The 71,050-nt window shown below is 43.5% G+C and overlaps 5 protein-coding genes across 11 annotated transcripts in view; 4 read left to right on the top strand and 1 right to left on the bottom strand.

Annotated features, from left to right (window-relative positions):
* The first annotated feature begins 14,655 nt into the window (after window positions 1-14,655).
* LOC100752183 (olfactory receptor 52W1) lies at window positions 14,656-15,651 on the top strand. The gene has a single exon (XM_035442305.1). The coding sequence runs from the start codon at window positions 14,656-14,658 to the stop codon at window positions 15,649-15,651; it is 996 nt and encodes a 331-aa protein (XP_035298196.1).
* Window positions 15,652-21,469: 5,818 nt separating this feature from the next.
* CUNH11orf42 (chromosome unknown C11orf42 homolog) lies at window positions 21,470-24,652 on the top strand. Its single transcript, XM_035442306.1, has 3 exons — window positions 21,470-21,541; window positions 23,455-24,253; window positions 24,519-24,652. Exons 1-3 carry the CDS (start codon window positions 21,470-21,472, stop codon window positions 24,650-24,652), a joined length of 1,005 nt encoding a protein of 334 aa, XP_035298197.1.
* Window positions 24,653-24,976: 324 nt separating this feature from the next.
* Fam160a2 (family with sequence similarity 160 member A2) lies at window positions 24,977-46,955 on the bottom strand. 4 transcript variants are annotated; one of them, XM_027404926.2, is made up of 12 exons: window positions 46,819-46,955; window positions 36,453-36,781; window positions 35,678-36,316; window positions 35,202-35,360; window positions 34,947-35,033; window positions 34,575-34,742; window positions 31,997-32,076; window positions 31,603-31,808; window positions 30,253-31,047; window positions 27,799-27,977; window positions 27,466-27,628; window positions 24,977-25,497 (listed from the first exon to the last, which is right to left on the bottom strand). In XM_027404926.2, the coding sequence occupies exons 2-12, from the start codon at window positions 36,588-36,590 to the stop codon at window positions 25,139-25,141; spliced, it is 2,973 nt and encodes a 990-aa protein (XP_027260727.1). In that variant the 5' UTR covers window positions 36,591-36,781; window positions 46,819-46,955; the 3' UTR covers window positions 24,977-25,138. The 4 variants fall into 4 exon arrangements, with proteins under 4 accessions (XP_027260727.1, XP_027260730.1, XP_027260728.1 ...); XM_027404929.2 differs by having other exon boundaries at window positions 31,645-31,808; XM_027404927.2 differs by lacking the exon at window positions 46,819-46,955 and adding an exon at window positions 46,572-46,699.
* A 333-nt stretch (window positions 46,956-47,288) lies between these two features.
* Window positions 47,289-53,799, top strand: Cnga4 (cyclic nucleotide gated channel subunit alpha 4). Its single transcript, XM_027404933.2, has 7 exons — window positions 47,289-47,684; window positions 49,673-49,757; window positions 49,896-49,997; window positions 50,203-50,309; window positions 50,551-51,196; window positions 51,851-52,200; window positions 52,685-53,799. The coding sequence occupies exons 2-7, from the start codon at window positions 49,696-49,698 to the stop codon at window positions 53,143-53,145; spliced, it is 1,728 nt and encodes a 575-aa protein (XP_027260734.1). The 5' UTR covers window positions 47,289-47,684; window positions 49,673-49,695; the 3' UTR covers window positions 53,146-53,799.
* Window positions 53,800-65,802: 12,003 nt separating this feature from the next.
* Cckbr (cholecystokinin B receptor) overlaps window positions 65,803-71,050 on the top strand; it is an 11,095-nt gene continuing 5,847 nt past the window's right edge. For all 4 annotated transcript variants that reach the window (XM_035441341.1, XM_035441340.1, XM_027404934.2 and 1 more), the window contains exon 1: window positions 65,803-65,953. In XM_035441341.1, the coding sequence (XP_035297232.1) occupies window positions 65,803-65,953 (151 nt within the window). The remainder of the gene's footprint in view (window positions 65,954-71,050) is intronic.

Below are 71,050 nucleotides of genomic sequence, written 5' to 3'. Positions count from 1 at the left end.
GAATACCAGGACAGCCAAAGATACACAGAGAAACCCTATGAAAAAATAAAAATAAAAGAAATATTGTAATAAAATGTCACATAAAGATGGAAAATACATAGAGAGTCTGTATTCTGTATGATAGTGTGTTGTCTTTGAATTGTTTGACTGCTGAAGAAGAAGTAACAGCTGCTAAAAGGCATTTGATTATAAATGCTTCTGGATTAATCCAACTTATATATTTTGAAAATGCCTTGACTTCAAAATTTAAGTCTAAGGACATGTTAACTTTGTTTCTACAGAAGTTGAAGACCTGTGGATTCCTTCCAGACTAATATGGTTTGATCAATCAAGACTCCCTAAAGCAGTGGCCCAGGTAATTCAACATCCCAAACAGCTGTGACCATGCAGCCTCACAGACCACTACAGGCAGGATTTGACCAGGGTTCTGGGTTTTCTCAGGATCCCCTTGGGATTGACAGTGCCCTCAAATAGCAGGAAGCAGTTTGGAAATAACTATGCCCACATTCCCAAATACTGTTTATAAATGTTTGTTTTAACTTAAACAAAGTTGATTATAAATGGTTGATGATCACAGTAAATCTCTAAAAATAAGGGGGAATATGATATAGAATTGAATACTTTACCTTGGTATAGATTTTGGTTTATTGATACAAATTTAAGGTCAGATTTGTTATATGTATATTTTCTACTCTTGTTTAGATATTGTGTTTATACAGCTCATTTGAAAATGCAATGTATAATTAAAATCAGATTATAGTCACCTATAATAGTCAAAGCTTATAGTTATTTTAGGTTTCCTAGATATACAGAGATATATTTCAAATGACTAGGTATTCTTCAAAACTTTTCAAAGACTTACAGAATATGGCATTTAAAACGGTTTATTATAGCTTTTCTTGACAATGAGACACAACTGCTCATGGCAACAATTATATCAGAGAGGAAGATGGGTATCAAGGAAATTCATTATGCAGTTTGCCTTCAATGTGACAAAACTAGCTTTTTGGGCAAAGAATTGTCCTTGCCTCAACTGCTAACAGTAAGCATGATGTCCAAACTGGACAAGCAGGTTACAAAGGAAAGTGACTGCTGAACTTGACAAGATACAGGATGGTCCTTCAGGGTTCCTGCTTTACAGAAGAAAGCAACTGATGAACTTTGCCAATACAATACAGAACAGATCTCCAAATTTTCTATTTCATAAAAAGTCTGCCAGGCACTATGACCTATGAGCTGAAGATGGATGCCCCAACATTACAGAAGAACTTTGGATGACTGTCCAGGCAGCGAGATGTCTCTGTCAATTCTGGAGTTTATATATTATCCTTCTGGGGTCTTTGATGGAGTTGAAGACAGATAGTTATGGTTATGGTTTTCCTTAGTTATGATAAAGGATAAGTTACACAAAAAACTTTAAAGTCACAATGATAGGATAAATGACATAGTATTTTCTTTAAATTTTGCCAAATGTAAATGGATTAAATATGGTTAACTATAGTTCTTGCTTGATAACTGTTTTGTGATATATATATATATATATATATATATATATATATACACTACATTAAAGTTAAAATCTTCTTTTTTATTTAGACAGAAAAGAGGAGATGATCGGGGATGTCCTTCTGTATATTGTGAATATGTTTCTCTTATTGGCTGATGAATAAAGCTGTTTCAGCCAATGGACAAGCAAGATGTAGCCAGGCAGGAAATACAGGCAGGGCTACCATACTAGGAGAATCCTGGGGAGAGGAATGCAGAGGGTGAGTTGAAAAGGAGATGCCATATAGCTGACAAAAAAAAGCAAGAGGCTTGGGCATCACTGGCAAGCCAAGACCATTTGGAGATACACAGATTAATAGAAATGGGTTAGTAAGAGAGATCTAGCCAGTAAGAAGCCTGAGCCATAGGCCAAACAGTTTATAATTTAAAAAAAAAGAATGGGGAAATGAAAAAAAAAAAGCTTTCCTAACTATACCTGAAACTGGGGATTAATACCTAGAATATATGAAGAATTGCAGTACAAGCAAAGTGGTACATGTTTATAATCCTAGAACTTGAGAGGTAGAACCAAGAGAATCAGGAATTCAAGGCCAGCCTTGAATTACAATATGAGTTTGAAGATAAACATTAGTCTGAGTTACATAGAACAAAGAGAACAAAAAATGAACTGTAAGAAGTTAAACACCTAAGAACCAAAGCATCCAGTCAGTAAATAGGCTAATTAATTGAATGGACAGTTATCAAAAGAGGAAATACAAATGGCCAATTCACTTCACCCCAGTGAGAATGATGACATCAGAAAAATAATGCCAGTCCTTGCTGGCAAGGATATCGAAAAACAGACTCTTTCTTTCCTGCTGGTGAAAGTATAAACTGGTGTGCACCATGGGAATCAGCTGAAAGAAAAAAAAACAAAACAACCACATGACCCAGCTATCCATTCCTGTGTATACACCCAAAAGCTTAATGAATAGAGATGAAAACATAACACAGAAAAATGTATGGAGCCATAGCTTAAAACAGCTTTAAGAATTCTTATAGCACTGCACACCTACATTACAAAAGAGAAGGTCCCAGATCAGTAATCCAAATTCCCAATCCTTATGAAGCCAGGGGAAATGGAAAAATAAACCATCTGCTCATTAGGAGAACTACTATTAAAAATTAATGAAGGAAACATAAGCAGAAGATAATGCCATTAAGAATAGAATTAGGGGGGTGAAGAGATGGCTTGGAGATTAAGAGCACTTACTGCTCTCATAGAGGACCTGGGTTTGGTTTCCAGAACCCACGGAGGCTCACAGTGATCTGTAACTCCAGTTCCAGGGGACCCAAGGCCCTCTTCTCCATTCTGTGTGTAGAGGTTCAGGCAAACATAAATTTTAAAAATAATAATAAATCTTTAAAAAACAAGTTGATGAAACTGATGCAACAAAATTACATGACAACATTTGTATCATTCATTGTAGCATTATTGGTAATGAAATAACCGATTTTGTGTGCTTTTATGTGAAGATCCTCATTATATTTCATTTGCAAAGATGAGAAAGGTCTGCTTCTCTCATTTTACTTCCCCTTGTATTTGAAAGGCAGTTTTGCCAGGCTGACTGCAAGAATATGACAATGAGCAGATGAGATTGCCACAGTCTCTGACGGTTTCCAGGGCTGTATTGTTACTGAGCTTCATATTTCCAGAATGAGCAAAACATTGTCCAGTCTTCATTACAATTTTGTAATAAATGTGTACATTTTAAATTTTTTGTAAAACACAAGAATAAAGGTCTGCATTATATGTACATGTACTTGAGAAAATGTTTGTCCTACTCTACCTTAATTATAGAAGTGTTCAAGGATGGAATATATGAAAATGAGACGTTCTGTAGCTGCTGGTAAGGGAACTTTGTTGCCCCGTGCACTAACAGGCCAGAATTTCAGCAGCCAAGGATCATCCACAGCCAAGTGAGTGTGATGGGACTTCAAGATGTAAACTGAGACAATTCACTCCTGCTGTTTGAACAGCAGTGTTTCATAGGAAACACTGAAAGATGGTATAAAGGCTGCTTCTCTTTGAAATAAAGTATAAAGGCTTTGAATCTATAGATCTGAAGAAAGTTGTGATGTGTTCTTGTTGGGCACATCAGTGTAGTGCCTGGTATAAAGACAGCAATCATAAACAGTCGCTGAATGAGTAAGAAGAAGGTGTGGGAAATAGTAACATATATCTTAGGATAGAGGAGGTGTTGAAACAAGGACAAAATGGAAAGAGATTATTATTAATTTGGTCTTTATATGCTTTTTTTAGTAAGTACTTGTGAAATTTGTTTTAAGAAGAGACAGTAAACAACATTTAAAATATATTCCGATGATTTATAAAAAGCAAACAAACTAACAAAATTAAAAAAAAAAAAATGGTGAGTCTCGTGAAAGCAATTGTAGGACAGCCTGAACACAGTTGTGACGAGATAATAAAAGATTTTAAAATGAGGCAAAAGCAATCCTTATTTTTTTTTTTTTTTTGATCTCGGAGTGAAGGCCTCTAGAGAAAAGGAAGTGCAAAGGTTTTGTAACAAATGGCTGAACACAAAAGCAATCAACAGACTGAGGAAGGCAGCTCTGAGGGACTCAAGGACTGTCTGTTCTCAGGCTCCACAGGAGACCACATAGCTCTGTACTCAGCACACAGAAATGGGGGAGGACAGCTCTGCACACGTGGGACTGGCTAACCAATGCAGAAGTGGAAGAAGCAAACTGGAAACGGTGTGTATTTGAGCAATGTGAAGATGCAGGAAACTGATCTCTCCCATGACTCTTACCCAGCACCGACAGCCATGCTTTCAGGAGAGCCAGTTCCGCGGAGTATCTAACACTGTTCAGTTCCCAAGGAAAGGAGGTGATAAGGGGTGCTGGCCAAAGAACTGGGGTGAGGGGGCCTCTGAATGGATTTCTGGAAAATCTAGACGAAACATTTGCGTGCCTTCAGCAGGGAGAATTGTGTGAGAGCAAATTCAAAAGATCACCTCCAGAGTGTAGGCAGAGAGTGGGGGGCACCCTAGACGGGGCCATAATGAAGGAGATTCTTTAAAGAAAGATGTCTTGATGGGGGGCGCATATTGGGGTTAGGGAGAAGCCTGGTGCCAGGGCAACCCCCAGGAATCCACAAGGATGACCCCGGCTAATACTCCTAGCAACAGTGGAGAGGGTGTCTGAGCTGGCCATCTGCTGTAATCAGATTGGTGACTACCATAATTGTCTTCAAAAATACTCTGTCCAGACAGATGCAGCTATCCACAGGCAAGTACTGGGTTGAGTTCTGGGAGTCCTGCTGAAGAAAGGGAGAGGTATTGAACAAGCCAGGGGGTCTAAGTCATGATGGGGAGCCCACAGTGACAGCTGACCCAAGCTCCTGGGAGCTCATGAACTCTGAACCAATGGTTAGTGAACCTGCATGGGATTGACCTAGGCTCTTTGCATATGGGTGACTATTGCCTAGCTTGGTCTGTTTGTAAGGCTCCTAGCAGTGAGATCAGGACCTGTTCCTGGTGCTTAGCTTGCTTTTGGGAACCTGATCTTGATTATCTGGATAACAATGTTGGATTACCTTCCCCAGCCTTGATGCAAGGGAGGAGCTCCGTCCTGCCTCAACTTAACATGCCATGCTATGTCCAAGCCCATGGGAGGCCTGCCCCTTTCTGAATGGAGAAGGAGGAGGAGTGAATGGAAAGGTGGGTAGATGGGAGGGGGGGAATGTCAAGAGAGGAGGGAAGGAAACTGTGGTCAGTATGTAAAATAAATGAAAAAATGTTGATTAAATAAAAAATGTAAAAGATATTTGAGTGGATGCGAGGGCAGTCAAGTGAGTATGGAAGACAGAAGAAAGGTCATTTATTTGCCTGATTCCAAGCAAAGCACTGGGGCTGCTCCTTCAATCTCAAACAGGGCGTTGTTCTGAGGAAAGGAAATGCAAGCTGAGAAGAAATGAAATTACTCCAGGAACACATGATGAGACTCAAGCTGATTTTGTTTATTAAGTCCGCATAACCCTGAAACATGCTGTCATTAAGAGAATCCATTCTGGACTCACACTGACCTGGATTCAAATTCAGATTCATTAGATGTTTGGTGGTCATAAGTAAGCTACCTACTCATCAACTGTATCATATACGATGTAGAAATAACAGCATCTAGCTCCACACTGAGATGATACATGTACAATTCTTAACTTCCACCTAACTTGTAAGGAGTATTTGATAACTCAGGATTGAGAGTTGTTAGGTCTGTACATATCAGTGAAGAGCACAGTCTTTATAACCTCAAGGAGGAAAAGACATACTAAACCAAATACAAAAAGCATGTGTCCCAGACATGGCTTATTAAAATTCAAACTTCCTACAAGATAAATGAAACCACAAACAAAATTAGAAGGCATCAGCCTTTGAAGGTTATATTTCTAGTGTGAAAGGAAGGTTTGCTGTCTACAAGACTTACAGCCATCTACATACTTATGCAATAAAGAAAACAGCAGGGTAGAAAAACAGACAACAGAAAGGACTGGGGAATTTCCAGTTGAGAAATCCTAAATAACCAATAAATGCATGTAAAATGTATATTAAAATAAGATAATATAATTAACTATATCATACAGTATCAGTCTGATAATATAAAGTTGTCAATGGTGTTTTAAAAAATAAGATTTTGCATATAGTTGCTAAGAAGAAGCTAAATTAGAACAATTTGGGGAACAAATTTACAGCAATCTGCTAAAGAAGAAATATGCATATCTTATAATCCACAATTCCACATGGAAATACGCTGCAGAGAAAATGAAATTTTCATGTCTCCATTCAGATAGAAGATGTGTGCAAAGTTGTCAATACTAGTATATATAGCAAAATAGAAGTAATTTTAAATATATTTTAAAATACATATTTGGCATAATCATAGGCTATTAAAGTATATGGTGATTAAACAGGGTGATAAGAATCTGCTTATAAGCAGAATTTAAAAACCTAATTTCTATATATAATAGGGATTACTTCATGTAGGTTTATAAAAGTATCAACTAAGAAAAGCATTAAAAATTCATAGTAATTATTCTAACATGGAGAACAGAACATCATAATGGATAAAAGAGACTTTAGGATCTGTAATTTTTATTACCTATATTAAAAATAGCTCAAAGCAAGTGGGATAAAACATTAACAACTGACAATCTTAGGCCTCCTGATACTTGTGTATATTCTTATTCTTTGTACTTTTATATGTTGGTCACTTCTAAGGTAAAAGCATGATTTTTTTCAGTAAAATAGAAAAAAATACGAGAGAGAGAGTACCAGTAATAAGAGTGCTGCAATATTACAGAATAAGGCATGATGCATCAAAAAAGGACACACTCCCATGGAGATGGAGAGGCTCAGACACACAAGATCCTAACAAGAAGGCCTTGATGGCTATTTGAGCCTTATGATAAGGTACTGCAGATTGTGTGGCTTAAACAACCAGCATTCTGTCTCACAGTTCTGGGGGCTGAGAAGTTCAAAACCAAGGAGTCTGCTGAGGAGGCTCCCCGGTGTGTGGGCGAGGGGCTGTGTTCCTGGTTTAGAGTCAGCTGGCTGCCTTCTCAATGGGTCCCACATAAGACATGAAGACATAGGAAGGGGCAGAGGAAGAGAGGAAGTTTGCTCTTCCCATTCCTGTAAGGACACTAATCTCATTCAGAGGGTCTCAGGGTTTTAGCTAAGCCTAATTATCTCCCAAAGCCCCATCTCCAAATATCACAGCAGGAATTGGTGCAGCATATGAATTGGAGGCACAAATGTACATTCCCCAACAAAGCATAATAAGACATTTATCCATCGACTGTATTGTGTTGACATATAATGAATTCTTAATATTTGCTGAATTCTGTGTCTAACATTAGTATTTTTCCTGCTTATGAGTCACCCATGCAGTGTGAGTTCAGAGAAAAGCAGATACTTGGGGAAACAATAAAAGTACTATCTATACCTCAGAGAAATCTTATTGTTTGTTGTTTTGAAACAGTCTCACTCTGCAGCCCAGGCTAGCCTTAAAGCAATCCCCCTGCTTCAGCCTTAGCGAGTGCTAGGATTACAGGCATGATCCACCATGTGTGGATGGGACGTAATTTCTTGATGACTGCAGCCAAATTCCAATAAAGGGAATCACTCCAAGAGCCTTCTTCTAAAAACTGGGGAACCTTTACAAGAACCCGTAGTTGTCCCTACCCGCGGGACAGCAACCTAGAGCAAGATATCCAGGGAGGGGAATGGGGACAAGAAACGTGGAGAGAATGACAACAAGACAGGATTCTGATCAAGTGGCAAATTTTATTTTTCCCAGGCTAGCTTATATAGTCCGTAGAGTGGGGCAAAGGGGAGGGGGAGAAGAGGTCAAGAGCAAGGTGTTAGTTTAAGCAGGATGTCAGAAAACTATAGAAGGAGGATGTTGGCAGGGTGAAAAGTTCATGGGTGGTGGGAAGAGGGAGGGTTGCCTAGGTAAGTGGGCCTGTGGTTGGAACAAAGGATTGATGTCTGGGTCATGTTGTTCCTTCTGGGTGCTCATGCTTCTAGAAGCCATTTATAATCAAAAGACAGTTCTATAACTGTGTGGCTGGCCAAGTTTAGCCTAAAGGTTCATGCCAAGCTGTATGGCTCCCAACAAAAACCCATGCCTTCTACAAGGAAAGCTTTTGGAGAAATGCCCCATAAAAGTCTGTGTCTTCAGCCAATATTAGTATTATTAATAATACTTCTTTCATGCCTTTCCTGGAAAGAAACAAAATATGTTGAAGAGGTTCCTCTGTGTCCTAACCCAGGCTCACAGGTGTAGTACTAGGAGACTGTGACACCAGCATACAGGATAGTGTTAGTCACTGGTTAAATATGGGCAAAGATGGTGTCAATCCCAGAATTCTATGGTTAGGAAAGGCAATTTTGTTGCAGAGGGAGAAGAAATATATAGGGAGAGTGGATAATACACACAAGGTTAGCGAAACTCTACATGGCAGGGTATGGTAGCACACACTAGTAATCTCAGATATCGAAGAAGCTGAGACAGGAGGATCATTAGTCCAAGGACAGCACAGGCTATGTAGTGAGTTCCAATACAAGTTGGGTAACTTAGTGAGATCATACATGGAGAAAAAAATTAAGGACTAGAGATATAACTCAGTGATAGATAGCTTGCCTAGAGCATTATGAGCCCTAGGTTCAACCCCCCAGTGAAGCAAAAAAATATGCATACATATTCACACACACACACACAATCACTCTCTCTCTCTCTCTCTCTCTCTCTCTCTCTCTCTCTCTCTCTCTCTCTCTCTCACACACACACACACACACACACACACACACAGGACCTATTCTACAAGAACATGAGTTCCAAAGATCCTACTATAAAGGAGATGGAGAATAGTTCCTTTTTCAAATTGATGGCCTCATTACACATACATCTACTACCCCAAGGAGTAGATAGTGATCATGGCCAGTGGTTTATAAACTATTAAGAATCTTCACATTAAAGATCTGCAAGGCCCAAGTTGGCTGGGATGGTTGATGCTAGAAGACAGGCTGGGTGTGGTGATTCCATGATCTTTCCACATTTCCTTACAAGGTTTCTCTATTCCCTGGATTTAAGGGAAGATGAATCCTCAACTACTGTGATGCTGCTAGTTCCACAGGGGGTCTCATACTGACCTGGTAATTGCGGTTTGATATTTCAGAGTTATTTAGGATTCTGAAAAAGGATTCAATGTTGAGTGGCACCACTAAGCCCAATATTTTCTTATCTGTAATCTACTGTATAAATGGGTAATATGTGTTAGTGTTCACAGACCATGTATAAAGTTAAAAAAAAAAAAAAAACCAAAGAGGCCCATCTGGAAACATGCTGATGTTTGACAACTACATTAATCAAAGTAAGAGTCAGATTTCCAAACAGAGCTTCCCTCATCCTATTTTTCTATGCCAGTCTCAAAGCAACTGAGAAGTTCAATGTCCTCTTCTCTATGGGGGTCTCTGCAAACACCAGGACTATCAGAGCAACAACCTGTGTCAGGCAAGAAGGAAATCCAGTTCAGCACAACTCAGTAGCCGATGTTGGTTAAAACTTCTAGAACCTGACACCAGGCAGTTTGTTGTAGGCATATTAAGTCCAGTACAATTTGGAAAAAAAGTTTCCTGATATCACACAATCCCATGTGCACATGAGGCATGATTACCTAGAGAAGGGCAAGAAAAGAGATGCCTTGATTAGAGGGAGACAGTAAAGGTATGGAAAGAGATCTGGCACAGGGGAAATGCTAGGGGATCCACAGGGATGACCCCAACTAAGAATACAGGCAGTGATGGAGAAAATGCCATTGATGGCATTCCCCTATAATAAGGTTGATGTCTACCTTGGTTACCATTCCTAGAGCTTTCATACAGTAGCTGTTTGAAGCAGAAATAGGCACCCACAGCTAAGCACTGAACCATACTCCTGGAATACGATTGTGGAGAGGGAGGAGGGACGAGCAAAGGAGCCAAGACGGTACTGCAGAAACCCAAAGAAACAGTTGACCTGTGCTGTGCCTGTCTCGACCAGCAAGAAAGACACAACTCGGGAACTCTTCTTCCTGCAGTTTATTTCAGGAGCCTTGTACAATCTTCTTCTGGGGGCCCCGAGGAAACCCGACCCTCTGCTTAAAAGCGCCCTTGGCAACCCACCCCAGACCGCCAGGTGGCAAAAGCAGAAGGGTCCACATACACGGAAGCAGGCCTGAAGCCCACCCAGCCTTTGCCAGATAAGAAATTGTCCAACAAAAAGACCTCTCACCCTTGGGATGGTGGAAGGCAGAAGCTGGCGCCATCTTTTGGGCTGACAAAGCGCAGCTCTCCACAGACCTGACCTAGTGAGAGCATGGAGACCCTAGTCATAAAGCTGGGGAAACAACATTGGACCGAAACAAGCCCTCTGAATGTAGGTGACAGCTAAGAGACCAAGACAGTCTATGGGACCTCTAACAGTAGAGCCAGTCTTTAACCCTAGAGCACAAAATGGACTTTGGGAGCCCATTCCCTATGGAGGGATACTATTGCAACCCAGATACAGCAAGGAGGGCTTTGGCCCTCCCCCAAATGATATGACAGACTTTGAAGGTCCCTGGTGGAGGGCCTCACTATCCCTGGGGAAGAGCTGTGGGATGGGTTGGGGGGTTGTTGGTGGGGAACATGGGAGGATGGGAGGTCGAGGGAATGGGGGGATGGATATGTAAATATGAGTAGTAATTAAAGAATTTTAAAAAAAAGAAAAAAAAACATGATTACCTAGAATCCTTTTTCAAAGTACATGCCACTTCTTCCATGAAGATGGGTTCTGAAGATAGGCCACATGTGTTATCTTAAGGGTCTAGGGGAGGATCTGGTGTGATCTCAGTCATAGAGATAGTACAGAAGTTACCTAGGTTATTAACTACCTCTGTTTTGCTTGTGGGAGCCTGGGGGAGCCCCTGGCCATACAGTTAGCACAGGGGTCATCTAGACTATTAACCATATCTGGTCCTGATTATGAGGGCTTGAGAAGAACCAGGTGGGGTCTGGCCCTACAGATAGTGCAAGGATTACCTAGGCTATTATTAGTGACTTCCATTCCCAGCCTTCTGGGCAGAAAATAGATGCATCTTTTCGTTTGAGAGGACAACCCAGTGTGTTTAACATTCCTTGTTTCCCTAATGCTTTCTGTGATCACAAGGACATTTGTACCCCCAACAACACTTCTCTTCCCATGCTACTACCCACAACCCTGGGAGGTCTGAAACATGCACTCAGGGAACTTCTATAAATATGATATAGGGTCTGGAATACCAACAAAGGAACTTTCTAAAAAACAAATCTACAGGTACATCTTGTAAACTCAAAATATAGCAGGCTTCCAATAACCCAGTCACTTCAATTTTAGATTTGTTGCATCTAAGAGGTCTAGGATATATCTTTTGAGTCATTTCTGATGTACAGCCAAAACTCTCTGAATTATCTCTTGAAGCCAAAAGCATTTTTCTCCAACTCTCTCCATAGATGTTCATCTAAAGTTCCTACCTCCTGAGTATTCCCTCCTTCCTCAAGCAATCATCATCCACTGCCTAATAATTAATTACTCTGAACTGGGACCACCCACCCAAACCAAAGTCCCCTGAATTATTTGTCCCAGGAACAAGTACCTGTCATCCATAGCTATACTATTATACATCTACCCATGTGCTAAATTTCAGCTGAAATCCTTAGTGGTGACTAAGAGCAAGTACACTAAAGCCAAGCTATTTGAGTTTATGTATTAACTTTGCTGTGTGCTGGCTGTGACTACTGGCATGTTATTTTATCTTGTGCCATAGGTTTTTTTGTTTGGTTGTTTTGTTTTGTAAGAAAAATAAAGGAGATTCATACTTACTTTAAAACCTTTTTGGAGGTGAGGACTTGGCAAATGAATGTGAGAAACACATGGGACCATTACCACTGATGTAGAGATTTTCAGATTAAGAAGCTTCTTTTTCTGTGTTGCCATTGTATCAAGTACTGACCTCAGTTAGTATAACTACCTTAGCACCTCTCCAACAACTGGGTATACCACTGAGTACATGAGATTATAAACTCCTGGAGGGCAGGCCGTCTCCTTATATCCACTTATCTTCCCCCATATGGCACAGCGCCAGGAACAAGAGTTTCAGTCAGTTCAGCCACAGTGCTGGTTTTGAAATGCAAATTTATTGAAACACAGCTGACACATTAGAAAACTGAGCAGTGAGTTTCATGCTTAGAGGTGATTCTGCAATCTTAGAAACCGGATAAACACAGAGAACTTCACACAGACGATCCTGGCTGAGCAGGAAAACTCAGTATGTACTCTTCTTCAAGTATCTGACAGCCACCCCAGCTTACCACTACAGCTTTCAACCCAATTCTGACAAGCCTTTCTACAAAACTCGGTTTTTTCCCTCAAGAATAAAGTACTGTATTTATTGTAGTATTTGCATACTTTCTAACCATACAATGCCAAAACAGTTCTGTCGTGTGTGTGTGTGTGTGTGTGTGTGTGTGTGTGTGTGTGTGTGTGAGAGAGAGAGAGAGAGAGAGAGAGAGAGAGAGAGAGAGAGAGAGGAGAGAGAGAGAGAGAGAGAGAGAGAGAGAGAGAGTGCATGTGGAGGCCAGATGTTGACTTCCTCAAATGCTTTCCATTTATTTATGGAGGCAGGGTCTCTTGTTAAGCCTAGAGCCACTCTAGGCTAGCTAACTTGTTCAAGGGACCACCTATCTCTGTTTCCTAATTGCTGGGATCACTGGTGGACCACCACATCCACTTGACTTTTATGTGGGTGCTAAGGAGCCAAACTCTAGTCTTCACAGTTATGTGGTAAGTACTTCATCCCATGAGCTATCCCCCTGTTCTCTATTTCTACCATTTTCATCTGTGTCACTGATATTTTGAGGTGATACATCCTTACTTCCATTTTTGCCACTAGTTTTCACTAAGATTTTTGCATAGTGAGGTTGTTTTAAGGATGCCTCTTTACAGCAGAAAGAACTGGACTCAATAGTCTTCTGGTGGACGGTGAACAACATTTTCTTTTCTCGTGGATATCTAACTCCTAAAACTGCAGTTAACAAGTGAACCTGTCATCCTAGACTTTGGGGTTAGAAGATCTGCTACAGTTGAAGGTAATAAATGTTCATCCATGACCAACTGCATGCTAGACAGTGTGAAGCTATGGAGACTATGTGGCTAGTGAGAAGCAATGCTTGTACTATGCTTCTACTCTAGTGAGGAGTGACAAATAGTTATTACAATAGAGTGGGTAGATGCCATTATAGAATTACACAAGTCTTCTCCAACTACAAAGACCTCCTAGAGGAAGTATTCCCCTTTCCCAAATATTTCAAAGGCTTTCCTTGCTTGTCCCCTTTCCTGCCACCTTTCTGAACACGCTTAGTCTGTGAGCACTGGGCAAGAATACAGTACAGAGAAAAGATAATATGGCACAGGTGGGATGGATAAGGGCCCTGAGGGATGCAGGTAGAACAGTCTCATAAAAGGCCCCAAGAGGCACTGGTCAAAATAAAGAGAGACTTCCAGCACGCAGTGCTCAGAGTAACTCCCTCATCAAGTCTTCCGTTGGTGGTTTTGTCTTCACTCAACACTGAAGCTTTTGCTGGGAGCTGGATGCTTGCAGGAACACCATCTACTCATCCTGCCTCCTCCATCAGAAGTGTTTCTTCACACATTTAGTACTCTGGGATTTCTACCATTTCCTCCTTCAGTTGCCTTACTTCTGAGGCATTTCAGAAGTAAGACTCTAGTGGAATCCCCTTCTGGATCCAGAAGAATGAAAGGATACCAAGAAAAGATTCTTTTTTGCTGTCATCATCATCTCTCTCTCCATTCCTCCCTACTCCCAACTTAACTCTCCACCTGATGTTCAAGATCACAACTTCAGCACCGAATCCAGAATAAGGTAAGGACCCCTTGAGCCCATCAAATTTCCTCCCGTCATTCCAGGCTCCCAGCTTCAGTCCAGATCCTACTTGTACCCCTGTATAGTTTCTCCCTGTCTTCTTATTCTGCCTCATCCTTGCTTCCTAGGGTGTTGGTACCCCAAATGTTAATTCAAGAAAATGATTAAGATCGCTGTGTCTACCCCATTACAGAATCAAAATCATTGAAGCTCAAAGTCCCTCCCGAAAATATAGTCAAGATGAGATAACCTAGTCACTCCACACAATTTTTCTCTCCAAATACATAGACCAAGACTGACTGTCCCTGGACTCTGAGGGAGAAAGCAGTTATCTCAACTCCATGTCCTCAGATGACCACACACTGGATGACTCTGAATGTACCAGCCACCACATCAGTCACCTACTTCCTTAACCCTTCCTTTCTACCCCTGCCTCTGCTCTCCCTTCAATACTCATGGATTACTAGGAACAAAGGATTCTCCCATCCTAGCTAGTATCATGACCATAATTATTCACCCAACCCATCCCAAACAAAGATTACACTCTTGTAATATCTCAGACCCTTTATCAGTCCATGGATGGGTTTGTGCCACTGTGACATCCTTAGAATCTCTCCTCCTGCCCTTCTCCTATCAGGAGCAATACATCCATGAAACCCAAACTTCATCTTTACAGGATGGCACACAGTCTAACTCCACAGTCCAACTCCACCATCCAATGCCCACCTTTCTTCATATTGACTGGCATCCCAGGGTTGAGAGACGGCCAGGCCTGGCTGACACTGGTATTCGGGCCCATGTATCTGCTGGCCCTGCTGGGCAATGCAACACTTCTGACAGTGATCCGGATAGATTCTACACTGCACCAGCCCATGTTTCTACTCCTGGCTACACTGGCAGCTACCGACCTGGGCTTAGCCACATCTATAGCTCCAGGGTTACTGGCTGTGCTGTGGCTTGGGCCCCGACCTGTGCAATATGCTGTTTGCCTCATCCAGATGTTCTTTGTACATGCATTGACTGCTGTAGAATCTGGTGTGCTTTTGGCCATGGCCTGTGATCGCGCTGTGGCAGTGGGGCGTCCACTACACTACCCTATCTTGGTTACTAAAGCCCGAGTGGGCTATGCAGTCTTGGCACTGACACTGAAAGCTGTGGCTATTGTGGTACCCTTCCCTCTGCTGGTGGCACGATTTGAGCATTTCCATGCCAAGATCATACACCACGCTTACTGTGCACACATGGCAGTTGTAGAACTGGTGGTAGGTAACACACGAGTCAACAACTTGTATGGGCTGGCACTTTCATTGGCTGTGTCTGGTGTAGATATTCTGGGCATTGCTGGATCTTATGGGCTCATTGCCCATGCGGTGCTTCGGTTACCTACCTGGGAGGCCCGGGCAAAGGCTTTTGGTACATGTAGCTCTCACATCTGCGTCATCCTGGCCTTCTATGTGCCTGGTCTCTTCTCCTACCTCACACACCGCTTTGGTCGGCACACTGTCCCAAAGTCAGTGCATATCCTTTTGTCCAACATTTATTTGCTGCTGCCACCCGCCCTCAACCCCCTCATCTATGGGGTCCGCACCAAGCAGATCAGGGACCGATTCTTAGAAATGTTCAAATTCAGAAAAAATCAGTTTTAATGAACAGTCGGGCCTTGGGGTAAACAGAGTAAGGGAACTCGCTGGGAGCAAAACCTGAAGTCTGGGAGTGTGGGTTATGTTGTCTTTGTCCTACATATGCATAGAACTGTGATGACCCAAAAGGTATTTGTTACAAAGCCCTTGGTGTGTATACCACTGGCACCTGTAGGACTTTGGCTTAGCCAGCCATGTCTTGCTTGAAGAGAGGCAATGGCAGGTGCTGCACAATATAATAATTATGTAGGAAAAATAAGGCGATGAAGGAACTAGTTGAGATCCTAAGATCTAGTCTATTTGTGCATCTCCCTTTCCTATCCCCACCACATTTCAGCCTGCTTCCTATGATTCTTAAAAGTGTCAGGGTTTGTCTGGAGTTACAACCCTCTCTGTACCTGGAGCCTGATTCTTATTTTTATCTTGTTTTCAATGAGTTATACAAACTTATAGTCCACATTTTAAGAATCTGAAAAATATACCCTGTAGCCAGGCGGTGGTGGTGCACGCCTTTAATGCCAGCACTCGGGAGGCAGGGGCAGGGGGATCTCTGTGAGTTTGAGACCAGCCTGGTCTACAAGAGTTAGTTCTAGGACAGCCTCCAAAGCCACAGAGAAACCCTATTCCCAAAAAACAAAAAACAAACAAACAAAACACCAACCCCCCCTAAACGTATCCTGTAGTGCCAATTTAGTCAGAATATGGAACTCCCAATCAAAGAATTCTCTTGGTCTTGTGTGCAATCACAACTTCCTCTTCCTTCAATTCCAACAAATACCCCAAAGCAATACCTACACCTTCTTTCTCTGGGGCTAGGACTTTGGGAGTCAACTATCCAACTAAGAAAAATAAGCTGGTATCTAAAGGATCGAGTCATAAGCACATATCAGCCTGCTCATTTGTGTACCCTCAGCCAAAAATGTAAAATCCCCCAATAAAATCCCCATCAGAACCCCATGTGTTCTGCTCATTGTCACTAACAGCATGTGATACTGGTGCAATATGATGCAATGGAAATGTTTCATGCTGCCGCCACTGCCCAAAGATAATAAACAGGAAGTGGCATAGTGTTGCCCAATGGGGAAATTCATTTTTAGTTAAGGCTGGATAATGGAAGGAATAATATATAATAGGCAGGGAGTCACAGATATTAGGTCAGAGAAAACTGCAGTCGTCAAGTCTTGGTGTTAGTCATGGAGACCTGAAGCAAGGAAAACCCAGCCCAGTTAGTTAGCTCAGAAAGCTGGATCAAGCACCATGGGACATCACATGGGAAGCTCCTATAAGGGCATTTGTTATTTCTAGGGCTAAGTGGGGTCTCATTAGACCCCTATAAACCTCAAGAGGTATCTCAAAATGACTCTGAATGGCTGAAGAGAGCATCTAGTCCAATGGTTCTCAACCTTCCCAAAGCTGCAACCCTTTAAAACAATTCCTCATGCTGGGATGACTATTAAACATAAAACTATTTTCGTTGCTACTTAATAATTGTAATTTTACTGTTATGAATCATAATATAAATATTTTTGGAGATAGTGGCTTGTCAAGGGGGTCACAACCCACAGGTCAGGAACCACTTGGTCTAGTCAGTCATGTATGAGTTTAGTTATTCCCAAAACTTACCTTTTTCATGAACTTCGAAGTTTAAAAGCCCTCTACTAAATGATTTGGTAGAAAACTAAGAAATATAAGTCCTAAAGCTAGAAGCAATGGCTCAGTGGGAAAACTCCTGGCCTGCAAGCATGACCTCATTCAGATTCCTAGCACCCATATAAAAGCTAGGTGCAAGTCTATAATCCCAGCACTGAGGAGAAGCAAAGAGAAGAGACAGGCAGATCCCTGGAGCTCCCTGGCCACTCAGTGAACTCCAGATTCAGAGAGACTGTCCCAAAAGATAAGGTAGAGATGACAGAGGAAGACACCCAACTTCAACTCTGGATCCTCCATAAACATATATGCGCACACAAAGACACACTGAACTTAATAGATGAAAAGCTAAGATATCCATTGTCTTTCTCTTAAGAAATTTCCCTTTGATAAATATATTCTGAGAAAATAACTGAGATGTGAACAAACATGTATGGCAGTAGGATATTTATTACATTATTATAAGGAAATACAAAGGAATTCCTGTGTGATAACCCCATGTCTCACACACACACACACACACACACACACACACACACACACACACACACACACACACTTTCCCCTCTGACACATAGGAAGGGAATGTTCATGAGCAATGAGTCTGTCACCATCCTACCATGGGGACAGCAATGAGTATATCACCATCCCATCATGAGAAGTCTCTAAGTTCTAAGGCACCTTCAGCTCCTAGCTGTGCAGTTCTCCAAAGTTTGCTTCTTCCAAAGCTGTGTGCAGAGAATGGTTTTGCTTCAAGCCAAAAATCTAACACATTTGTGTTTTGTTGGCATTGCATACATACCTACCATGTGATATGTTCCGAAAGCTTTACCAGCACATTCTCATTCTTCATAATAACCTGAGGATTAACTATATGCCCACAGCCCATCACCTACACTTTCAAAATAAATAATCTCTGGAGAAACACTTTTTCTTTTTATATCTTTGGCCAAAACCCTAACCCCCAACCATTATGATCTTATTTTTAGCCTTTATTTCACTTAGTGTAAATATTCACATCTTTAACTGAAAAGAATGTTTGACTACAGAGCACCACCCTGAATCTCAACTGGGATTTTCCTTAACATAGGAAATACTATTCCCTCCGTAAAATGAAAATTTCTCAGCTGAAAATAAAGCATTGCGTTTATACAATTATCCCTGCAGCCTAAAACAAGACATTATTAAGGATCTTTATCATCTTAAAGTCTTTACTGCCAATGCTAGTCTATGTTGCCATGAAATTCATGAAGATAATCTCATGTTCTCTGAAGAAGCCATCCTATTTATTTACTCCCAATCTCCATCCAGATCACTCTGATATCCTCTAGGTGATCAGTGCCTCTCTCCAAAGATACCACAGAATGCTGCTACACGGGAAGCAAATTCCAGCAAGATACAACCCAACAGCCCAACCCTTGGGCTCACCAACTCATCAGGACTCTGTTGCCATATGTTTTCATTATCTTTCAGTTTCAGACTCTGAGCAAAAAGGAAAGACAAGATTTACTCAATGTTAGAATTTAGGGAGTCTAGACATTCATGGGAATCAGAAAGCAAGAAAAGGGCAGAAAGTGTGGGCTTCCAGCTGAGTAGTTTATCAGAACCCAATCTGCCCTCTGAATCCATGTCCATGAACAAAAATTCTCAAATCTTCTGTCTCCTGTTTGACCAATAAGCCACCATCCCTACACCTACACTGATCTCATCCATCTCTTCTCATTCTGGACTCCCCTTGTCATCTGCACATGCACAGTTCTCGTTGCCTCTTGGTCAGCTCTTCTACACTGCAGAGGTGCAGAGTACATGGTTCTAGTGGTCTCTATCTGCCTCTTATTCCACTTCAGTGTTTCTTATCAAATTTCTTTCAGGAAGGAATAGAGGTGCCAACTATATATACTTTCCTTGTCATCCAAAATGAAAGGATGTGCTAAACCAGGTGTGATGTTATATATCTTCAATTGTAGCATGTAAGACAGAAGAAGACAAAAGTACTACCCTGTAGGAGACCAGCTTCAGTGACACAGTGACATGCTGGCTCAGGGAATACAAACAATGGCTCAGCAGTTAAAAGCACTGGCTACTCTTCCAGATGGTTCAATTCCCAGCACCCACATGGCAGTTCACAACTGTCTCTAATTCCAGTCCAAGGAATCTGATGTCATCTTCTGGACCCCACTGGCACCAGGCATACACATGATGCACATATATACATGTAGGCAAAACATCCAAAACTAAAAATTGGAGTCCTAAATATCAAAGATGGTATTGTACAAAGGGCTTGTTAAATAGGCACAAAAAAGGAGGAACTTGGTTCTAGTTCTCTTAAGAAACCTAAGGCTTCTCACTTGAACTGTTGTGGCTTCTCTTGCATCCTGCCCACTTCCTTCTCACTAAACCACATATATTTCTCTCATTACACAGTGAAGTGAGCCATGTAACAGCACCAAAAGGAGCTATTATTCAATAGTAAGAGCTGGAACTCAAGATCTGTTACTAACTACTCACTGTGTGTTAGCTAATTAATTTTTCTGAACCTTTTCTTCACTATAAAATGAAACAATAATACCTACTCCAGAAAAGAAGCTGGGCACAGAGGTGCACACCTGTAATCCCAGCGTTCAAGAGGATTGCTCTGAGTTCTGGCCAGCTTGCAACTACATTATGAGTTCAGAGCCATTCTAGAGTATACAATGAGGGCCTGTCTCAAAAAAGAAAAAACAAACAAACAAACAAACAAAACAAAACAAAACAAGAGATTCCTAAAAGGATCCTCTAAGATAACATAGTATCTGACACAGGTCATAGCATAGAAGAGTTCAACAAATATCTGACCATTTCTTTCCTGAAAACAGGGCTAGGCCTACTGTCGTCACTCATTTGCTAAAGGATCTGGCACCTCTACATTTAGTTCTATCTGATGAGATGTGCCTTCCCTTGAGTCCAACTGTACCTCCTTTTGGAAACTTTTCTTGATAACACTTTCCCATCACTGCAGTATCCTTCTATGTGGTAAGACATGTATCACTTCAGGTGGCTCAGATGACAGCCAGCTTTGCAAGACAGTATTTCCCTCTAGGTCAGGCTGCAACAGGAGACCTCCAGGGGACCTCAGGAGGAGGACTATGGGACAGACAAGGTATGGAAGGGGAAAATGATTCCTGAAAGTTCTAAAGTGATTTCTTCTGAAGCTATTCTTCTCCAGCAAAATACTGAGCTCTCTGGACAGAAACACAAGGAAGAAGAGTAATAACTAGTGTGGGAGAAGAAACTACTACACACAAATTGGCCTAGGACAAGAATGAAGCATAAAGAAAATTTTCATGTTTACCTGGGTAATTCTGGCTTCCTGAAAATTTTTGCTGGTTACTAAGGAAACAAAATCCCATTTAGACTTACTCTCCACGTTGCCATTGCTCAACCTAACACCCTCCTACATACACCTGGTTTCTACAGCTTTTATAACCCACTCATTAACTGGTTTCAACCTAGTAGTTTTCAGAAGTTAGGATTTCCAGGCATACCCCAGACAAATTAAATCAGAATTTCTGATTGTTGTTGTTTATATGCTTGTTTTTTAGTGTAAGTCTTCATGTCTACTTCCATGTATTTCAGGACCCCAATGCAACTTCAAAGTAATCTACAACTAACTAGTTGGCAGTTAAAAAGAGGAATGGTCCTACCCCATTTCCTTAAAGAACTCAAACCAAGAACTACAGATAAGGAGAGACTGAGACAGAAAGAATGTGTTGCATTTTCCCTCCCCAAAATAAGAGAATGGCCGCTCCAGGCTGAGGCAGAAGACCATGAGACCATGCAAGAAGCAAGACAATATAAGATTAAAAAAAAAGGGGGGGGGGCGTGAAAAGGAGATCATCTTTGTGCTGTTCAACGGTCAGGACAAGAACAGAAAGGAAAAATGAAATGGCACAGGGTAATGTAAAGAAAAGGGAAAAGGAAATAAAAATTTGTAAATATTATAACCCACAGGCTGTAAGAAGGCTAGCACAGTTACTGTCCTCTCTGTATCCAAGGCTCCATCACCTAGCAGGACCTCTATGACCTCATGCTGGAGTAGGTCACAGCCCAAGGCAGGGGGGGGGGGAACTTACCTCCCTGGGCAGCTTGGGGGTTCCTGCAGCAGCCACTACCTTACCCAACCCCTCCCATACCCACCATGTTGGTCAGTAACCCCCACTTGCTAACATTGGATGAAGCAGATGCCACTTGGGCCCTCATCAAGGATAAGGTAGGTAAAGTGAGGAGGCTAAAGAGGAAGTGGAAAACTGTGACCAGGCTGATTCTTAGGTGGTTTCTGTGTAGGAAGAGGTGGGATATATAAGACAATAGTAGCAGTAGCAACTGACATATAAAAGTCACAAAATAAACACCTGAATGAATGACGGATGAATGAACAACTAATTTAAGACAAATATCAAAATCCATGAGAGGAAAAAGGGAAAAAATTTATATTCCCAAGCTTAAATTACCATCTTAGAATAGCATCCATCAGACTTGAAGCAGCATTAATGGCATTTAACTCCCATTGCTTGGGAATATGCTCACCATAGAGGCAAGGAAGGCAAAAACAAAGGGGTTTCCCAAGATTAAGAATAATTGTTTTCAATAGTGCTAATCTCTATCTACACTAGACCTGCTAAAATTACCGTGAACATAAATGACGTCTTCCACTATAGGAAAGAAAAAGGGAACCCTCTTTATATTATCTCAGTGAATAACTCAGGAAGAGATAAACAGGATAAATTTGACAAATTCAAGCAGAACAAGACAAAATTGATCTTAGACAGACAATAGATTTCCTTCTTTTGATACTGGAGGCCAGCACTTCAAAAACAATTTAATGTTACAAAGTAAGAGCAGGGCAGCCTCATGGGTCATTAGGTGAATTCAGTGTAGGAACACAGATATGTGGGATCTGGTGGAAAAAAAGTAGATCACTTGGAACTTTCCTGTGACCTTGCTCTCTAATATAATTTAGTCAGAAGGCTCAGCTAATGAAACTTTGAATGGATGGACATCTTTAACTGCTAAGTTACTAACTACTAAACAGGATCTTACAGGGTTCCCAGGTACTCTCAATAAACTGGTCACCAAGTACACATACTCAAAAAAAAAAAAAAAAAAAAAAAAGGTAATAAAGACAGACAGACCTAAGGAACTGGAAACCCTAAATGGATACTAGAACGATACAAAGATTAGGCTTCACACACACACAAACATCCCTTGCAGCTAAGGTAAAATACACATAAGAGGTAACTGACCCCCACGAAGGACAGGCATTATAAGCCTACATCTGTGTATCCTTTCTCCCTAATATTACCCATGTAACCCATCACCTAGGCATGATCTTTGAAGATTCCTTTTTTCCATATCCATGAAGAGACTGAGTTCTACCAATTTTGTGACTTCAACCTCCCATTATTTTAGTTCAGGAACTAATATCATGTTTTATTTGCATTATTGCAACAGTTGTTTTGCCTATTAAAAGATCATTTCTCTTCTTCCTGGTCCCATCTCCCACCCAGAGCCCATAAGTGGCTTCCCATTGGCCCCAGGATCAAACAGTCACTTATAAAAGGCATATACACACACCTTTTCATAGCCTAATTCCTCTGTGCCTTTCCTCTTCCTACCTTAAATGCAAGCAATATTAAATTGTGTTTCTAAATGTGCATGATTTGATGGTTCAAGGACTTTCCCTGGCTGTACCTTCTGCCAGGAATGACCACACCCAACCTGCTAATTCCTCAAAGCTCAAGTATTGCCACCTAGCAAACTTCTTTGACCATCTTTCTATCAAAGACAAGGGCTGTTAAATCACTTGTCTTTGTCACATTTTGCTATTATTTTACTTAGCTAACTACTGTTCACATTTTTGTCCCCATCCATTAGCCCAAGCTACATTAGGATGAGGACAAAGTCTCATTCTTTCATGTATCCAAGTATCTACCACTATCAGGCACAAAATAAGACACTCAAGGTTTTGTTACAAAAGGGAACTAGGAGATTAAAAAGTGTGAGTCTGTGTATACTGTAGAAATGTATTTAAACAGTGAACAATGGTGGGAAGGTCAATTTAGACCACACAAGTTAACCTCTAACCTTAACTCAGCCCCTGACTTATAAACTGGCCACTTGCAGGTCATCGAGGATCGTTTTGGGTCCAATGTAGTGGCAGTACCTTTCTTATCGGATGCAGCCTGCTATGATCTACTGGGAGTGCTAGTGAAACAGTCCCGTCCAGCCCACACCCGCCTAACTTTGCCAGGCCGACAGGGCAGAAGGGCACTGAAATCAGTAGGGCTGCTACCAAATCTTCTAGAACAGGCAGGGTCTGAGGGTGTCTTTGCCCACTGCACTCGGGAATACTCGCCAAATGGCCGAGCCGAGATAGCCTATGAAGAAATGAGAATGTTGGATGGGCAGCCCTGCCGCATCCGCCTACATATGGGAGGGTTGCGCAAGAAGGTTGCCTTCCTGATGCTACCACCAGGGCAGGTGAGCCTACAGCAGAATCTTCCCTGGCTCCGAAGCACCCACAGCATCTACGTGATCTACCAGGTCTTCTCCTGCACCTGGCTGCAACTAGGGCTATTACCTACAGCCCGTGAGCCACAGCTACTCCGGTTACAGCGGTCTCTACCTATTGCTTTCTCCTGCCTCAAGTTTTCACTGCAGCCCAAGGGTGTGCTGGGACCACAGAAGTCTCTAACCAAAGACCCACTGCCTCAAGGAGCTAACTGGGTTAGACCTAGCCTTAGCATCTTATCAACTCTGGCCCCCACATCAGTACCTGCTGATACCCTTGAAGTTGCTGATATAGCTCAACCTGCCCCAGCCCCACCTACACCTCCTCCCCAAGAAGGGCCAGAAGGCAGACCCACCAGATTCTCCTGTAAGGGTCGAAACCCCTTCCGGAGGGGCCCCTATATGCTTTCAGGTACTGCTAGGGGAAATGAAGATGAGGAATGGGAAAGACCATTGGAGGGAGAGGATACTGGGAATATAGCCCAGGAATGGGTTCAGGAGCCCAGAATGTGTACAGGACCCTAATGAAGGGACAGACTTGAAGGAGTCCAGGGAGGGTGAGATGGGAGCATGGCCCTGATAAGGGTTATGTGGTGGGGAATGTAGCACAGAGAAGAGGGAGGGGCTAGGGAGGAAGACCAGGGCATGAGTCAAGCTGTGACTATCCCCAACCCTAGCAGAGAACTGGCTCTTCAGTCCCCGCAACCCTCCACCAGGAGCCCAGGGTGGGGGCCCCGGGGACCCAGACCGGCACTCCATGTCCCTGCCCCTGCTGCAGGGTCTGTCCTCGGAGTTCGACAGCGACGAATGAAGCTGAGGCAAGAGATGCAGGGGGCAACGCCCCTAAGATCTGACATAGGGATTCTGGTCCCCAATAAACATCAGCTGCTGCACCCCCAAACCACCTTGGGTCTATGTGCTTCTTCCTTCTATGGTTCAGAAAAATGAAGTCTCTCCATTTTTCTCTGAGCATCAAGTCCTCTCACCTTCAAAGAGTAAAGGGGCTATCTTGAAACCCTATTATCAGTGTTATCACCAGAGAGCAAATCCCTTTGATGATTCCCCAACTTATATACAACCTTCACAGGGCCAAAGCCCCATTGATAAAGGGTGGCAAAGAAAAATGAGCACAGAATAGAGATTTCCCTTTTATACATATTGCAACAAGTTCTCATAAAACATTCATCTGAAATAAATTAAAAAGTCCATTTGTCACTGCCTCCAAACATAAAAAGGAGCCCATGTCCTGGAATTCGGCCCAGGCCACAAGAAGGCCCTGATTGTCCATGGAAGAAAATTAAGGATTGAGGGGCCCAAAGCCTGAGATGGGAGGGATAGATACCTCCTCTGAAGTATCCAACAAGAAAGGCGAGGTGACGGCATGGGCCTGGGAGATGGCAGCCAACTCCTTGAGAAACTCAGGGAAAATAACTGCACAGTAGACAGCGTTCTTGACTCGCAGAGCCTCACCTTGGCGTTCAGAAACCCCACCCCGGGGGAGCAGAACTGGAGTTGAAGCCCCTGGAGAGCCCCCACCTAGTCCAAGTCCTGTTCCTTCTCGCCCAGGTTGAAGGACCTGTGCCGCCTGCCGGGCCCTGGTTGGACTGTGTGCATGCCGCAGGAGTAACTCTCCCAAGGATGGTCTCCGGCTTCTCACTGAGAATAAACAGGGATATCAAGGTGCTGGGATCTGGGAACCTGCCCTAGTTTGGGAAACAGATTCCCCAACCCACTTAGGTTCTTGAACTTTTCCCTTGGAGTTCTGAAAAAATGGAAGGACAAGATGGACAGGAACTGAATTTGAAGTTCATTTCTTGTCTCATCTCTAAAAATGATGGAAGATTTGAGAAGGGGTGCCTTTCCTCATTCTCTCACCAAAATCCTGCTTGCTCAGCCTTTCCCCTCTATCTAGTCTCCTCAGCAGCCAATATTTGAGCTACTTTATTACCAGCTACAATTCCTTCCTTCTCCATTTCTCCTCACCCTAAAGAATTGTTCTAACCACTACTCTACCACCACCAAGATTGTTCTCATATGTAATATGCCCTAACTTTGTATTTCCTATCACCCTCTAGAGCAGTAATTCTCAACCTTCCTAATGCTGCAACCCTTTAAGAGCTCTTCATGTTGTGGTGACCCCAACCATAAAACAATTTTATTATTACTTCACAACTGTAATTTTGCTACTGTTATGAATTGTAATGTAAATATCTGATATGCGACCCCCCCCAAGGGGCCACAACCCACAGTTTGAGAACCATTCCTCTAGGAATATATACAGTTAACTACTTCTACTTTGCTTTATCTAAAGCTAACCTACATCCACATCTCTTTCAATACCTATATGTACAACTGTAGTTCAGAAACTGCTTCATTTCTTTATACTCTATTGTCTAAGATCAATTTACTTCCACTACCACTTCATCACTCATCAGTAATTGCCCTACACTCACCAAGACCTCCCTTATACTGGGTATGAAGTTATCCCAGATAACTTCACATTTGCTTAGACTCAACTAAGCTATCTAAAATACTGTCCTCTGTCTAACTTTCTAGACTCTAGCCCCTACATCATGATAAATGTTTCTATTCACCACCTCTAATAATAATTACAGAGACACCATACAAACTTATTAACCTTGCATTCAGAGCCCTTCACAACCAGGGTCTCACTCAGCAACTCCTCTCACTCTCTAAAGCCCACAAGTTTCTATCCCAATACCTATCTTCACTGATTCCAACAGGTACCTTATATCTATCTGTAGCTTTCTTTGGCTACAATTTGTCACTCCTACTTTTTTGTCCTTTCTAACTTAGTTATCTCCACCTGGGAGAACCCTGAAAACACTCTTGTGATCTTCCCTACAGTGACTTCCTGTTCTACTATCATTAACTCAACATCAATAATTTCTTCTCAAGGGTTCTATCTCATGCACTGAACTATGAACTCAAGAACTTAAGACTGTTGCATTTAATGCTTCCTTATCTCAACCACTACCAAATTCTGTGTATTTAAAGCTTCTTTGTCTCCAACTTCTGCAAAAACTTCTTTGCCATCTCTGCCCTATCAGGTGCTTCCTTTCTTTTCCACAATTCAGATTTAAACCTCCCTGGTCCTGATTGTTCTTTCTGAATCCCTTCTCTTAATTCCAGTACACCTGCAATTACTCATCACATCCAGATTTTAAAAATCTCTCCTATCTTAGTGTCTGAAAGAAAAATCACAACTTCTGCCCAGCCTAACTTCCACTCTAAAAACCTCTTACTCTGGCCAAATCTTTCTAGCCATATCACCAACTGTTGCATAGCCTTGTAAACCCCCTATTCTCATTACTTGAGGGCAAATGCCACATCAAGTTCTCACTGATGCCAACAGTAAGAACTTCTTTCTCCTTCCTTGTCCCTAGATCATTACACAGTTTTTTGGTTTGTTTTTTGTTTGCTTGTTTGTTTGTTCTGTTTTTTTATATTGCCAATTAGGCTCTTAATTAATAAAACAACTCTATCCTCTGACTCAAAACCTGACAACACGAAGACTCCATTTTCAACAGCTCTTCAGTCTTAACTAACTCGGGCTAATGAGGTATTTAGAAGAATAAGGAAGGGTGGTCAATTAATTCTCACCTAGAGAATCAGAGCGGCGGGGAGCAGATCCTGCTGTAGGACCCTCAGCCCAGTCCAGCTTGCCACGGGCAATGAGGTACTTCTTGGCTTTGGATAACAGAGCAGGGAAGTCCTCCTGGGAGGCTGCAAAGCTCTCAATCTTATTCTTCACAGAGCCCAGAACCTATGAAGCACAATTTTATCTATCTGAAGCACATTTCTGATGGCTTCATATTGACACAGGCCTTTCTACAGTCCCATTGCACCTGCTCCCAGCCCACCCAAAGTCACTCTAGCTGTGGGCCTGGCCCATCACTGAGCCTGGACGCACCCATGCATGCATGCATCGCACACCTGCAGCAGGGACTTGACACTGGGCTGGAAGACCATGTTGGTGTTGAGCAGGAAAGAGCGGAGCAGGGGCTGGGGGTGACAGGCCAGCTGGGCCACCAGCCCCGTCAGCAGGAAGTTGACATAGACGGAGTTCTGCAGCATGTTCTCGAGTTTGGCAAAGAGCACAGCCATGAAGGGGCCTGGGAAGGGAGTGGGCACAAGGATACAAGGCCTGAACACAATGCACATCGCACGCATTCCTCCCCCAAACAAGATCCCCACTAGATGAAAAGTGTATGTTAAGTATCTGAGTGTGTCAAATGACCTGTGACCACTTTCTCTGGACAATTAAGGTAATCCAGATGCCAGCATTATAGCATTACAATTGAAGGGTCAGATCTCAGGATCTAGAGTCATAGATCTCATCTCAGATTTCAAATGTGCCCTATGACTGGATACGCTGAAAGCTCACCAACACTTAGTTTCCTATTTATGGTAAAATAAATATACCTACCTCATAAGATAATAAAGAGGACCGATGAGATATCAATGTCAAATATCAAATACAAGATCTGGCAAATTTTTCATTTGATTATAACCACATCCTAAACTTTGTTGCTGTTTTTAAGAAACTTCACTCAAGAACACAAAAGAAGAATACACAGAGAATCAAAACATAAAATCAGGTTCCATGTATGACAGAGTAACACAAAACTGGTCAGACAGCAAAAAAGATGTAACAACAGCAAAGAAAGTGACTGTGAACTTCAAAGCAAGTAGTAAGTCTTAGAGGAACAGATGATATCAGCTCATCTTTCAGGAGCAGGGAATCAAGGAGGTAGACTACACTCTACAGGAAAAGAATAGCTTAGTCTGGGGGCACAGGAGACTGATGTAGGATGACAAGAAGGGATTAGCATTCTACCCTGAGACAAATGCCTTAAGATATAACACTGACCACTACAGCCATCACAGTATTCCTGATGAAAATTTTTGAAGAAAAGAGAATATTATTTAAACTGCACTATCAACTATGATAGAAGAATGATGAACAAGAGGTAGTAACTACCCTTAGTTAAGAAGTAATACTAGTTTAAAAATCCAAACAAAATCCCTAACTTTATCCTTCTGTTCATTCCCTGGGAGTATTTTCTAAGGTTTAATGCAAAGAGCACAAATGACTTCACAAAGAAAAGGGAAAAAAGCATCAATTAATACTATAAAACTGTGGTAAAAGCATACCATCACCTAGAAGTACTAAGCAAGAAAGGAATGGAGCAGAAGCTAAATGAATAACAAGATTAGTTTCCTATAGTGTGTAAAAGACAGAATACGGCTGCAGACGGAAGCCCCAGTGCTGTAACAGTCAATCTCAGGCTTACCAAGATAGACAGCATACAAACTTGACTATTGACAACTAGGATAGGTGGTACCTTACTCAATTTAAATCTTCCATAACCCACTGATGATAATCCCAGTGTAAAGCTACTATTTGCTGTGTTTTTACAATGTGTCAATATTATATAAATGACTGTCATGCACTAATAGTAGGCAGGATGCTAGCTTAAGGGATGCCTAATCCAAAATCTGTGGTCTTAACAGTTGTTACTGCACTGCTTCCCAGAGATTAAATTTTGCCTTGTTTTGTTTTCCCAAACTGAGATGTAGGTTACAGTTTGATAAATGTCTGTCTTGCTCATAAACAAAACAAAGAAAAGCTAACCCAAAATCTCAGGTTGGGTCTAGTTACAGGAGCATCGACCCAAAAGGGCCTATCAGGTACACTTAAAACCATGCTTTGTTTTTTTTTTTATTTTTGTTTTTTTGTTTTTGATTTTTCCTTCAAAGAAGAGTTATCACCCATCCCTGAATCCTTACTAATCAAAGGTCCTTAAAATAAGTGTAATGGACGGTCATGGTAACCAAGAATGGAACAAGACAGTGGATGGGAGAAATAAAATCAGGCCCTTTGAAGAGGCAGGGAGGAAGGTGCTGAACACGAGGGAAAACACCAAAAGAGGTGACTCCAGGGCCATCAAAGACCTAGCAGAATACTCAAAACCCAAATAAACAGACTGGTGGGAATGGAACAAAACAGAGGTGCTCATGTGTCTTTCACACAGAAAAGTCCAAACATCATGCATGTGGTTCAGATGTATTATTTACCAAGCATAGAGCATCCTATTACAAATCCCAGGAAATGGCCAGACTAAGGAAAAAGGAGGAACATGCATATAAGGACATACAAGGCTCAGACGTAAGTCAATATCCAAACCAGCACAAGCATAGAAAGACATAGCAACAAACATGACAGCACAGTATGACACGGTATATATGCAGAAGGGACTCAAGCAAAAAGGATGAAGGCTAGGCAAATACAAAGAAGTGACATAGCCAAAGTCTTAGAAATCGGCACAAACATGTTGAGAACATGCAAGAGTACACAGAAGAGAATGCTTAGGTTAAACAGCTTACCAGTGAAGGGCTGGCTTGGCAGCTGGTGGAGAGTCCGCAGAGGGCTGCTGAGGAAGGGGCCAGGGGGCTCAGGAGGGCTGGTGAAGCTCTCGTAGGCCTCCTCCTCCTCAGGAGGTAGTGGAGGCTCTAAGGGAGGCTCTGAGCCAGCTCCACCATTGCTCAATGCCACCTCCAGCTCCCGGAGCTCTTGCCCAAAGCTCTCTAGTCCTGCCATGCCCTCAGAGGTACACTCTAATAATTCTCTAACTCCTTCCTGTGGCACCAATCGTGGCACCAGACGAACCTTCTTGGCTCCCTCTGGCCATGGCCCTGGTACTCCATTGAGCTGGGGTAGGGGTAGGTGACCAGGAGTATCCCCTACACCCACAGCTAGCCCCCGATTCCCTGGGTTTTCCTCCTCCCCTTCTCCCACATTGTCCCTGTCCTCCTCAGGCAGTAGGCTACGTTTCTTAGTCCGGGAGCCAAAAAGGTTAGGCTCAGGAGGAGGCCGCTCGCCATCATAAGGAGCAGACCAGGTTCGGCAGGCTCGGACACAGCAGTCTACACCACGGCGTGCCTCACGAAGATACTCCAGATAATTGTCTTCTAGCTCACCAGACTCCTCTGCAGGGCTAGGCCGTCGGCCAGGGCTGGAAGTTGGGGATGCAGTAAGCCCTGGTGATCGAGGAGCTGGACCTGGGGACTCAGAGCCACCTAGGCTCTGCTGCCGAAGAAACAGAGCAAGACGGGATGGCGTGGAGGGACGAGGCATTGTTACCACTGAAGAAGAAGAATCAACACTTGGGCTTCCAGGACCTTTAGAGGGAAGAAAAAATAAGCAAAATCAGATAGATCAAGAGGACAGATCTAGAGACTAAAGGAGAAGACAGTGAGAAAATAGAAATGGAACTATTTTGATAGCTAATTTTCCAATCTCCAGACTAATTTTCCTAATTCTTAACCCCGCCTCACCACCTCCATCAATGAAAAAAATGTAAACAGAGCCAGGCAGTGATGGCGCACGCTTTTAATCTCAGCACTCCTGGGAGGCAGAAGCAGGTGGATCTCTATGAGTCTGAGGCCAGCCTGGTCTACAGAGTGAGTTCCAAGACAGCCAGAGCTGTTATACAGAGAAACCATGCCTCAAAAAAAAAAAAAAAAAAAAAAAAAAAAAGGCAAGCAAACAGAACACATAATTCAAATAAGAGAGAAAGACTAGCTCTTCCCTGAAGGAATTTCTCTGAGAAGGTTAAAGATCCTCTCTACAAGACCACTCATCAATCTTCCCAGAGGAATTCCACTCATTATCACCTCCCTCCCCTCACCCTAGCCCTGTTTTCTCTTAGGCTCCCCCCAGAACCCAGGCCATACCCGTGATGTCCTCCCTTCTCCCTGTCTCTCTGCTAGGCCCACCTCGTGCCCATGAGGCATGCTCTGGGCGAGGTGGGCTGGGGGCATGGTGCCGACAGCAGCGAGGGATTAAGGAGAGAAACTTGTCAGCTGCTCGTCCATAAAGATCCACATCACGCACAGCTGGCTTCTGGCTCAGCATCACATGGTTACATGGGACAAGATACCTGAGAGATAGCAGAAAGAGAATACAGGGTGATCAGGGGAAAAAGCACCTGAAAGCACACCAAGTGAACTAAATTGCTAAACTAGGCTCCAAGAGGACACTCATAAGCAATCCCAATACAGCCCATCACTCTGACAAAACACTAGGCCCTGAGGGTCAGCCATCCCTCAGCCCTGCCCCCACAGGTACCTGAGAACCAGCTGCAGCAGAACATCCTCACAGCTGAGGTTCAGAAGGGTCCTGAAGAGACTCAGAGAGACCATGCAGAGCTGAGGGGGAAGGGGAGGGAGGGAGTCACCATAAGAGCTCTCTACCCTCCAAACTATTCACCAGTGGGACTCCCATTTCCCCAACCCCACACCCAACCAACCACTCCAAAAATAACATATATAGTAAAGTATAGCATTTATAAACAGTGTATTATGCATTAACTAGATAAACACATATTCTTTGTGAACAAGACTTCACTATTCACAAAAAATAATCATGTGTCAGATCCACTGGAATTCTATAGACTACATACATAACTGGACTATCTGCCAATATATTGATTCCACCAATGCTCCAATGCTCCTTAGTGACCCCAGAAAAGACACTAAGAAAGACTATAACAAAGTAAATGATTCACAGGAAACTACAGCAATATAACAGCCAAGTAAACACCTGTCAGAAGGGACTGTAATCATACAGTAATTGAATGGCTACCAATAAGGAATCAGAGGGAACCTGGAAGAATCCCAGCTGGGAAGTAGGTGGAGTCATAAGTATGGAATCTGAGTCACCTCTCCAACCCCAGTGTACCACAGGACATAAGATAGAGAAGCTCAGGGCAAGTGACAGGAAAAGGAAAAAGTAAGTGGGTAGCTCAAGAGCAGGAAAACCTTTTGTTTTAGAAACGGAAGAAGACTTATTCTTTTCTAGATAGACAAAAATAACAAGACATGCAGTAAGCTAACTTCACTGCTCTGAATCCCTACAGCATTGTGTACTTTCCTTATGGCAAGTTATGTCAGACATCTTGGTCTTGTATGGTCTTGGCATTGCTTGCTAAATGGCTATGAGAGAATTAAGTGGATCAATAGTAGGGGAAAGTTCACATTTGAGGTGACATGGAAATTCATATGCATTCCACAATGGTAGGGTGAACAGGAAAGTTGTCCTTCAAAGATCTGACAGCCAGAATATGTAAACATTTTACTTTAAAGACCAGAAGAGACTTTACAGATGGACCTTGGAGGACATACAATGTAGCTCAGTGATAGGAGTACTTATTTAGTATGCATGAGGCCCTGGGTATGATATATAGCATCACAGTCTAGAATACCCAGTAAGACTGTCTCAAAGAAAAAATAAAAGTCTGGGATTATAGCTCAATGATAGATTGCTTGCCTTAGCACACAGAAGGTCCTGGGTTTGGCTCCCAGCACTGTTTATAAGAAAAATTTATAATGAAAACAAAAGTTGGTAAGGAGGCTCAATATATAGGAGAGATGTGACCATCATTATTGGCTCTGAAGATGGAAGACGGAGAAGAAGGCAGTCAAATTGGGGATGGTCTTCAACAGACAGCAATAACAACAGCCCAAATATGTACTCCAGAACTAAAAGATAATAAAATGTTTTAAATCACTAAGTTTGTGGTAATTTGTTATGATAGCAATTAGAAACTAACATAGATAATCGGGCTCACAGACAAGTTAGCCGGAGAGGTTCACCTAAAAGTACAAAAGCCACACCAACTACCTTAAAAGGACTGGAAAGTAGAAATAAAAGCATCTACATATTTAACATAGGTATCCTGCAATCAGAAGAGACCTGGTTCCTCCAAGAACCAGAAAAAAGAAGCAACAACCCAGGAACATGTAAAGTTCATAAAAACCTTGCAAATTAATAGAAATTAAGGGCTAGAGACTAAAAACAATGAAAGAAAACCAAAAAGATTAGGATGAAAGAATGGCAGATAAACACAAGGAGGATAAGAATAAACCTCAAGAAGAAGATTAACTGTCAAGGTAACCCATGAGGTCAGAGAGACCTAATGCCATGGCATAACCTACCTTTAAAATAAGGACAAAAGTTTACCTTTATAAAATTAACATAACATCCTCTGAAAGTCTTCACTGGCCAATCCATTTTTTACTAAAAATTTTTTTTGTACAAACAGTAACCTCTATTTTAAACTGTTTTAGTAACTTAATTTGCTATTTATACTCTCCATAAAATAAACTCTAAGACATAAACAGCAATGACTACCATTATGTTCCCAATACCTAGTGACCCAACAGCATGTCACTATCAACACACATGTGTAGGTAGAGGGAATCTAAGTGTGTAGGTGGGTGGATATATGCCCTGACTATAGTTCAAATGCAGCCAATCCAAAGAGGAGAAAAGGCAAGCCTACAAGGGAAAGCTGAACCATTTATTAGTACAGACATAAGACCCAAAGCACTCTTATATCACCACAGCAACTAAGAGTGACAAATGGCTTAAGGGAACTGTGGAGCAATACATTATAATCACTACACCATGGCAAAGCCTACAGCCCTGATGGATAACTGTACTGCAGATGCACATAGTATAAAAAGCAGGGAAGTGAGTTGAATTCTTTACTCAAAATGGCTAAAAGTTCAGTGCTACAAACTGTCACCTTGAAGTAACTGCCAGAGTCAAACCCAAAAAAGAGCAGCTACACCCCTTCACAACAGAAATCAGAGAAAGATGGCTCACCCAGGTAGTAAGCCACGACAGAGTTTAAGAGCCATACCCGGGAGTTGCTGCCAATACGGGCAACAAGGGTGTCAAGGATGGTGTGGGTGTCATGCCGGTGTAACAACAGGAATCGCAGGAAGGTACGGAGCAAGGCAGGCTCTGAGATGCTCCGCAGGAAAAGTTCCAGATAGGCGGTACTGGCAATCATCTCCTCCACAGAGGTCTGGATGAAGGGGGGAGGACAAAGTTTAAAGACTTAGGGTTTTCCTGCACATACATGATTCATATTCCCTGGGTTCTAGGAAACAAGAAGTATCAGAAAGGGAAAAGAGGACAATGCTACCTACTGCCTCCCATGTTAGCCCTTTCACTGGTCAATCACACCCCAGTCCAGGTGCTCCTATGCCTCACCACCTATCATCCTTACCTTGTGCAGGGCAGGGCCCATGACAGGCACCAGGAAACCATTATGGATATAATCAACCAGCTGCTTCTGCACCAGGGGGTGAGCTACCTAGATGAAACAAGAGAGAGGAAAGTGATTATGAAGGGAGCAGCGTAATATAATAAAGACAGGCATCCTAACTCCCAAGTTTTATAGCAGAACTCCAGGAAATGGACCCACTTACCCCAACTTCCCAGAAGAACCATGTGTCACACCCCTTAGGAATCCTATTCCTACCTGTATGACTGCATTGCAGAACTCTAAGGAACTCATGAAGAGTGCAAGGGCTGGCACTCCTATCCAGTCTTCCCGTCGCAAGCAGTGCCAGTCGTCCCCTGGAACCTCAATCTTTCGGGGCAGTGAGGAGTACAGGGCACTCAGCCCTGTGGCCAGCACCTAGAGAAGGTTACCAAAGGCTCAGGCAATATAATGACAGGGCTTTGGGAACTAACTATTCATAAGATTTAATGGAAATACATGTAAAAGACACTACTAAGGCTGGTATTAAGTTGCTATATGCCAGGCCCTCACCTGCAACACCTGCCCTATCTAGTTATGCCATGCTTCACCCCCATTCCAACTCCAAGGAGTTGCTTTCGAGTCTCAAGTAAAGAGTCCTCCCTGACACCCAGCGTTTCCACATCTCCTGGACAGGAATATGCTATCCAATGCCCACATGCCACACCCTATTTCCCACCCTAGGTTTTGCTAACCGGGCAGAAGTAAGAGTGATCTGCGATGTAGCGGCCCACAGTGGGGCTCCCATCTGAGAGAGCCATGAGCAGAAGTAGAGCATCACGGGCCTGCTGGCCCAGGGTGCCTTCTCGATGGACAAAAGGGACAAGGCGAGAAAAGAGGAGAAGACGTGGAGCAGCTCCAGGTTCAGGAGGTGGCTGCAAGAAGAACTCAAGCAATGAAGGCTCCCGAGCAACACACACACACAGTTGGCTGAGAAGTAGCACCAGGCCTTCATCCAGTGCTGGGCTACTAGGAACGGGGCGGCCACAGGCATCCAACAGGGCAAGCAGAGCCTCACGAACTGGCCCGTGCCGCAACAGAGGCTGGCGAGCTTCACTCACTAACATCTCAAATAGTTTCAGTTGTTCAGCCCGCCGTTCCTCAACCCCATCCCCAAACTCATCCCATTGCAGCTGCCATGTCAACACTCGGCTCAGCAGATCCTCACGCAGAGCAAATTCTAGCAGGGGCCCAGGGCCTGCAGGGGCCGAAGGGACTGCTCTATCCTCTGCCAGCAATGTTATCATTTGGTATGTGTGGTTTCGAACAGCACTGAGATCATCTGCACCTCCAGCAGCTGCCCGAGGGCTTTGCCGCTCCAGGATTCTCACCACCTGAGGCAAAGGACAGGAAAGAGGAAAACTTTAAGATGATAAGGTAACTAAATAGGGTGATAAGAACACAGAACTCTGAAGGTTATGACTACTAGGGTGAGTAACCGACTAGGTATTTTGTCATGGAGTCTCCTACCTGGGACCAGTGATTCTTGAAGACCATGAGGCATGTTTCAGGGTCAGCCATGACAGGGGTCTGCAGACTGGCCCCTTGAGGTACACGGTGCCCAGGGACCCGGGAGGCCAGTCTGCTCAGCCAGTTCATCTTCTCCATGAGGCAGGCTGGACAGGGCCAGCAGCCAGTGGACTACACCTTGAGATTGTACCAGCAGGAGGCTTTCTCCACTTCTGTCTCCAATCTGCTTCATCCGGTCTGTAGGAGCCAGTAGGGAGCCATGGAGCCACAGATTATACCAAATTGGAGTAGCAAGTCCAGAGTTCACTGCCCAGTCCAGAGCTGCAAATCTAATTCAAAGGGAGAAGATAAAAAGGATAAACAGAAGCCCACCTCTCTCAACTTCCAAGAAAGAATAACCAAGAAGCATTCCACTGAATATTCCACATAGCCAGCACTGGGTGGTGGTGGCATACACATTTAATTCCAGCACATAGGAAAGCAGAAGGAGGCAGATCTCTGTGAATACGAAACCAGCCTGGTCTACAGAGCAAGTTCCAGGACAGCAAGAGCTACACAGAGAAACCCTGTCTCAAAACAAACAGAACAACAAACAAAAAAACTAAAGAAATTCAAGTCTATATAGTCAGCACATGAAACTTACATGCCAAAAATAGAATGCATAATTTCTACCACCAAACCTGTAGCTTCCTCAACCATTTTTATCATTAAATTTCACAACATTCACCTATATACTTAAAATCAAAAGCCTGGGCATTGTCCTTGTTTATCCTTTCCCTTCCAATATTTAACTCATCAGGAAATCTTATCATTTCAGAGGATTATGAGTTTAAAGTCAGCATGGGCGACATAAAGTTTAAGACAAACTGAGGCTACATAGTTAAGACTTTGTCTCAAAAAGTAAAAAAAAACAGGATAAAAAAAGTACAAAAATAAATCATGTCTCACCATTACAATAGCTTCTAATTTAGCTTTGAGACAGGCTCTGGTATATTGAACAGGCTGGCCTCAAATTCATCATTCTCTTACCTCACCTTTGCCAATGCTGTGATTAGAGATGCACCACTATGCCTGTCTCAAACTGCCCTCCTGAGTTTCCACTCAGCAACCATATTACTTTTATACCTAGATTTTACTACATCTCTCCTCTGTTAGACAGCCCCCAATGACTTCCTATCACAATAATAATAGTTCTAATTCATTACCTTAACCTACAGAAGCCATACAATGTAATCTCTATAAACTCTGTCAGGCTCTTCCTCACTCAGTCATAAATCTTATTTTCTATTCCCTGAGCCCAGAATGTTCTCCAGCTCTTCCCCTTGCCCTCACAGTTCTATTTAAATGCATCTTCTCAGAGAAACACTCCCTACTTAACAATTTTATCTAAATAGTTTATCTTCCTACCTTCACTGTCTAGTTTCTTAATCCCTTCTTTTTTTTCTTTTCTCTTTTTTTTTTTTTGTTTTGTTTTGTTTTGTTTTTCGAGACAGGGTTTCTCTGTGTAGCTTTGGAGCCTATCCTGGCACTTGCTCTGAAGATCAGGCTGGCCTCGAACTCACAGAGATCCGCCTGCCTCAGCTTCCTGAGTGCTGGGATTAAAGGCGTGCGCCACCAATGCCCGGCCTTTAATCCCTTCTTAATAGATCTCTATCCACCTATCTTCTCCATGAAATCAGCTCTTTGAGGGCAGGACCTTCCTATCTTAATTACTTCTCTATCCTCACTGGCTAGAATAGTATCTATCTGTTAAATGCTTCAATACCTGCTCGATTAATGGACAAATAAACAATATGTCCTAGTTATTGGCCCACAGCTCCTCTTCTATCATACCTAACACCTCATCAGTACTATCTCTAACAAGCAAAAAATCTTCATGGGAACTATGTGGTTCAGCTAAATTTCCTCTTCAGACTCAAAAGGGGCTTGAAGAACCCAGAAATCAGGTGGCAGTACCACACTGTGACCTAAGGTTATATTAACCAACACCTCCTTGCATTCATTTCTCTCACAATCACCTCATTACAACTAAAGGAAGGTGGCAACTGTGCTGAAAGACACCTTTCGTAGATGTGATTTTATAAAGGGAAAGCCAGTCCTAAAGATCAGGGAAAGTATACTCAGCTGATTAACTCAAGGTATAAGGGTACTGATAAAGTACTGGGCACTGTGCTAAGCATTAGAAATACAGGTAACACAAAAATAGGGTGGGGTGGGCAAAATATAAATATTTGCAAAACTGTAACAGAAGAGTGAAGAAAAGCAAGCCGGGCATTGGTGGCACACACACAGATCTCTGTGAGTTTGAGCCTAACCTGATCTCCAAAGCAAGTGCCAGGATAGGCTCCAAAGCTACACAGAGAAACCCTGTCTCAAAAAACAGGGAAAAAGAAAAGAAAAGCAACTAACTCTGCCTGGAGTGCTGTAAGAGGGTTACACAGAGACAGTATCTGACTTAGCTCTTTACTGATGAGACACTAGTTATATGAGGAGCTTTCTTCATAGCAAAAACAATGAAGTCAGGCAAAATGGCTCAGACTTATAATCCCAGCACTTGGGAGGCTGAGGCAGGAAGATCATGAGTTCTAGTATAGCCTAAGCTGTAAGTTAAAACAAATCTCAAAAAAATAAAAGTCTAACCCAAAGTACAGCACTGGAGGAAAAAAAAAAAAAAAGAGACTGCAGGTTCAGAGTGGTTTAATCACTACTTAGGGAGTAGAGACATAGTACTGAGTTGAAATGTAAGAATGAAGGTTACGAACACCACTTAATGTCATGCTGTAGGAAATTTGAGTTTTACCCATTGACATCCTGGATCCTGGAGACAAGTTTTAACAAAAACATGGTGAGATCAGATTTACCTTTAAAAATACCTCAATAGCATTATAAGGTAGAGCAGAGGGACAGTTATCAATAGACAAGTTATAAAAAATTGTTTCAATGGTGTCTTTTTTAAAAGTAATGGCATAAACTAAGGTAGCAAAAATGCAAATAAAAAGCTCAATTTTAGAGTCACCTCTATCTCAACATGTCCTGTTCAGTAAGTATTTGTATCAGTAACGTCTTTGCAAATTATTTATACTGAGTTTCTATGTCTGCAGGGAGCCCTATCATTCATTCTTTGAAATCCCAGTGCCAACAAACCATTTAAAAATGTTTGTGAAACTAAATGTTTGCCTCAATATAATTATGTTAGCAAATGTATCTATTGAATACTTACTACATAGTGAAATTAAACTGCAGATATAAATTCAGAAGTTGTCAGTCTATAGGCAATCAAGGAAGCGGTGAATAATATTCAAAAAAAAAAAAAGCTAAGGGCTAAAATCTTAAGGAACACCAGGACTTAGGAAAGCAAAGTGTGGTGGTATGAATGAAAATAGCCCCCATAGGCTCATAGGGAACAACACTACTATGAGGTGTGGACTTGTTGGAAAAAGTGTGCCATGGTGGGCGGAGGGTCTTCAGCGCTCTCTCTTTATCTCCCTCTCTCTCTTCCTGCTGCCTGCTGATCCAGATGTAGAACTCCCAGCTCCTTTCTCAGTACCATGTCTACATACAAGCCATGCCTCTGAACCTGTAAGCCAGCCCCAATTAAATGTTTTCCTTTATATGAGTTGCTGTGTCATGGTGTCTCTTCACAGCAACAGAAACCCTAAGACACAAAGGGAATTTGGTAACAAAGATTTAGCCAGAAGTAATGGTCCATACCTATAATCCCAGCACTTGAGAAGCTGAGGCAGGAAGATTCTTAGTTTGAGACCAGTCTGAGGTATATAACAAAATAATTTCTCAAAAACAGAAAAGAGAAAAACAAGACAAAAATGCCAGGCATGGTGGTATATGCCTTTAATCCCAACATTCAGGAGGCAGAAGTATATGAGTTCAAAGCCAGCCTGGACTTACATGGAAAGGTTCACACCAGCTAGAGGTGCATAGAGACACTGTGCACCCACCCCCTAAACACATAGACATACACACACACACACACACACACACACACACACACACACACACACACACTAAAAATAAAAGTAGTCAGAAATTAAAGGAGAAATTGAAAATATAATGATATAGAAACCAAGAGTGGTTGTTTCAAGAGACTGGAGGGAGAGTGCCTATAATCCCATAAAAAGAACAAGTAGTACTAAGACAGAAAACAGTCTACTGTTTTTTGTTTTGTTTTGTTTTGTTTTTGTTTTTTGGGGTTTTTTTTGGGGGGTTTTTTGGGGGTTGGGGGGTTTTTTTTTTTTTTTTTTGGTTTCTTCGAGACACGGTTTCTCTGTATAGCTTTGGAGCCTATCCTGGCACTCGCTCTGGAGACCAGGCTGGCCTCGCACTCACAGAGATCTGCCTGCCTCTGCTTCCCAAGTGCTGGGATTAAAGGCGTGGGCCACCAACGCAGGGCTTCAGTCTACTGGTTTTATTGAGGTTTTTTTTTTTTTTAATATAATCTTAGGAAAATAGTTAAAGAATGATTGAGAATCAGAAAAATATGAAATGTACTTTAACAAATTTCAGTGACACAGAGAAGAACAAAAATAGGGCAATTTGTTTAAAAAAAAAAAATGGGAGGTGGAAATCAAGAGTTTATGTGGTTCTCAACTGAATGCTGGCCCAAGCAGGCCTGGGAAGCTGAAGAAGGACTATCACAGTTCCAGGCCAGCCTGTGTACAAAATAAGAGTTTGTGTCAAAAGAAAAAGGGGGGCTGCTTTTGTTTGGGTTTTGGGTGAGAAACCTGAAAAAAAAAAAGTTGATATAATGGATAAATCAATTAGGGATAACAGACAAATGTAAGGAGTAAAATACCTGAGAAAGAAAGGGATATGCCACCTTTTTGAGAAGAAGGAAAACAACAGTACAGGATGAGTGCCACCTCATGTTAATACAAAAGCAAAAACAGAGGGAAGTATCTGAACCAAATCCAGCAGCCTGCCCCTCATTCAGGACACTAACAGTAGGGGGGAGAAGAAATGACAAAGTAGAAAAGCCATAGAAAGGATGCTCACTCTTACAAAGATAGCTTCCTATAAACCACCAAATAATCCCACACACTAGTGGCTATGGCCAGAAAGGATGCATTGGAAAAATTACTTACCCATAGTCCCAAAGATTTGAGGTCCCAAGAGGACACATGCAAAGCCTACAGTAAAACAATAAAAACTCTCCCCCTCTTAAATGCTATTCACCTTTCAATACTATATCAGCCTGTGTTGGTTTCTTTAATCACTGCCTATACCTTTGTAAATATAGTCCCATTATTAATGAAACTCTTGTGAATCCCAGCCTGAGCCATCTGCCACCTGCCACCTGCCAAGGAGCTTGACTGATACAAGAATATCACTGTTTACAGAGTACTTTCTACAACATATCTCATTTGAGGACTGAAAACAAATAGAACCTTATGCTCAGAAAAGAATAACACAAATAGTAGGTAAGGCATGAGCTCTAAAACTCCTCAAACAAGTCTAAATCTCAGTGCACCATCTTCCAGTTATATGATCTTCAATAATCACAAATCTGAGCCTGTTTCCTTGTCAAAACATTCCTAACGAAGTAAGTATTCTTTTTACGAATTAAGTTAGAGAACAGCACTCTGGGCATAAAGCAGATATTCTGTAAACTTTTTCTTTGCTCTTTTCCTTTCTGATCCTGTTTGACCAACCAGGGTGCTCACATCTCTGAGATGAGAGATCTAACCTGATCTAATGTGTGTCCCTCACACTCAAGCCTTAGTAAGCTCAGCAAAATAAGCTCTTACTGTGTCCAAAACAAAACCCTGTCCAGGTTCTGAAAGACTAACAATCCCCTCTTATCTTGCAATATATGTGGGGTACCCACTCTTGCTCCCCTGCTTAACTACCACAAAGCACCTACAGATGTTAAGACTGACCCCCAGGCCTTTTCTCACTACCTGCTGCCGTCTCTGAAAAATAACCATTTGGAATCTGTACCTCAGAAAGCAAAATCGAACACTTAATAGAGGCCTTGTTCAAATACTGAAAAATCACAAAAGGGCCATTCCTTCGAATTCCTGCCACCTCCTTAAACTCTAGGCAAAATTCAAGACCAGACAAAAAGGGCAAAATTGACATATAGTTATGACACCCTTTGTCCCACAGCAAAGTCTACAGAAAAAGCTCTCTCTCCCTCTCTCCCTCTCTCTCCTGATTTATCTACAGACTCAACCACAAAGTAAGCAAAAAGAAGCAGTTAATTTCTCCAATCTATCAACACACAGCCAGGGTCAGCCACTCACCTCTAGGTCCAAAAACACAACACAGTTTTATAGGCCTACACAGCAAAAGGTGTCAACCAACCTCAAAACAACAGTTCAACCTCCACTAAGAACCTTTGCCCTGGGAGAGGCAAAGAATAAGAGGCAGGAAGGGACTTTACCAGGAAAGGAGAAACCAAACTATCTTCCAAGAACAGACCTCTTCCTAAGCAAGACTAATTATTGGCAAAAGGCCAAACACTGGAAGTGGAAAGACCTAATTAAATCTCTACAAATACAGTGGGGTGGGGGCTCCTAATATAATAGTCTATCTTTCTGGAGCTGAACTCACACATACTCTCCCTTTTTTTCCATGTCTCAGACAAATGAACAACAAGATATGGCCCACCTCCCCCATATCACCTCAGCCTCTTACAAGCTCTCTTCATCTGAGTGGATCCCCATAAAGCACAAAGTAAACTTCTAGCAAACAGGAACTGCCTTTACAACAGTGACTCCTCAATGTCACACATGGTTATCTCTACCCCTGTTGTGTGAGGGTGGCAAAGAGGATGTCAAAGACTGGGTGAAATTGATCCTAAAGGGTAAGAAAAGTTCACTGGGCTAAGAAGAAAAGATGTTCCTAGAAGAGGAAGCAACTTTGACAAAGATTTCAAGGCTAAAAAGCAACATTTTTGTTAAAGAACTATGAGCAATTTATCCAAGCTAGAACACAAGAAGGAAGTGGCAACAGACAAGGCATGATGAGGTGAGCTGAGGCCATATTAAGAAATTTGGATGTTGTCCTACATGCTACAAAGAGCCAAAGTTTTTAAGCAATGTAGTTCCATGCTTAACATTTGTATTTTTAGAAAGATCATTCTAGGAATGGACAAGAAAAGATCAACTTTTAAAGGAATAGGCTTAAAAAAAAAAAAAAGGTATGAGCTAAGGAGCTGAGGAACCAGGCTAAAGTTGGTGAAGATGCAGTAACAGACATAACAGAGGGGATCTTAGTGACTAACTAAATTTAGGAAGTGAAGGAACAGAAAGAATAGATGATGACACCAAAGTCATCCTCTGGATCAATATGAGTGCAAAAACGGGTCAGGGCAAAAACACTAAGTTCTGTTACAGGCATGTTAATTCAGAGATACCTGTGGAGATATATGCATACTTAGATACATATATTTGGAACACAGGAAGAGATTGAGACAGAAGTAATCACTGTGATGCATTTTTTTATATTTTTACATTCTCCCTCTAAACTAAAACTCTTTTCAGAATGAGAACTCTATGCAAGTTCTATGCAACTTCAACAACTTATTTCTATTGTTACCTTATGGAACTATATTCCCAACAAGAATTTATTAAATGAATTTGTTATCGCAGCCTTTAGAGTACTTGACACATGAAAGATATGGAAAATACGATTACACACATCACCACAAAAGGTTTCTATCACTACAGCATCTTCATCCATGTTTCATCCTCTCAGGCCTACAATTCCTCTATGTCAGAAGTCAAAATGCATTTTAATTAATGTGTTATTGTGGCAACAAAGAGTTTAGTATAGGGAACAAAAAGTTTTCCCAATTCTGTTCCTTCTCTAGTACAATCCTAAGAATGTTCTAACATGCCAGCCATGGTAGTGAACACCTTTTATCCCAGCACTCGGGAGGCAGATGTAGGCAGATCTCTGTGTTTCAGGGCAGCCAACGCTACCATAGTGAGACCCTGTCTCTAAAAGGAAACAAGGAAGAAAGGAAGGAAGGGAGGGTGGGGTTTTCATTATGAATATGCACCAGATATTATATACACCTATTCCATGTCATTGACACAATATTAAAGCCTTCTTCCCAATGACACTCTCAGCCCCCTTAATCACTTTTGCAAGTAGAACAATTACAAATCATAAAGACATATTTCTTGCCAGTATGCGGTCCTCTATTTCATCACAACTTTTCTAATACATAATGTGCCTTTTGCCTACATCACCTTTACTTTCTATTACAAATCTTCCTTCCTCAAGTGACAAGCACTATGAAGATGCCAAATTTTGAGTTGTTTTGTCATTGTATCCCTGTGTGACCTCTAGCTTCTGAGATTCCTCATCTCTGAAATAAAATTCCTTCCTTTACCTACTTCACAAGGTATCAATATAATTTCAGCAAATTTTGAAGTTTCTATATAAAGCATGAAACTTTGACTTTATAATGAATTGTTATTTAATATGAAAGCATAAATGCTATTCAGATATCTGAAGTTATATAAAATAAATATATAAGTACATGCTACTTCAACCTAAAACAACACATATACCACTGTCACTCCAAATGTCAGGATTTCATGAACCAGTAAAATATTTTTTAATTAAAAATAGGGTGTCACTTTTTATTTTTTTACTTTCTTAAACTTACCATCTACTTTACCATTGTTTGTTTCTTCAGGGAAAAAACAAAGAGTACCTTAACACCAAAAGAGTAAAAAAACAATAATCTTGGAATAAGTTAACCCTACCCCCTCAAGGCAGTGTTGGGAGCCTTGAACACAGCAGGGCACTCTCCCACTGAGCTACACCACCCAGGCTATAAGTTTATCTTTAGTTCTTTCTTCTTATCTTATATGCATGAACACTACCATGGACTGGATCCATGGTTCAGTGTTTAGGGACCACTACTCTACAGCCTGTTACACTTGTAGGTCCTATAAAGTACTGATTATCTGGGCAGACTGCCAAAGCTTTTATCATTACAGAAAAAGGCCTCTCTGGCCTCCAGAGAGAAGGAAATATATCTACATCACAGAATAAAGTAACTAGCTCTCAGGCTGATATTCTGGAACAGAGTGTGGACTGAAGCTGCCTCTAATTCTCAAGGAATGAACTTCATAAGACCAAACACTGGGATGGTTAAGGAGGCTCAAGATGCCTCAGCTACCTAGCAGACTCAGTAGAGAAGAAGATTCATAATGTGAAAATGGCCGGTAATCACTGAGTCCAGCTTTCCAAACTGTGTGGGTTGGTAGGGAGATGGGCTTGTAAAACACAAATAAAATGAACTCAATTACAAGGTATAGAGGGAAGGATAAACTGTAAAAGAATAGAGGAAAGTTTTTAGAGTGGTAAAAGTGTTTGGCATCTCAGTTTCACAAATGTGTACATATGTCAAAACATGTAAATTCAAAAGTATGAGCAGTTTACTGTCCAAAAATTTACCTCCACAAGGCAATGTTTTGTTTTTGCTTTTCAAACTCCTGAGAGTAAACCTAAATACAGTGCTGCATGTGACAAGCCATGTGACTTCCATGAAAAGGAGAATTAGCAACTGATAGTCCAATACAGATGACAACCATAGGTAAGGAGGAATCCCGTAAGGGTGTCCAGAAGTAGGCAGAGAAGAAAATACAAGCAGTTCTACCTCTCCACCCCTCCCAAAAAACTTCATGAGGGTCTCATCTTAAAGTCTGCAGAACCAGAGGAAACTGTGGTTCAGTTATTATTCTGTGGATGACTAAACCTCAAGCATTTTCATTATGATAGTATTATTTCTCATGATGCTGGGTTTTTGTTGTTGTTTTGCTTTCTTTTTTTTTTTTTCCTTTCTAAAATATCCATGGGTGCAGGGCAGCCATGAGCACAACCCATGCACCTGTACTGTCCTTGCTTGCTCTAAAACCACTGCTCTCTCTGGACAGGACAGGACATGCAAGGAGGCCCTACAACCAACCTCATCTTGTATCCAAGTCTCACAGCCCTCAGCCCCTCTTTCCTCCTTTGCTCTGCCTTCAACTCCTTCATCAACGCACAGCCATCCCCCGAAAGTTCCCGCCTTGGCCTTTAATGCTCCTCATCCTCGCACAGGCCTTACCCCCTCAACTCTTGTCCCAGGACGTCCCTCACCTTTCCAAGCTCAGCGAACCCACACCCTTTGCAAACGGTGCTCATGAGTTCCTTTAACTTGGCCCTTCAGAAAGCATCGCAGGATATCCTCTACCCGGCTTCTTCCTGGTCCACAGCACCCAGGCTGTCCCTCTGCCCCCCCTACCTCTGGGGCTCGCAGCCCCTCACCACCTGCCAACCCCTCATCCTGTCCTCTCACGCCAGCAATTCCCAAAGCCGGTGCCGTCATCCCGAATGCCCTCGGCACCTTGCGCCTCTGCGCGCGCCGCGGCCTACGCGTCGCTTTCGCTTGCACCACGCCGCCCTGCCCGGGCCTGTCGGCGGCCGGGCTAGGTGAGTTCAGGCCGCCGCCATCGCTCCTCAGGCGCACCAGCCGCGCCCCGCCCCGCGCCACACGCAGCCCGCGCCCCCGCGCACCTCACGCAACCGCCCAGCGACGCACGGCTGAGCAGCGGCGTGCCAGCTCATTGGCCCGGCCAGGCCCCAGCTAGAGCGTCGACGCTCGTTTCCCGGCAACGGCCGAGCGCAGGGGCGGAGTCGCAGTCGGCATTCCAAGGAAGGAGCGCTTACACTCACCCCAGGACCCGCCCCTTTCCGCCTCAGACTCCGCCCTTCTGAGGATTCCGGCGTTTCATAGGGGCGGACCTGAGAAGAGGCGGAGGCCTGCGGGCAGGGGCGGGGCCTGAGGAGAAAAATTCGAAATAGAGAGGAGAAGGCTGCTTCTAGGGAGGGAGAGGCCTCTGAGGCCAGAACAACCTGGCCTTGGAAGGCACACGGCTGAAGGTCCCGGACGAGGGCGAGGGGGCGGGACCACAGGTCCTGGGCGGTACTTTTGCGCCAAGTGGGCGGGGCTTCCTCTGAAGGCCACGCCAAGGGCCAGTCTGTGGGCAGGGCCTGTGGAAAAGCGATGTTAGACTAGGCTGACTGCCACGAAGGTAGTTTATTTTTGCCAGACTTACTTGTGCACTCAGCTTGGATTCTACCTTCCTACCCGCGGGGACCGCCTCTTCCTGGCTCTCCCAAAGCTTCCATGTCCCAGTAGAACGCGAAATAAGTTCCCACATGACAGCCTGGAATCCTGATTCATTAGAACCGGTCCCAAGCAGTTACAAGGTAGTATTAAGACTGTAAAAGGAGAAGCATCTAGAATCAGCACTTGGCATGATTTCTGCGCTTAGAGGATGAAGGGGCTGAGAGATGGCTTCCCGGAGGAGATGTTGGCTGAAACAAGAAAGAAACGCTTGGAGAACGCTTAGAGAAACGCTTGTAGAGAAATAGTTTCCTACAGAGTCTGTTGGAAGTATTATATCAGTGTTACTTGATTGTGATCATTATTCTATAATTACATAAAGTGATGGATGACAGAGGAACCTGGGTAAAGAGTTTAAAACTTTACTTTTGCGACTTTTCTATAAGTGTAAAGTTGGTTCAAAGTAAAAAGTACTCAAAAAGAAGAAAAATGGTAATTTCAGTCTAAAGGATTACCTCCAGTTATGAGTCTTGCTATTGTAATGTATCATAATGTAAATATCTGATATGCAGGATATCTGACACATAACCTCCAAAAGGGTCTCAATCCACAGGTTGAGAACTGCTGACCTAAAGGCTTCTTCAGTCATATGTACTATGCCTGGGTTGGGGCAATTGAAAAGCTGAACTCAGCTCAGACTTCCAGAATTTCTCAGAAAGAGCAAAGATCCTAAGAGGGAGTTATCACACAACATGCATCCCAAGAAACCCAGAAAGTAGCAATATAGTCATTGAGGCTCTAGCCTCAGATATCACACAACATCACTCTTTCTATACTCTAATCAGTTGACAGTGATGTGACTGGGACAATATGAGGCCACTGACAGTGCATCCAGGACCTAATGCACAAACTGGCTTAGTGGAGCCCATTCTATGTGGAAAGATACCTTGCTCAGCCTAGGCACATGGGGGTAGGGGTGGGGAGGTGCCTTGGTCCTGCCTCAACCAGATGATGGGACAGACTTAGACTTCCTAGGGGAAGTCTTACTCTCTCTGAGGAGCAGATGAGAGGTGGGGTGGGGGAAGTGGGGAGAGCAGGAGGAGAGGAGGGAGGAGGAACGGGGATTGAAATGTAAAAAAAAATAAATAAATAAAAATGTTAATATAAAAAAAGGTACAGATACAGTAGATTGAAAGTGACTGTGGTGGCTTGAATAAGAATGACCCCCATAGGCTCATATATTTGAATGTTTAGTCACCAGGGAGTGGGACTATTTGAAAAGATTAAAAAGATTAGTAGATGTGGCCTTGTTGAAGAAAGTGTGTCACTAGGGATGGGCTTTAAGGTTTCAGCAGCCCATGCCACCCTCCCCCTCTGCCTATGAATCAGGATATAGCTCTCACCTACTTCTCTAGCACCATACCTGCCATGTCTGCTGCCATGCTCCCTGCCATGATGATAAATGGGCCAAGCTTCTGAAACTGTAAGCAATCTCTAATTAAATGCTTTCATTTATAAGAGTTGTCATGGTCATGGGTCTCTTCACAGCATTAATGAGGGCAAAGTAGCATAAGATGACACACATACACCCCAGAAGATTAGGTGATATGTATGTAGATAAAGATGTAGCTAATGAAAACACCTCTGATGTGAGAGGCACCCCTTTGTCCCTAGAGACTAGTTTACCACCTGACACAAATGAGCCTCTTGGCACATCATTGTTAAATAAATAACTAGGCCCAAATGGTGAATGTACATAAGATAAAACAGAATTCAAACCTATGGTGAGGGCTGGCTGAATCTCCTAACTTAATACCATGGGCTTAAGGGAAAGATGAAAAAAGACAGCAATGACTGTGAAGCTTCCTTCCAAAGCATCCTCCTCCAGCCATCCCCAGGGACCTCATTAAAGGTGTTTAGCTGGGCAGGTGTAAACCAGCCTCAGCCCTGGGAGACAAGGAAGGGTGCTGGAGCTACATTGCCTCCACCCACCCACACCATACCTGCTAGCCCTAGTCCTGTTGCTAAGAGCTTCAAAGATAGAGACTACACAGCTGAAGCCCCGAGGCAGCCTCTTCCAGGAAGCCAGGTACTAGCCCCTACGTTCTCAAGAAGCACTGAATATTCACAGGCTTAGGACCAAGCCACAGAACCATGAGCCAGGACAGCAAAGTGAAGACAACAGAGTCCAGCCCCCCAGGCCCATCCAAAACCAGGTGAGAAGGCTGGTCTTGTGGTAGGAGGGGGGGATCTAATCACCTGTCCTTAGGGCCTCCGCCTTCTTGGTGCCCTGATCACAACCCAAGCATTGAATGTCTGGTGGATAAATGAGAGGAGTTCCTTCTTCCCTACAGGAAGGGGCTGCCTGTCCTAGACCCATCTGGGGATTATTACTACTGGTGGCTGAACACAATGGTCTTCCCAGTCATGTATAACCTCATCATCGTTGTATGCAGGTTTGTCAGGAGTGCTAAATGAGGGGGGCCTTAAGCTATACTAAAGAGTGAAGCCAAGGAGAAGGATTGGCAGGGAGGGCAGGGCCTAAAGGAGGGGCACCATCCCTGGAAGGGCTCAAGGAAGAGTACTGAGGGACTTGTCCTAGCAGCCCCCTTACACACAGTTGGTACCTTTAAGCCAATCCCTTCTGCCCATGCCCTGCAGAGCCTGCTTTCCTGACTTGCAGCATAGTTACCTAGTGGCCTGGTTTGTTCTGGACTACATGAGTGACCTGATGTACCTTCTAGACATCGGGGTGCGCTTCCACACAGGTCAGTGAGTTTCTGGGGCTAACCTTTTCCTCACATTTCTTTAAAGAACGTGTTAAGAAAGAAGCTAGTTCTAGGACTGTACTGTCATGTGCGTCTGTTTGACAACACCACAGTGCTCACCCCAGAAACCGTGGAGAGGGTTATTATGCCTGCCTCCATCTTGGCCTCATGTCTGGCCTGACATGCCTGGCCTGTCCCAACCTGGCTACAGTTGACCCTAGCCCATCTCCTTTCTTCCTAGGATTCCTAGAGCAGGGCATCCTGGTGGTGGACAAAGGCATGATCGCCAGTCGCTATGTCCGCACCTGGAGCTTCCTGTTGGACCTGGCTTCTCTGGTCCCCACAGATGCAGCCTATGTGCGGCTGGGCCCCCACATTCCCACGCTCAGGCTAAACCGCTTTCTCCGGGTACCCCGCCTCTTTGAGGCCTTTGACCGCACAGAGACCCGCACAGCTTACCCAAATGCCTTCCGTATCGCCAAGCTGATGCTCTACATCTTTGTTGTCATTCATTGGAACAGCTGCTTATACTTTGCCCTGTCCAGATACCTGGGCTTCGGACGGGATGCATGGGTATACCCAGATCCCGCACAGCCTGGCTTCGAGCGCTTGCGGCGCCAGTATCTCTACAGCTTCTATTTCTCCACTCTGATCCTGACCACTGTGGGTGACACACCGCTGCCAGCTCGGGAGGAAGAGTACCTCTTCATGGTGGGTGACTTCCTGCTGGCCGTCATGGGTTTTGCCACCATCATGGGTAGCATGAGCTCTGTCATTTACAACATGAACACTGCAGATGCAGCCTTCTACCCAGACCACGCTCTGGTAAAGAAGTACATGAAGCTGCAGCATGTCAACCGGAGGTTGGAGCGGAGAGTTATTGACTGGTGAGAGTGCTGGTTGCAGACCTAGCCAGGGGGAGGGTATGCCTTGGGACCTGAGCCCATTACCTACTGGTTATACCAGGCATTTGGAAGATAGCACTCATTGGTAGGTCCACTGTGAGAATCTGGACTAGGGGAGAGGGCAAAAGACTGACAAGAAAAGTAATTTATGTACAAGAATAACTCAGAGACCAGAGAATGAGAGCTGTCACTGCATGGGAGGATTCTGGGGACTCTGAAAGGAGTGGGTAGAGAAAGGAACTATCCAGCCAGGAGATGGACAACAGATGGTTGGTTATATCACAATAATGCAAACTATGTTCTGAATAAAAGGAAATGTCTCAGTGTCAGGGGCCACCACAAAGCTGTCTGAGAAGGTAAGAGCTTGCTGACTAAAGCAGCCCAATGTAGAAGTGCTTTGGACACTGTGGCTGGGATGGGGCCTGACAGGAGGTGAAGTAGTGGTAGGTGCCTCCACATCTTGCAGGAAGTAGAAAAGATCATGTCTGTAACCAAGAAAGGGGACCAGAAAAGTGTGAGGTTCTCCCATTGCTCCTATGAGAACTCAGTGGTTCTTGACTGAGCTGAGTCCTGATGGAGTGGGTGGAGACAGACACACAGGGCTCTGGTGAGGAAATGGTACTTACTGTGTTTCAGGTACCAGCATCTGCAGATCAACAAGAAGATGACCAATGAGGTAGCCATCTTGCAGCACTTGCCTGAGCGACTTCGGGCGGAGGTTGCTGTGTCCGTGCACCTGTCCACCCTGAGCCGAGTCCAGATCTTTCAAAACTGTGAAGCCAGCCTGCTGGAAGAGCTGGTGCTGAAGCTACAGCCCCAGACCTATTCACCAGGAGAATATGTATGCCGCAAAGGGGACATTGGCCGAGAGATGTATATCATTCGTGAGGGCCAGCTGGCTGTAGTGGCAGATGATGGTGTCACACAGTATGCTGTGCTTGGTGCAGGGCTCTACTTCGGGGAGATCAGTATCATCAACATCAAAGGTGAGTCCCCAAGGGGAAGTTCTAGCGACATGACTGGTCAGAGGAATGGGAATTCCAGAACCCTAGGCCAAGATGGTACTTTGGAGCACATAGATTATGATATGGCCTTTGTCTGAGTTGCTACAGGACTCAGGCAAGAAGCAGGATATGGATTATCTGTTCCCTGAGGAGGAGCTGAGCCAAGGTCAGTGGGTGGGGTGGAGTCTTAGAAAACAAAGCAGATGTGTCCCATGGGCTCTAGAGGAAGTGCCAGCAGACCAGCTGAAAGTTACTGCACCAGCCGTGTTGTGATACAACTCACCCACTAAACATCTATCAAAGCAGGTTAATGATAAGCACAGGGCTTGGTCACAGCACATTACTAAATAAATGAATAAAGCAGAAAAAGAGAGTCAGAAGCACCAGAATGGAGGTTATATCCTGGTTCCAGAGTGAAATGCCACCTTCCTGTCCCTCCCTACATCTGTCTGCCCTTGGACCACAGGGAACATGTCAGGAAACCGACGAACAGCCAACATCAAGAGCCTAGGTTATTCAGACCTATTCTGCCTCAGCAAGGAGGATCTGCGGGAGGTGCTGAGTGAGTATCCACAGGCCCAGGCTGTCATGGAGGAGAAGGGCCGTGAGATCTTACTCAAAATGAATAAATTGGATGTGAATGCTGAAGCAGCTGAGATTGCTCTCCAGGAGGCCACAGAGTCTCGGCTAAAGGGCCTCGACCAGCAGCTGGATGATCTACAGACAAAGTTTGCTCGCCTACTAGCTGAGCTGGAGTCCAGCGCACTGAAGATTGCTTACCGCATCGAAAGGCTAGAGTGGCAGACTCGAGAGTGGCCAATGCCAGAGGACGTGGCTGAGGCTGATGATGAGGCTGAGCCTGGGGAAGGAACTTCCAAGGATGGAGAGGGAAAAGCTGGCCAGGAGGGATCCTCAGGCATAGAATGACCTCATCCTGAACACAGGCCTCCCAGCTCCAAGTGAATCCAGAATGGTAGGAAAGTTTGCCTTCAGAACTATCATCCTATTTGCTAGGTCACACAGTCTTAGGTAAACTGGTCTATAGATGCCTAGGTAGAGATGTGGGTTATAGCATACATTCGTCCCATACTCACCAGAACACACACACACACACACACACACACACACACACACACACACATACACCCTCACTGGCTCAAGATTGAGTTCCACAGAAAATGTTTATGTCTTCTGCACACACATACATTCTCATAAGCATAACTATGACTTATACTCACTTAACCCACAATCACAGAGAATGATGATTGCCCTGGGAGTGTTGGGGTGACCTTGGTACATTTAGAGGAGGCATGCTGGTGGAGCTATAGGAAAACAAGCCAGATATAATGTCTGAACTACATTCACTCTAGGTCACCACTTCAGCTGTGTCAGGGCATTGCCAGACTTCAGGTCTGAGCTGTGCCAGGTAATGTTAAACGAACCTGATGTGTAACTTAGGGATATAAGTGAATGGTAATTGTCATTATCAGGAGAGATTAAGAGGGCTATTGCACTTTAAAACATTTTAAGATATGTAATTATTTTGTGATTTGTTAATAAAATTTAAGGTTCATAAGCTTGGCACTGGGTTTATCTCATTCATCTTTATGTTGCCACAGCCCAAACTGCCTGGTACATAGTAGGTACACATGCACACATATACATTTGATAACAAAGTGAGGAGAGCATAAACATAGAAGCCCAATGCTGTAGGAAGGTAGAATATTCCTTAGGACTAATTAAAGGAACAGGAATTGAAGATTTGATTCTGTTATTTTTTTCCCCTTGCTGCAGCATCTTACCACAAACTTCACAGCCTAAAACAGCACCACTTATTGCCTCACAGTGTGTGACTCAGATCTAGGCTCTGCTCTGCTGTCAGCTGGGCTGGGCTCTTAGCTCCAGGGAAGACTCTGCTTCCAGATTCACCCCAGCTCTTGGGAGGGTTTGTCCCTCATGATTGTAGGACTTAGCTCTTTAGTTTTCTGATGCATGCCTCCTTTAAGCACCCCTCCCCACCTTTTTACCCAAACATCCCACTTCTAGGACCAAGCAAACGAAAGGCTCTGGTAGCAGGCTTTTTCTTTTGAGCAACCAAGCAGCTCCCAATTCACGACACTGAGATTTATTATTATTGGTCTTATCTTAGCTCTTATTTTAATCTGTTTCTCTTTATCTATGTTTTGCTTCAGGGCTTTTGGCCTTTCTTCCTTCCTTTCTTTCCTTCTCCCTTTCTTTCTCTCTACTCTGTGTCTGGCTGGCTGGAGGCTGCCTGGCTTCTGGCCATCTGCCTGTCTCTTTCTTTCTTTCTCTCATTTTCTTCTTCCCACTTCTCAAGCCTTATTTTTCCTCCTACCTTATTCTTCCTGCCCACCAGCCCCACCTATCCCTCTCTACCCTAGCTATTGGCTATTCAGCTTTTTATTAGACCAATCAGGTACCTTAGGCAGACAAGGTGAAACAGCAACATATCTTTACATAATTAAACAAATGTAACACATCTTTGTACAATTAAACAAATGCAGCATAAACAAACATAACTCATCTTTACACAGTTAAAATAATACTCTACAGCATAAGCAAATGTAAAACATCTTTACATAGTTAAATATTCCACAACAGGCCCTTCTTCATGGAGCCCCACACTAGGCCAAGTCAGCCTGAATAATTCAGAATAATTTCTCTGTTTCAAGGTTAGCCAACTATTAATTTTAATTATACCCTGCAAAGCACCCTTTGCCATATTCAGAAGACAAAAGTAATAACGGCCACATTTCTGTTATTTCTATTATACACTCTTGGGAGGAAGCACGTTGGATCCCACTTTCACAGACGACATAGAATAGGATGAACTTGGAGTAGAGTCTTTTGGAAACTAGAGAATGACCACAGTGTCATGAGGCACTGGAGCCTCAGAGTGCACCACCTAAAAGTGTGTAAGCTTGAACCAAGCACATCTCAGCCAGCCCTGCCAGAAGTCGATAGACTCTGCCCAGATGGCCAGAGACTTGCAAGACCCTAAGTTAGGGGCGAGAAAACAGAAAGGAATTCATAAAATACAACTGAGGTCAAATCCTCTGAAAGTTAGATGACTAGACACTTCAATGAAATTTGTAAAACTAAGGTATGTATAGTATTTTTCACACTCTTAAGGAGGCATTGGTGACTGCTATACATATGTTTTACTCTTTTGTTCTTGTAACAATGCTAGGAAGTTTATTGTTATGCTCATGACTTCATGACAGGTTCTAAGCCACGTGCATTGCCTCAGTTCATCCTTACAACCATACGAGAAGGATATCATTATTATCTCCATATTTAAATGAAGAAACTGAGACTATGGGGCTAAATAGCATACCCCAAATCACTGGGCTCCTAAGTCAGATGAAAGGACACCTAGGTTTGTCTTTTTTATTTATTTGTAAAGGAAAGAGATAATCTCAGCTTGGGGCTAAAGCCATTCAAGCTCCTTCCTTTGCAAAGAACAGTGCTTTTGATCAGTCACTGTGGTAACCAGGGGAGACCAAGGCATTCCTGCAAAGCAAAGCTGTGACCCACAGACAAGGCTGCCCAGGGTGTTGAAGTGTGATCTCAAGGATACAGCCACAAAGGCAGAATCCACCTGCTACACTGGACAAAGGGCCGGCATCTACACACTTTCATCATGTGTGCTGCTAGATTTGCACCAGTGTCAAAATATGTCAAGGGCTTAGGAGTCATCCCTTCCAGCAGACCTGAGGCCTCATCGTCTTCTCTTCAAGAGTCAAAACTGCAAAATACCTTAGCCTGGCTAAAACTGAAGGTGTTCACCCCTCCTATTTTTCCAGTTAGCTACTGTCCTGCAGAAAAAATATATATGTATCAGCCCATGCTACCCTCTCCTCTCTCTCCCTCCCTCTTTCTTTCTATTTTCTTTATTTCTTTGTGTTTGGCTGCTGGCCCTGAAAGACATATGAAAATAACTTCTCAAGCTTGGGAAGGAATCAGAGTGACATGGAGACGAGCCATCCACCCTTAGGTAAGAGCTAATGCAAACTCTAAGAACAGGGGGTGAAAAGTGGATGGATTCTTGCTCGGGGCTCAGGGGGCGTTAGGCTTGAGTCTGGAATCAGAGATGGGTTGTCAAGCTGGGATCAAAATTATGGCTCAAGTCAGGGAACCTGTTAAGCTGGACTGAAATATAGCCAGTGGAACAGAGCATATAATTGTATCCAGTCAGACTTGAGGTTTGCTTCTGAAGTAGTGCTTACTAGCTGGGAACCCCTCAGCCTGTTCTACAAAATCTTTCTGAGCTTTTGAAAGCAAATGCTAGAGACATAAAATGTGAATTTATTTATGAATATAAACTTCCCACCAGTACCTGGTAGATAAAGATTTTCCCATAATGACCGTCATCTAGTCATCTATCACTGTTAGTCATGTCCCTCTATCTGTGATTTTGCCAAGGAGCATCTGGAGGCTATAGCTGTCTCGCTCCTGTGGGCTCTTCTGGCAGTACCAGATCTAGACAGCAGAGGGTGCCAGGTTCTTCCTCCCGTTACAACCCTCTTTCAGGCTTCAGAATTACATTACTTTCAAAAACTAGGGGAAATAGCCAGGGAGAAATGGACTTTGAAGGGCAAGGATAATATTGGAGGGAACTATGGACTTGACTGGACAGTGGAAACACTTGCTCAGACTTTAAAAGTTTTTTAGCTTTATTATTTCAGTGTGTGTGTGTGTGTGTGTGTGTGTGTGTGTGTGTGTGTGTGTGTGTGTGTGCCTGGTACCCTTAGAAGTGAAAAGAATTTTTTTAAATGCCCTAGAAATGGAATTACAGGTGGCTATGAGCCACCCTATGAGATCTGGGGGCTGAACCCAGATTCTTTACAAGATTAACAAATTAACAAGTACTTTCCCAGTTTCAGAATTTCAGCCTGTTGCTCTCAGACTTCTCTCTTCACCAGAAGGGTCCACACGAGTGCCAGAAGCTAATAATTTGGAGACATCCTTGGACACTCTCTCTGAGTGGCTTCCCTTTGGCTCTATTCCATCTCAAGTGAGGCCTTGACCTGGTAGATCTCTGGCCTTCATTGACCGGCTTTGAGGGCCCAGTCTGACAAAGTGTGATCATCCAGCCAAGGGCACCTGGGCATGTGGCTCTACTCTCCCCCAGCACAAGCTCAGGGACCTAGAAGGCTAGGACTGCCCCTGCTTTCTTTCCTCTGCCCAACATTACTGTCTGCTCTGACTCCAGCTGGCTGCCTTCCCAGCCATCTTCCTCTTTGTTTAATTATGCCAAGAGAAGAGCCTCCTGTGTGGGCAGGGAGTGCGTAGGAAGGAGCTCAACACAGAAGCATATCCACGTATCATAGAAAGGCAGAGAAAGCCTTGAGAGGTGTGGACTAGAGAGAAGGCAACCTGGTCAGACCCAGAGGAAAGGAGCATGAACTAGGGAAAGAAGAAAGCTGGAAAGCCCAGGGACTGAGATGCAATTATCTCCTAGGTGGACCCCAACTGTGTGTGTGTGTGTGTGTGTGTGTGTGTGTGTGTGTGTGTGTGTGTGCGTGTATGAGACACACACTCACAAAGATTTTTAAAAAGAAGTATGGGAAAAGGCCTGAGAAATCATTAGAGAACGGGCATGCCGTAACAAAATACTACAGACTGGGCTGCTTAAATAACAGAAATAAGCTTGTTTGCAGTTCTCAAGCTACAAGTCTTGGGTCTAGGTATCAGCAGATTCAGCTTTCTTCCATGGTCATTTCTGGGTCTGAAAACCCTTACCTTCTCACTGTGCCTCCATATGACTGACCATTCCTGTGTATTGGAAGTGAGGGGGAGGAGGAAAGGGAGATAGATATCTGACTATCTGATCTCCTTCCTTATGAAGACATCAGCTCTCCAGACCCTTTATGACCATATTTAATCTTCCTTACTCTCTTCAACACATCTCACCCTCTTATAGCCCCTATTTCACAGGTTGGGGGCCCACACTCACCAATGCTGTTTCCTCTCTCTCAATAGACTCCCCTCTGCTTGAAGTTGCACATTTCATTGTGCTCTCCACTTCCCTTCATCACTGAGGAGAGCCAAGAACCAAGGTCTGTGGAGCTTTGTCATATCCCTTATAGTTCCTACCCTGTACCCAACTTAGATTCTTTGTCCCAGTAGGTTGCTCTTGTCCCTATGTTTTTCTGTCCTACTTACCTGGTAAATTCCTACCATTGATGAACTGAACCATCAACATCCTCAGCTAAGCTGCAAAAGAAAATTAAGCTCTAATACTGGGGAAAAACAAAACAAAACAAAACCAAAACAACTCTAATCTCCAGGGAGCCCTCCCTACTGTCCTACAAACTTACTCCATTCCTCTGCTCTCCACTTCCTTTTACATTTAAGTTTTGTTGGGTTTGCGTTTTCTTTCATTTTTTAGCTATTTTGAATAGGGTGATTGCTCAGTGGGCAAAATATATGCTGTATAGACATGAGGACCTGAGTTCAAATCCTAAGACCTCACACAAAACTAAGTTCAGCAGCACATGTCTTCAATCACAGTGTTCCTACTCCAGATGGAAGATGGAGACAGGGAAAATCCTCAGAAACTTTGGGGCCAGCTGGCCTGGAAAACACACTGGAGAACATCAAGGAAGAGGTATTGTCTCGGATGAGGTGGAAGACAAGGGCAGACACCTGAAATTGTCCTCTGACCTCCACACACAAGCTGTAGCATTTGTGCACACATCCCCAACACACACACACACACACACACACACACACACACACACACACACCAGTCCGTAGTTCCAGAGCACACCCCAAAACCACAAATCTACTGACTGTATTAGTTAAGATTCCAATTACGTTGCTATGGCAATAGTGAAAAAAATTAGAGAAACTTGAGAATGTGGAAGTTTTCTTTTTTTTTTATGCAGAACTGAAGATGGCAAAAATCATTTCAGAGCAAAGAACATCCAGGCTTCTTCCTCTCCATCATCCTCACACCTCTCCCACATTGCCTCCATGCATCATCAAAGGGGGCTTGCCCTCCCAGCTACTGTCAGCCTGCTAGAAGGGAGGGGTCTGCTCCTCCCCTTCAACACCCACATCTAAAAGCCTTGCTTTGTCCTTCAGGCAGAGCTGCTTTACTAGCCATAAAGCCACACTTTGCTGCAGAAAAGCAAAGAAAATATAGTTATTAGCTGGTTGCTCACAACTTTGTTACAACCTTCCACTTTCCATCTCCTATTTTCACTTGATGTTGAGATTGAGCCTCTACTCCTAGCAAAAGCTAGGGACTTCTACTCTTCCCTAGAGTCCATTCTCCTTGTCTTCCAAGGAATCTGACATCATGCACTAACCTTCTCCATCCTTCCAGCTGCATGTTAAGTCTTCTCTGTTCCGGAATTATTCCATCTGAAAACAAAGTTTGAGAATTCAGATTAAAACTGAAGTCTTTCTTTCCACATTCTTCTCTAGCTCTTCACATTCATTAATGATCACGTTTCTAAAACTCCTTCCTGAAATCAGTCACTCTACCTCCTCCAGGCACATTCAGGGTTAGTACACCTACCCTTTCTTCTGCCTCAATGACCAACCAAAATGGCTCTTTCTGAGGTTGCTAAGGGGCTCCCTGTCATTAAATTCTGAACAATTTCTCAGTCATTCAGTTTCTTACCCAGGAACAGCATCTGAATGATTCAGCACATTCTCCTCTGATGAGGATGTGGGAAGAACAACCCTTATCCACTGCTGGCAAGAATCTAAACTAGTGTAGCCATTATGGAAATGGTATGGAGGCATCTCAAATAAAAGATTACTGGGGCTGGGGAGATGGCTCAAGAGTTAAAGTGATTGCTGGCAATCAAGAGAGCCAAAGTTCAGATCCCTAGAGGCACTTGATTGTCAGGTACTGGGTATGGCAGCCGGCTACAATTCCAGCCTATGAAGTGAGTTCCACAGAAATCTGGCTACTGAAACTAGATGTATCTGTGAGTTCTGAGTTTGACACACAGACCCTGCCTCAAAGAACAAGGTTAAAGAACAACCAAAGGCCTTGCATTGGTGGTGCACGCCTTTAATCCCAGCATTCGGGAGGCAGAGGCAGGCGGATCTCTGTGAGTTCGAGGCCAGCCTGGTCTACAGAGCGAGTGCCAGGACAGGCTCCAAAGCTACACAGAGAAACCCTGTCTCAAATGCCCCCCCAAAAAAGAACAACCAAAGAGGATTCCCAAAATCAACTTTAGGCATTCTCGACTGCATGCACACGTGTGCTCACACACACACACACACACACACACACACACACACACACACACTCACTCACTCACTTAAGCCTGACAACCTAGCATTCTATCCCCAGATAACCCACATAAAGATGGGAAGGAGAAAGCCTAATCTACAAAATTGTCCTCTGATCTCTAACTTTGTGCCATGCCATAAACACTGTCCCCACACATGCACATCATAAACACGTGTGCACACACAATAATAGTGATTAGTAAAATAATGTTTATAAGAAAAACAATGAAACTGCCATATAACTCAGCTATACTACTCCAGGCATATACCAAAGTGATCCCATGCCCGACCACAGAGATTCTTGCACACTCATGTTTACTGATGCATTAGTCACAACTGCAGGAAAATGGATGCTTCCTATATGTGCGTCAACAGATGAATGGGTAATGAGATTGTAGTGCCTATACACAATGGAATGCTAGAGGTAAACAAATGAAATTTGCACTAAAGTGAATAATGTTGGAAAATATTACATTAAGCCAGGTAACTCAGAAAGAAAAAAATAGAATACACTGTCATATGTAAAGGGGATATGTATGCACAGGAGACCATGAGAGAAGAAGGAGAGTTGAGGAAGTGGTGGAGGGCAATAAGGCACAATGACATGAAATCAGAAAGGAGGGTATGAAAGGGTTGGAAGGGGAGGGAAGGGTCAGGGAGGTAGAAGAGGCTGGTAGGGGAATTAACAAAAATACATTTTAAATGTCAAAATGAAAGCTGATACTATGTATGCTCATTTAAAAATCCTAAAACAAAATAATTATAAATGTAAAAATAATATATGGCCTAAATTCATAGTTCTTTGTGAGAGGAAAAAAATCACCAAAAATAACATGCCCTGAAACACAGTTTCTGTTATCAATATTTATTCAGTTACTAGAAGTCTTAGGGACTTTTTTCAAATTCCCTTCTCTCACCCTCTACTTGCAAACACTCTAAATGCTGCCTCCCTATTTCATGGACAGTTTTTAGATCCATCTTATATACTATCTCTATGACTTAATTTTAAGTCATTATCCTGTCCTGTCTGAATTGGTCTCACCCCCTGAATTGCTTTGACATGAGGTGTCACTGCTTTCTTTCCAATGCTGCATATCTTTCAGGTGTGGCTTACAAGGGTCTCCACTTACCACCTCCTTAACTGGAAGGGGTATTGCTTTTCTACAGCAGCTGCAACAGATTATAATGACTTTAGTAGCTTAAAGCCATTCATTTATTAGCTCACAGAGCTATTGGCCAGAAGTCTGCCCAATGTGGCTGAATTGTCTGTCCAGGGTGCCACAAGCTGTCATTTGCACTGAATTCTCTTGCAGAGATTCCAGGAAGGACTTAAAGTCCCTGGTATTTCACTGGCTGCCTTAGGGTAACTGCTCTCAGATAGAAATAAGTTTCAGTTCCTTGCTCTGTGTCCTCCTCCATTCTCTAGTTTGTAACAATGGTTGTTGTTTCTTCCCAGGGTTCCCTCTCTTTGTGCCATCAATAGTTTGTTGAGGGGTTGGAGAGATGGCTCAGTAGTTAAGAGTGCTTATTGCTCTTCTAGACCACCAGAGTTCAGTTGTCAGCAGCTACACTTCACAACTGCCTGTAACTCCAGCTCAGAGACACAACACCTTCTTCTAGCCTCCATAGGCCTCTACATACATGTGGCATAATACACATAGAGACACACGATGCACATAAGTTAAAATTTAAAAATCCATATTTAAAATAATCAGTGTACTGAGTTGGCCATGGTAGCTGTCTTAGTTAGGTTTCTACTGCTATGCTAAAATACCATGACCAAAAGCAACTTGAGGAGGAACGGGTTTATTTGGCTTACACTTCCACATCACAGTCCATTGTCAAATGAAGTCAGGGCGGAAACTCAAGGCAGAAACCTGGATGCAGAACTGAAGTGGAGGCCATAGAAGAACTGGCTTGATTCCCCACTGTTTGCTTAACCTGCTTTCTTGTACATCCCAGGACTACCTTCCCAGGGGTGGTAGCACGGTAGGCTGGGTCCTCCCATATTAATCATTAAGCAAGAAAATATTTGATAGATTTGCCTACAGGCAATCTGATGGAAGCACATTCTCAATAAAGTTCCTCTTCCCAGATAATTCTAGTTTATGGTAAAGTTGGCAAAACAAAAACAAAATGAAACACAAAACCAAAAATAGGACAGTGGTACAGTCCTGCAATTCCAGCACTGGGGAAATGAAGGCAGGAAGATAAGGAGTTCAAAGTAATCCTCAGCTACATAGTGAGTTCCAGGACAGCCAGGGCTACCTGAGACCCTATTTCAACATGCACTTCCTTCTTCAAGTATCCGATTTCTGCTGCTGTATGTCCAGCCAGGGAAAACTCCTGGCTGTTAAAGGACCTGTATGATTTGACTAGGAATGCCTGGATAATCTGTTTTTAAGAGCAAATAACTAGTGGCATTGATTCCACCTGCAAAATGTAATGTAGTCACATAATGTAGTCATGTAGCTAATACCTCACTGTACTCACATGTCCAAATAGACTCTAGAGGTGATTACACAAGGATGAACATGATTAGAGATCACCCTCCAAGAGAGTCAGGAAAACATCTTTTCAGAATGCTACTCTACATGATATCAGATAGATGGGTATCAAAGGAGAAGAGGACCTTCCAGAAACTGTATGCAAAATCCATATGACTAGGAAATGCATAGGAAAAGGTGGGAGGGGGCATTTAAGGAAGGCCATTGTGTGTTCAGCAGAGGGAACAAAAACTACAGCGCCACAGCAGAAACCAGGCCACGCAGGCTTCATCTATCTGATTCCCTCTCTCCTAAAAGCAAAGATCGGTAAGTTGGCATAACTCAAATGGTATTCTGAACATAGAAGTCTGGCCATAAGGTAGAGGATTGGATAAAGAGAGGCACCAGAAAAGTGTGGTAGCTGTCCTGGGAGCCTGGGATTGTAGCACAAGAAACTGTTGATAATAAGCATATTTATTCAGTAGCTAAAATCAGCAGGACTTTGTGATTGATTGAATGTGGGAGCAATGTAGCTCTATGCTCCAGGAAGCAGACTCTAAAACAGAGATTACTGTGAAGGATATTTACTAAGAAGTACTCTCAAAGTCAACACCTGTGAAAGAGAGCATGAAAATAGGACTGGGTAAATGGGAGAGACTCAACAGTACTCCAGACCTGACAGAACCCTCAGCCAGCCTCAAAGGGGGAGCCGGGTGTTGTGAACAGATTGTCCTTCAGTGGGATGAGGAAACTAGGGCTATTTTCTTTGTGGTGATCAGTCTTATTGGATGCATGACACCCTGGGAAGAGTTGGTGATGCTGAACGAGTTGGTACTCTGCTCTGACAATTTCTGCAAGAGACTGATACTTGAGCACTGTCTTCTAGGCAATAAATCCTTTATTTTTGAGGAGTCTGGACTTGAGTCACAAGGTCCATTTCAGGGATAGAGGAGTAAGGACAAGTTTTAGGTAGGTTTCCTTTTTATTTTTTATTTTATGTGTATGTGTGTTTTGTCTACACATATTTATGTATACCACACAAGTGCCTGGTGTCCACAAAGTCCAGAAGAGAGCAGTGGATCTGTTGGAACTGGAGTTGAGAATCATCAAATGTGTGCTGGGAACCAAGCCAGGTCCTCTGCAAAAGTAGCAAATGCTCTTAATAACTGAACCAGCTCTCCAGCCCTAATTCCTAAATTTTCAATTTGTGCATCTTAATGTTTGTATGTAGGGTTGTGTGTTGCAATCTCTGGCTTATTTGGCTGAATCCCCACTATAGTGGGAGCTCTTCAGGGACTGATTGGCTGCATGGGAAAATGGTGCATAATCCCATAACTGATAGCTGGATACATAGTTTGTTGGATAAGTGGATGTAATCTACATCTATTTCCATCTTTCTCCCCCCCCCCCGCACTTCCTTTGCCCCTTTGTTCCTCAATGCTACCGTCATCCAATGTGGGAAAAGTTCATCGGATTATCAGAGATACCACCTGTGCTGGAGCTGAACAAACAGCACATCAAGTTCCTCTGATGCCAGGCTCTCAGCAGAGCAAGGGAGACAGTGGAGCAGGATGGAGTGGGTGATGACATTCCAGGCTTAAGCTAGAGCTTCAGCCCTTAGAACTCAGCGCTGCCAGGTCAGGTGCTTTCCAAAACAGGCAAAGGATACTAACCCTCAATTCCCTATATATCCAGACTTCACCCAACTCTAATCCCCTGTTCCACTGATGCCCACCCCCCACTTCTGACAGGCACTTTGGAATCCCAAAAGATATTTCATCTCATACTGGTATTTCTCAGGAATGGAAGAGAAAGAAGGAAACAAGTCCAGAGTCCTGCCTCGGGAACCTGAGTCCACTTCAGTCTTGCACTCCACATACACCTTCTGCTTTGTTCCCTCGCTGCACCTCAGTGACCCAGTCCTTTTCCGGCCCCCTCTCGTGGGAACCCAGCACCCTACACCGGTGCTGCACCTGTGCTGAGGGCAAACAGGGAGCACCAGCGTTTCGAGTGGGGATGGACGCTGCCTAGAGACGAGGGAGATGACCAAGCTGCCTGCTCTCCATCTTTCGCCTGAGTCGGGACCAGGGCTAGAAGCCTACTACACCTTGATTCGGTTCATTTAGTGCAGTTCTCACATCCATTCCCAGCCGCCACTCTAACTCGAGGCAGCCTTTTTCCGTGTAGTCTCGGTTGTGAGCACTGCAGCCCTCTCGAATCCTCTTGGAGGCCCTGGAGCAGAAGCCTAGGTTTGGGGTTTCACTAGGAGGTGGGGTGTGCCGAGGCAGAAGCTAGGACTACCCAGTCCTCACAAAAGAGCTGCAGAGAGCTAAGGTAGTGAGGTGATACTGTGGTGATTACTGCGGCCACTGCGGCAGAGCACGGTAGCTGCAGCTCCAGGCAGGCTAAGGCACCTGCACTGTAGTGGGGGACCCTGGGACAGAAACCCTATCACCACCGCCATATGAGAGGTGGGCAGGAAAGACATCTCTAAGAGAAAAACGGGAGAACCTAGCGCGGGGGCGAGCCTGGAGAGCAGTCACCCAGGAGCGCGCGGAACTCTGGAGCGGGGGGGGGGTAGGGGGGGGAGGCGCGCCAAGTGTCACCTGGTGGGACAAAAGCCGGCTAGAGCCTGGGACCGGCTGGAGCCAAAGCCAGGCTGGTGGAGGAGTGGAGGGGTAGGAGACAGGGCAAGGGGCGGGAACCAAGAGGGGCGGGCGATGTGGTGGGCGGGAACCTGAGCCACCAGAGCTTTGGGAGCAGGTGGAACCGGGGCTGTAGCCCACTTGGAGGTGCTGAGTGGGACTTCACGGGGACCATGGAGCTGCTCAAGCTGAATCGCAGTATTCCAGGATCCGAGCCGGGGCCGGGGTCCTCCTTGTGCCGCCCGGGTGTCCCTCTCCTCAACGGCAGCAGCGCGGGCAATCTCACCTGCGAGACCCCTCGCATCCGCGGAACCGGGACCAGAGGTGGGTGCCTCCTTAAGCCCTTCTCATTGCAACCCATAGACTAATGGATAGCCCTCACGACCTCTACACTGTCAACTGCCCATTGCTTTCCCTTGTAGTACTTCCTTGGCTTCCACACAGATTCCTCCCCTCCACACACTGTGCCCCCAAGCTCTCATAACTCCATCACACCTTCACACCATCTGGTTCAGAGCCCCTGGCCTCACACTACCTCTACTATACCTATGACTTTTGTTCATCCCCAAGCTCAGAGTCACACAGCTGGGAAGCAAGGACCTCTTCTTGCCAGCAGGTCTAGCTCTTTCCCTTTAACATCCAGTTCACAGAGCCAATACTGGAGAGACAGGAGCCAGTAAAAGAAAGGCAAAAAAGAGGGAGGCTGGGCCAGTGAGGGCAGGAGCACTCTGGACTGTCTGAAGTTGTAATCTGCCTCCCACCCTACCCCGCCCCAGCCTTCCCAATAAAAGATTCTCAAAGCTGAATTTAGCAAGCAAGAGGGGATGCTGATGCTGCTGCCTTTCTTGTTTTCATTTGTCCCCAAATTGCTCTGCTCCGGAGTCAAGTCCTTCGTCTGTCTCCATGCCTCTTCTGTTTTTCTGAAGGTTTCAGAGTCCTTTCCAAAGCCCCCAAGTATCTCTTTTCTTATGTCTCACTTTCCTATAGCCAACTTCCCCTTGCGTCAGTCACCCCATCCCTGTGTGTCACCACCTTCCCTTCCCACTGCTTTTACTCATCCTGTCTTCAAAGTGCCTCTCCCTCCTCCCATCAGCTAACATCTTCATTGCTTCAATGAACATTCTAAAATGCATTTCCCCCTTCCCATACTCATATTAACTTGCAATGTTTAATGAACACTTACTAAGCCAAACACTGGGGACGCTGGAATGAACTAGACACAGTCTGCAGTCTCATCAGTCTGTAGTCAAGTACACCGGGACAAAGACCATTGGGGAAATCCCAGCCTGTAAGTCCCACAAACGGGCCTGATTAGAATATGCACAACCAAAGGAGATGGGAGTCTGATAACCTCACTAAGGGTGCAACCCAGGAGCGTGGGTTCCATAAACAGAAAGTTATGGGGGAGAGTTGGATTCTGTGTTCAAGAAGTAAACGTTGGCATAAATTATAATCTACATATTTACTTAACCCATAAAACAATCCATGCTTTCTCAGTTTGGCTGTTACGCACTGTCACTTAGATTCTTTCATTCAGGAAATATTTATTGAACCAGAAACTGTGCTAGGCAACAAGAATGTGAGTTTAACAAAACTGACACAACCCTACCTCATGGAGCTCTGAGTTTATAGGGGAAACAGACAAATAAGCAAGGAACAGCAGCACAAAGAGGAGAACGAGAGTGAATATACAATAGGAACACCTCCAGCCTGCCCTGCCCTTGGGAATTAAGACTGCTTTCCTGATAAACGTTGAAGCAGAAAAAAATATGACAGATGGAGAAAGCTAAGTGAAGAAAAAAAAAAAGAGGCATAAAGTGTCTTAGGCAAAGATGCACTGTCTAGAAAGCTCAGAGTTTAAGCTCTTGGCACATTTGTTCATCACAACTAGTTTTTGGATGGCTGGAATATATACCATTAAAAAAGGTACATAATCAACACTCATGCTGAGCCAGCCTGGAGTATTTATGGAGAGCTTTATAGCCCTTGCCAAAGAGTGTAGATTTTATCCTGAGCATTAGGCTCCACTGAAGGATTCAATAGTGCTGCCAGGGTTAGTTGCGTTGTGTCAAAAATGGATGGGCAGATGAGATGGACTGCAGAAGGATACTTTAGAAAGCTATTACATTACACAGATCTGACTGAAAGATGATGCTAGCATAGGCAGAGGTACTGGCAGAGGGGATAAAGAGAAGTGGATGGTTCTGAGAGCCACTTCTGGAAATGGAATCAACAGAACCTGATGATTGATTAGAAGGAGAGACGGTGGATGAGGTCAAGGGATGAAATCCAGTTTCTGGTTTGGGAAATGGAAAGGACATATCATGAGAAAGATAATCAAAGAGGGGCTGGATATGCACTTCGTATTAGAGCACTTGCCTAGCTACTGCAAGGCCCTGGATTCAGTCCCCAGCAACAAAGGGCAAAAGCAGTTTTGGAAAAGGGGATTACTATAAGTTCAGTTTGGAATCCATGGAGTTCAAATCCAAAATTCAGAGATCTAGAACTTACCTCAGAGGGCTGAGCTGGAAGTACAGACTTGAAAAGTCTTCATCTGGAGTGAGTACAGGAAACCATAAGAAAAGGGAAAAATCTTTTAAAAAGACATTGTATAAAATGAGACCAGGAAACTGAGATAGGGCCCTACAGAAGACAGGTATTAAAAAGCAAAGCAGAGGGAGCACATTCTGTGAAGAGATTGAAATGAAACAGAGACAGTAGCTGTGTCTTTGCAGAAAGGAGAGGAGAGTCTTGACTGAGGTGGAATAAGTGATGCCAAATATTGCTCTGACGAGTCAGAGATGAACAAAACAACCACACTGCTATTGCTTAGACACAACAGCTAGTTCTTAGGAGGATATGTGGGTACTGAGACCTGACTCAGAAGGTGGAAGGTTGGCCCACAAGGAAGAGATTGCAAGAAGTGAACAAGAGTAGTTAGGCAAAATGTCCAAGAAGTAGGGTTATTGGGAGAAAGAGAAATAGAACAGTGGTAGAAATTTTATGGGGTTGAGGAAGAGTAGGCTGTAGCAGAACATTAATCCCCCCTCTTTGGAAACAGGGTCTCATTTGTTGCCCAGGCTAATCTCAAAATGGTGGTTTCAAACAGTTTTTATGCATTTGCCCTTTGAGTAGCAAAGACTACAGATTTGCTACATCCTGGGTATTTAAAAGTAGGAAAGAATCAGGAGAGATATTTCAAGGTTCTGATACAAAGGAGGGTAGCCAGTAGAGGAGGGGTGTCCCTGAAGAAACAAGGTGTTCAGTGATTCATAGCCCAAGTGCAAAGACAGGCCTCATTTATCTGGATGCTTTTGCTTGGACACACCAGGTTGTTATCTGGATGCCCAGACACCACTTGCAAAGAGTGTTGGCCAGTCTCACTGGAAGATTACCCCACAGATGCATATACCAACTGGGTTCACATTACCCTACAGATGCATGTGTCTCCTGGGCTCACAGTACTCCACAGATGCATATATCATCTGGGCTCATAGTACCTACCCCACAGATGCATATGCCACCTGGGCTCATAGTACCTACCCCACAGATGCATATGTCACCTAGGCTCACACTACCCCACAGATGCACTGGACTCACTACATTACCAAGAGAAATTTGGATGCTGTGCACTTTATTTTTAGACAAACCTGTGACTTTATCATTAGCTCAGATGCTGTCCACATTCAAATGGGTGACTCCCACATGCACATTGGTATTGACCACTGTCATTTTGAGGTTATTTGTTTGTCACATACTACTCATTTTATAATTACCTACAAAAAATCACATCTTCCCCATGACTGCTTAAGTAAACCTTCTCTGGATATTACCCAGAAAGTCATGCAGTGTCATTCTTAAGCACTCAGATATTTTCAGCAAAGATACAGAGAGTCACTATGTTCACCCGGGTTCTCAGCTATTTCACACAATCAAGATTAACATCTTAGCTGAACTAAATGTGTTAACGTCTGAGGTTTATACTCACTTCAATCGTGCCCACACAGCTTGGATATTACTACCACCCCCTCAGTGAGAACCACCATCAATTGATCATTCCCCATTCACATATAGAGCTCTGCATGTAACCCATGCTTCCTGAAGATGTCACCTACAAATTGAAATGTTATTTAGTTTTAGTTATTATTGTCCTTGTTTACTCCAACGTCATCACAGTTACTTGGGTGTTCTTTAAACTTAAACACAGCTTATATGTCAACCTTTAGACATGTAGATGTTATCTTTCTCTAGCTATCTCTCAAAGAAACAAGGGCTACCTTCACCTGCCTCTATATTATTCTCAAACTCTAAAACATCACTGTGTTCTGCTATTTCCAATCCACCATTGCACAATACCGCTGCTTCCTTGCTCAGTGCCACTGACACTTGGTTGTCTCCCATGCACCAACTATTTCCATCAGTCAGTTGAACACTACCCTTGCACACCACTGAGAGATATACATGAATATTACACTGGCATCTCTGTTCATGAGTTACCAGATACAGCACACCAGGTGAAGACATTGGCTGCTTCAGTTCCTGTGACTTTTTTCTTAGAAAACCCTGTTCATTTTTGTTTTGTTTTGTTTGTTGATAGGCTAAGTTGTACCCTAGGCTGGTCTTGAACTCGTGATCCCCTGCCTCCAATCCCCAGGATTACAAGCATGTGCCACCACATCTTGTTTAAAGGGTGCTGGGCAAATGAGTCACATCCTCAGCTTAAGTCTATCATTTGTTGTAGATGTTGTCTGGAACCTTGTGCTTATGCTTTTCTGCCATCATCTGGATGATCTCTCTCTCTCTCTCTCTCTCTCTCTCTCTCTCTCTCTCTCTCTCTCTCTCACACACACACACACACACACACACACACACACACACACACACACTAACATGCTCACATACTAATAAACACACATTTACAATCTCACATACTCTTTCACAATGTTCACTCACTTTACATGTTCACACACATTTGCTATACAATTGCTTGTCATGCTTACTGTGACTTTATTCTCTTGTTTCCAGAAAACTCCACCTATATTAAGAATTTCATAAAGGGGAAGCCTAGTTTTATCTTTTTGGGCTACCACTAGCCAAGGTCAAGGGCACACATATGATGTGTATCTGAATGAATATGGTGTGTAACTGAATGAATGGGGGAGACACAAGTTTTTAAGTACTGTGTAGTTCAAAGTGCTACACCACCTGAAGTGAAGTTATTACACTAAGAATTAGTTGAAGAGAGGTCCAGGGGACGATGTGAGAAAGATGGGGGAACTAAAGATGTTAAAATGGGTTGAGACAGAAGAAAGTGAACTTGGAGAAATGAGTACAAAAAAAAAAAAGGCCACCTACTGTTTTTCCTCCTGGGTCCAAGAGCCTCTCTGACAAAGATCTTTTCTTCCAAAGTTTAATTATTGT

The sequence above is a fragment of the Cricetulus griseus genome, chromosome 3 (genome assembly GCF_003668045.3).
Source record: "Cricetulus griseus strain 17A/GY chromosome 3, alternate assembly CriGri-PICRH-1.0, whole genome shotgun sequence".
Lineage (NCBI taxonomy): Eukaryota > Metazoa > Chordata > Mammalia > Rodentia > Cricetidae > Cricetulus > Cricetulus griseus.
This window is presented reverse-complemented; position numbering and strand designations above follow the sequence as displayed.

Excerpts from the sequence above, each read along its gene's own strand:
- CUNH11orf42 (XM_035442306.1), top strand. The coding sequence starts at position 21,470 with ATGTTGGTCAGTAACCCCCACTTGCTAACATTGGATGAAGCAGATGCC. Across the intron at positions 21,542-23,454 it reads GGGCCCTCATCAAGGATAAG|GTCATCGAGGATCGTTTTGG; the intron begins GTAGGTAAAGTG and ends GGCCACTTGCAG. Across the intron at positions 24,254-24,518 it reads GGGCCCCTATATGCTTTCAG|CAGAGAACTGGCTCTTCAGT; the intron begins GTACTGCTAGGG and ends CCCCAACCCTAG.
- LOC100752183 (XM_035442305.1), top strand. The coding sequence starts at position 14,656 with ATGAAACCCAAACTTCATCTTTACAGGATGGCACACAGTCTAACTCCA.
- Fam160a2 (XM_027404926.2), bottom strand. The coding sequence starts at position 36,590 with ATGGAGAAGATGAACTGGCTGAGCAGACTGGCCTCCCGGGTCCCTGGG. Across the intron at positions 36,317-36,452 it reads TCAAGAATCACTGGTCCCAG|GTGGTGAGAATCCTGGAGCG; the intron begins GTAGGAGACTCC and ends CCTTTGCCTCAG. Across the intron at positions 35,361-35,677 it reads ATCACTCTTACTTCTGCCCG|GTGCTGGCCACAGGGCTGAG; the intron begins GTTAGCAAAACC and ends AACCTTCTCTAG.
- Cnga4 (XM_027404933.2), top strand. The coding sequence starts at position 49,696 with ATGAGCCAGGACAGCAAAGTGAAGACAACAGAGTCCAGCCCCCCAGGC. Across the intron at positions 49,998-50,202 it reads CTCATCATCGTTGTATGCAG|AGCCTGCTTTCCTGACTTGC; the intron begins GTTTGTCAGGAG and ends CATGCCCTGCAG. Across the intron at positions 51,197-51,850 it reads GAGCGGAGAGTTATTGACTG|GTACCAGCATCTGCAGATCA; the intron begins GTGAGAGTGCTG and ends ACTGTGTTTCAG.